Here is a 71,821-nt window from a genome sequence, read left to right as displayed (position 1 = left end):
CCTCAGTTTGTTTCCTGAGATTAAGAATTCCTCATATCAGTGAGGTCATATGATACGTGTCTTTCTCTGATTGACTTATTTCACTGAGCATAACACCCTCCAGTTCCATCCACGTCGTTGCAAATGGCAAGATCTCATTCCTTTTGATGGCTGCATAATATTCCATTGTGTATATATACCACTTCTTCTTTATCCATTCATCTGTCGATGGACATCTTGGCTCTTTCCACAGTTCGGCTATTGTGGACATTGCTGCTATAAACATTGGGGTGCACGTACCCTTTCGGATCCCTACATTTGTATCTTTGGGGTAAATACCCAGTAGTGCAATTGCTGGATCGTATGGTAGCTCTATTTTCAACTGTTTGAGGAACCTCCATACTGTTTTCCAGAGGGGTTGCACCAGCTTGCATTCCCACCAACAGTGTAGGAGGGTTCCCCTTTCTCCGCATCCCCGTCAATATCTGTCGTTTCCTGACTTGTTAATTTTAGCCATTCTGACGGGTGTGAGGTGGTATCTCATTGAGGTTTTGATTTGGATTTCCCTGATGCCTAGCGATGTTGAGCACTTTTTCATGTGTCCGCTGGCCATTTGGATGTCTTCTTTGGAAAAATGTCTGTTCATGTCTTCTGCCCATTTCTTCATTGGATCATTTGTTCTTTGGGTGTTGAGTTTGATAAGTTCTTTATAGATTTTGGATACTAGCCCTTTATATGATATGTCATTTGCAAATATTTTCTCCCATTCTGTCGGTTGTCTGTTGGTTTTGTGGACTGTTCCTTTTGCTGTGCAAAAGCTTTTTATCTTGATGAAATCCCAATAGTTCATTTTTGCCCTGGCTTCCCTTGCCTTTGGCGATGTTTCTAGGAAGAAATTGCTGCAGCTGAGGTCGAAGACGTTGCTGCCTGTGTTCTCCTTTAGGATTTTGATGGACTCCTGTCTCACGTTTAGGTCTTTCAACGATTTGGAGTCTATTTTTGTGTGTGGTGTAAGGAAATGGTCCAGTTTCATTCTTCTGCATGTCGCTGTCCAATTTTCCCAACACCATCTGTTGAAGAGAAGGTCTTTTTTCCGTTGGACATTCTTTCCTGCTTTGTCAAAGATAACTTGACCATAGAGTTGAGGGTCCATTTCTGGGCTTTCGATTCTGTTCCATTGATCTATGTGTCTGTTTTTGTGCCAGTACCATACTGTCTTGATGATGACAGCTTTGTAATAGAGCTGGAAGTCCGGAATTGTGATGCCGCCAGCTTTGCTTATTTGTTCCATTTCTTTGAAAAAAGTGGATGGTATTTTGATGGGGATTGCATTGAATGTGTAGATTGCTCTAGGTAGCATTGACATCTTCACAATGTTGGTTCTCCCAATCCATGAGCATGGAACGTTTTTCCATTTCTTTGTGTCTTCTTCAATTTCTTTCCTGAGTATTTTATAGTTTTCTGAGTACAGATCCTTTGCCTCTTTGGTTAAATTTATTCCTAGGTATCTTATGGTTTTGGGTGCAATTGTGAATGGGATCGACTCCTTGATTTGTCTCTCTTCTGTCTTGTTGTTGGTGTATAGGAATGCCACTGATTTCTGTGCATTGATTTTATAGCCTGCTACTTGACTGAATTCCTGTATGAGTTGTAGCAGTTTTGGGGTGGAGTCTTTTGGGTTTTCCACACACAGTATCATATCATCTGCAAAGAGTGAGAGTTTGACTTCCTCTTTGCCGATTTGGATGCCTTTGATTTCTTTTTGTTGTCTGATTGCTGTGGCTAGGCCTTCTAATACTATGTTGAATAGCAGTGATGAGAGTGGACATCCCTGCCACATTCTTGACCTTAGGGGAAAAGCTCTCAGCTTTTCCCCATTGAGAATGATATTCGTTGTAGGTTTTTCATAGATGGCTTTTATGATATTGAAGTATGTAGGATGAAATGGACAGATCCATTTCATGGATCTATAGGGATAGGTAGATCCCTATACTCTGAAGGGAGTATCCCTATACTCTGAAGTATCTATCCTCTATCCCTATAGTCTGAAGAGTTTTGATCAAGAAAGGATGCTGTACTTTGTCAAATGCTTTTTCTGCATCTATTGAGAGGATCATATGATTCTTGTTCTTTCTTTTGTTAATGTCTTGTATCACGTTGATTGATTTGCGGATGTTGAACCAGTCTTGCAGCCCAGGGATAAATCCCACTCGGTCGTGGTGAATAATCCTTTCAATGTACTGTTGGATCCTATTGGCTAGTATTTTGGTGAGAAATTTTGCATCCATGTTCATCAAGGATATTGGTCTGTAATTCTCCTTTTTGATGGGGTCTTTGTCTGGTTTTGGGGTCAAGGTAATGGTGGCCTCATAAAATGAGTTTGGAAGTTTTCCTTCCATTTCTATTTTTTGGAACAGTTTCAGGAGAATAGGTATTAATTCTTCTTTAAATGTCTGATAGAATTCCCCTGGGAAGCCATCTGGCCCTGGGCTTTTGTTTCTTGGGAGATTTTGGATGACTGTTTCAATTTCCTTAGTGGTTATAGGTCTGTTCAGGTTTTCTATTTCTTCCTGGTTCAATTTTGGTAGTTGATACATCTCTAGGAATGCATCCATTTCTTCCAGGTTATCTAATTTGCTGGCATAGAGTTGCTCATAATATGTTCTTAGAATTGTTTGTATTTCTTTGGTGTTGGTTGTGATCTCTCCTCTTTCATTCATGATTTTGTGGATTTGAGTCATTTCTCTTTTCTTTTTGATCAGTCTGGCCAGGGGTTTATCAATCTTGTTAATTCTTTCAAAGAACCAGCTCCTAGTTTCGTTGATCTGTTCTACTGTTCTTTTGGTTTCTATTTCATTGATTTCTGCTCTGATCTTTATTATTTCTCTTCTCCTGCTGGGTTTAGGCTTTCTTTGCTGTTCTTTCTCTAGCTCCTTTAGGTGTAGGGTTAGGTTGTGTATTTGAGACCTTTCTTGTTTCTTGAGAAAGGCTTCTATTGCTATATACTTTCCTCTCAGGACTGCCTTTGCTGCATCCCAAACATTTTGAACAATTGTGTTTTCATTTTCACTGGTTTCCATGAATTTTTTTAATTCTTCTTTAATTTCCTAGTTGACCCATTCATTCTTTAGTAGGATACTCTTTAGCCTCCATGTATTTGAGTTCGTTCCAACTTTCCTCTTGTGATTGAGTTCTAGTTTCAAAGCATTGTGGTCTGAAAAGATGCAGGGAATAATCCCAATCTTTTGGTACTGGTTGAGACCTGATTTGTGACCTAGGATGTGATCAATTCTGGAGAATGTTCCATGGGCACTAGAGAAGAATGTGTATTCCGTTGCTTTGGGATGGAATGTTCTGAATATGTCTATGAAGTCCTTTTGGTCCAGTGTGTCATTTAAAGTCTTTATTTCCTTGGGAGCCTGGGTGGCTCAGTCGGCTGGGCATCTGCCTTTGGCTCAGGTCATGATCCCAGGGTCCTGGGATCAAGTCCCACATCAGGCTCCTTGCTCGGTGGGGAGCCTGCTTCTCCCTCTCCCTCTGCCTGCCTCTCTGCCTGCTTGTTCTGTCTCTCTCTTTATGTCAAATAAATAAATAAAATCTTTTTTAAAAACAACTTTAAAAAAAATAAAGTCTTTATTTCCTTGTTCATCTTTTGCTTAGATGATCTGTCCATTTCAGTCAGGGGAGTGTTAAAATCCCCCACTATTATTGTATTGTTGTCAATGTGTTTCTTTGCTTTTGTTATTAATTGCCTTATATAATTGGCTGCTCCCATGTTAGGGGCACAGATATTTACAATTGTTACATCTTCTTGTGTGGATAGACACTTTAAGTAGGATAGAGTGTCCTTCCTCATCTCTTAGTACAGTCTTTGGTTTAAAATCTAATTTGTCTGATATAAGGATTGCCACCCCAGCTTTTGGTGCCCCTTAGCATGGTAAATGGTTTTCCACCCCTTCACTTTCAATGTGGGGGTGTCTTTGGGTCTAAAATGAGTCTTGCAGACAGCATATCGATGGGTCTTGTTTTTTAATCCAATGTGATAGCCTGTGTCTTTTGATTGGGGCATTTAGCCCATTTACATTCGGGGTAACTATTGAAAGATGAATTTAGTGCCATTGTATTGCCTGTAAGGTCACTGTTACTGTATATTGTCTGTGTTCCTTTCTGATCTATGCTGCTTTTAGGCTCTCTCTTTGCTTAGAGGACCCCTTTCAATATTTCTTGGAGGGCTGGTTTTGTGTTTGCAAATTCCTTTAGTATCTCTCCTTCTATTTTCAATGACAGCCTAGCTGGATATAGTATTCTTCGCTGCATATTTTTCTCGTTTAGTGCTCTGAAGATATCATGCCAGTCCTTCCTGGCCTGCCAGGTCTCTGTGGATAGGTCTGTTGCCAATCTAATGTTTCTACCATTATAGGTTACATATCTCTTCTCCTGAGCTGCTTTCAGCATTTTCTCTTGTCTCTGAGACTCGTAAGTTTTACTATTAGATGTCAGGGTGTTGACCTATTTTTATTGATTTTGAGAGGGGTTCTCTGTGCCTCCTGGATTTTGAATACATCATTAGTTTTTGATGTGGTGATCCACGATCCATTGTTTTCGTATAACACCCAGTGCTCCATGCAGTACTATTTTCTATCAATTCTTTGTCAAGTAGAGGTATTTAATAAGAAAAGAGGAATGAAACATTGCCCTGTTAAGATGCCTGCAAGCAGTGGTACCTGGGTGGCTGTCGGTTAAGTGTCTGCCTTCGGCTCAGGTCATGACTCCTGAGTCCCAGGATCGAGCCCCGCGTAGGGCTCCCTGATCAGCAGGGAATCTGCTTCTCCCTCTCCCTCTACTCCCCCTGCCCAAATGCTCTCTCTCTCTCAAATCAATAAAATCTTTAAAAAAGAAGCAAATACACCTGGATGATTACACTTTCAGGGTAATGTAGGGACTTACAGTAATAAATACAAAATGTTTGACATTGCACATGCAATTAGTAACACTTCAGTGTGTTTTATCCAATTATCTCTGTGTTTAGGAGAAAAAAAAATGACACTCAATTTTAGAAGTTCCCTACCTCTTCTTCACTGGTATTTTCTCGTTTCCACTTAACATTCTTTAACCACATAATGATGAGGTACAAAAAGAAAAAAAATAAAAGAATGAAAGAAAACAAGAAAGGGGGAGATAATTAATTCTAAAAATATTCAAATGTTACTGGAAGTCATTAGCGTCAAGCTCTGTGCTTAGCTTAATAGTCTGGATAGATATATTTACCCTTTTATTGACTTTGATACATACCCCGTAATGTCTTTCTCTCCCATCATTTTTCCTTTCTTTTTTTATTTATGGTTCAGTTAGCCACTGTATAGTACATAAATAGTTTTTGATGTTCAGTGATTCATTAGTTAAATATAACACCCAGTGCTCATCACAGCATGTGCCTTCTCAATTTTTCCTTTCTTTTTTTTTTAAGATTTATTTATTTATTTGAGAGAGCAAGAATGAGAGAGAGAATACATGAGAGGGGGGAGGGTTAGAGGGAGAAGCAAGCTCCTCGCTGAGCAGGGAGCCTGATGCAGGACTTGATCCTGGGACTCCAGGATCATGACCTGAGCCGAAGCCAGTCGCTTAACCATCTGAGCCACCCAGGCGCCCTCTCATTTTTCCTTTCTTACCACCGTTTCTGAAAGTGAAAATTAACCTCTCTTTATCAAATAGCATAGGTCCCTCCTATTTTTGACTTAACCCATGTCTTTCATTTATTTATCATAGATAATATAAAAATGTTCTTAAAAGTTCTCATCACAAGAAAAAAATGTATGACCATGGGTAGTGATGGATGTTACTGAAATTTATTCTGGTAATTATTTTGCAATATTTACATATTATCAAGTCACTGTGTGGTACACCTGAAACTATTGCAATGCTATATCTCAATTAAAAGAAAGAAAATGTTAAAAGAGTAAGCCATAGATCAGACCCTCCTTCCTATTATTCCTCGTTCAGCCCCCTCAGCCCCTGGTTCAGGGAAGGAGTCCCATGTGGACCAACTGAGGACCAGCTCCAGGCCTCTCATATCCCATCTGGCTTATCCAGGTTCCTGGGAAATTGCTCATGATGCCCCCTAAAGTGGCAATAAGGGATTGGCATGGGTTAGCAATGTCTAAGCATCTGCCTACCATTCTCATGAAGTAATCTTGAAGGAATTTCTGTAACAGTATCTCAAATATATGATAGAATCACAAGATGTGTACAGTGAGCCCACCTAATGTGAGCCCTTTGCTTCACAAATTGAGGCCCTGAGCAGAGTCGACTTTTTTTCCCGGAGAAAGACAAGGGATCATAAAAACCATCTAAGGATAAGGCTTGAACACAGACACTCCTTGGTTTAATCATGAATCCCCCAATTGTAACATGGATCTGTGACATCAGAAGGTCCCTGAACCTCTCTGAGCAGATTCAATTTTCATTTTTTTTAAAGATTTTATTTATTTGTCAGAGACAGAGAGAGAGCACAAGCAGAGGGAGTGGCAGACAGAGGGAGAAGCAGCCTCCCCACAGAGCAAGGAGCGCGATTTGGGACCCACTCTCAGGACCCTAAGATCATGACCTGAGCTGAAGGCAGGTGCTTGACTGAGCCACCCAGGCATCCCAATTTTCTCATTTTTATAATGGCAACTACCATAAAATATACAAAGGCACTACATCAAAAACTAATGATGTATTGTATGGTGACCAACGTAATACAATTAATACACACACACACAGGTATTACACCGATGGAAAATGAAAAGCACCAAGCACAGTGGGGCCTTGCAATGACTTTTCTTATCACTTTTGGTTTTTGCCGTGGACAGTCCTAATGTCTAGAAAGGAAGCTGAGAGTGAGACAGAGTGAAAGAGGCAAGGAGGGAAGGCACCCCAAGAATATGATCTCAGGGCTGAAAGGGATGTACTCAGATCTCCACTGGGAGCCCTCAGTATAATGAAATAGAGAAAGGAAATAACCTAAACAAACATCAGTATGGGAATACATTCATAAGTTATGGCATAGTCATGGTACACCATGTTATTTTAATATTTTATACTATTATATCATCCTTAATTTCTTAATGTTTTAAATATGCAAAGTCTAAATATTTACGTTATTTCTTGCTGTATAAAATTAAACCAAAATTATTAAAGGAGAAAAGCAATTTATATGATAGCTACAGCATGATGGAATTTATGTAATTATAAATACTCCTTAAAATAATTGTTTCATGTTTTATGTTCAATTTAAGTATCCCAAAAAGTACAAAATGACAATGAAGGGCTTAAGCCCACCAGCCAGCATGACTAAATTTGATATTGTGCCAAGCTTGCCCCAGTTTTATTAATAAAACAATGGAAATCACCTTGAAACCCCAGCATATTTGTATACAATCTCAATAGTGACCTTCCCTCTCAGAGGGTAAGCATGATACTGAATTTTGCATGTTATCATTCCCCTGAAATGTTTCACATGAGTAATAATGTAGCCATAAACATTCTATGCTTATGTTACATGCTCGTATTTGTTATACATAGTACATTATTCAGTTCAGCAACTTTTTTACATTATCTTCTATATTTATCAAGATTGACACAAGGAAGATCTGGTTTATTAATTTTAACATACATTCTCTCATCAGTGGGCATTTGGGTTAATTACAATTTTTTTCTATAGTAGAGATTTATCAGACATGTTCACATGTACTAATAGTGTTAAACTACCCATGGCAAATATCCACCAATTCCAGAGTGGTAACCTCTGGGAGGGGAGGAGGAGATATAGAGGATTTGTCCATGATGATATATAGTTATCCCGATCTGAAGGCAAATAAAGGCCTTTCTCTGTGGGATTTGGATCTGATACTCAGTTTAAAATATAATGGTAATATATAATGTGTATGTAATACTTTATTATTTTAAAAGAAAATATCTTAAGATAATATGGCCAAAATGTCAGCATTAATTCTGCAAAGTGGTTGCATGGCTATTTATTTTACTGCTCACTGTGCTGTTCTGATGGCTTTAAATTTCTATATTTTCTTTGGGGATTTTTAGAGAAATACTGGAAAGGTAGACTAATGGGTCTCAACCTCCTCTCTCAAGGTCCTTACAGATAAGAAGTAGGAACAAGACTTGAGTTCTCTGAGATAAAAGCTGGAACCAGATACAGGAAAATTGAGAAACCAAACTCACCCATCCTGGTCCCATTCACAGCCCCCCAAAAGGAGGGAAACCGGAGACTTGTAGAATTATCTGTCTAATTTAAGATTTTATTTATTTGACAGACAGCAAGCACCAGCAGGAGGAATGGCAGAGGGAGAAGCAAGCTCCCCACTGAGCAGGGAGCCCGATGCGGGACTCAATCTCAGGACCCTGGGACCATGATCTGAGCCGAAGGCAGATGCGTAACTGACTGAGCCACCCAGGCACCCCTATCTGTCCAATTTCTGAAGGGGCTAATTCATGTTCAGGTAGGGAAAGAGTCCCTGGAATTGAAAAGGCAGAGTAAGAGCGGGAAATGAAAGCTGACTGCAAATTCAATATAACAAACTTACCAAACTTTCTCTTACCTCTTGGATGTCCTCCAGATAGGCTGATTAAAAAAAAAAAAAAAAACTGTTCAATTTCTCACAGCATTTATTAGGGCACATCAGATTACCTTGAAGTCACCAATGAGTAATTCACCTTTCCTCTAGATATTGAAGGGTAGAGATGGGAAATCTGTCCCCAGGAATGGCAGAGGGACCAAGTAAGGCAATTGGGCTCCAGGGCAAGAGGGAGCATCTCAGGAGACTCAGGTGTGTTTCCTGACACGAACAGGTCTTTTAGAGGAATGGTCACAGATAGACTCTGTAGTCTCTGTGGCCCTGGGAGCTCAATTTCCAAAGTTCCTCATTAGCGAAATATGTACTGTCATTTCTTCCCCAAGGCATTTCAAATCCTTAAGGAAAATAGCTCATAGAAAGGACTCATGGAGGACCAGATTTCCTGACCCTGAGAGGACAGGTATACATCATTCTCTTCCCATGTTTCCTCTCACCTCCAGACAGGCAATCTCATTCTTGAATTTCTTCAGTCTGACCTTAAGAGAATTGATGAGCTTCTCATTAGACCAATTCCCAGTGTTCTCTGAGGCAGAGATTATCACTGGAAGAATAAGAGAAGCAAAGTGGTGTTTAAGTCCCCATAGGGAAGAGACTGGGGATGCAGGGCATGTATCATGGGAGCATCTCCACAGAGTCACTCTAAGAAATTTTTCTTTAACTAAAGTCTCTTAATGAATGAGGTAAGTACTATAATAGGAAAGAGTGCATGCAAAGAAACCAATTGACTGTTAGGGCAGGCTTTTGGAGGGTGCCTGGAAAATCGACATCAAAACTAGCAATTTTAGAAATCACACACAAAAAAGCACTAACCAGAAATAAGCAGGTGATAAATTGCATTAACCTTGGGAAACTGGGATATACAGGACTCTGTACAAACTTTTCTAGTTAAGTGCAAAACTGGTTCAAAATGAAAAGTTTTTAAAAATTTAAAAATCAAAATATGGTCCTATAACACACATCAAAACTGCCAAAATGAAAAAGACAGTGTAAAATATTACCGAGAGCAGATATGCATATTGGAACTACTACTTTGTAAAACTGTTTGGTAGTGTTGAATAAACATGACCTTGTGTATTCCCTATTGACCCAGACCACACTCCTGAAATATAGACCCTACAAAAATATCTACAGCTGTGAACTAAAACATGTGCAAGAACGCTCATGGCAGAACTACTTATGACTATAGGGCTCCTGAGTGGCTCGGTCAGTTAAGCACGTACATTCAGCTGGGGTCATGATCTCAGGGTCCTGGGACAGAGCCCAACATCAGGCTCTCTGCTCAGCAGGGAGTCCGCTTCTCCCTCTCCCTTTGTCCCTCCCCCTGCTTGTATGCTCTCTCAAATAAAATCCTAAAAAAAATACTCCAACTATAAACAACCCAAATGTCCAGAACAGTTTTATGAATTGTGCATATTCATAAAATGGAAAGCTATATATCAATGAGAATAAAACTCTGCTAAAGGAAGAACATAGATGAAAGATGAATCTCACAAATAGAGTTGAGCAGAATCCAAATACAATGATTAACATTTCAGGTATAACAGTGCATGTAACTCTGTAAACATACTGAAAACCACTGAATTTTATACTTTGACATGTGAATTATATCTCAATAAAGCTGTTAAAAATGTATGATTCTAGGGGTACCTGGTCAGTTCAGTCAATGGAACATGTGACTCTTGATCTTGGGGTTGTGAGTTCGAGCCCCATATTGTGTGCAGAGATTACTTAAAAAAATATTTTTTAAAAATGCATTGAGGGTGCCTGGGTGGCTCAGTTGTTAAGCGTCTGCCTTCAGCTCAGGTCATGATCCCAGGGTGCTGGGATCGAGTCCCACATCAGGCTCCCTGCTCCGCGGGGAGCCTGCTTCTACCTCTGCTTCTCTGTCTCTCATGAATAAATAAATAAAATCTTTAAAAAAAAATGCATTGAATCCACAGAGTACACATGTTCTGGTGGCAAGAATTAGGGTGACTGTGAGTGAAAAGGAAGCACTGAAGGAGGATTCTAAGTGCTGAAAATGTTCTACTTATTGACCAGTGTGTGTAATAGTTAATATAGGTAACCCCAGTAGCAATTCAATTTTTTAATTATATATAAATTTCTAAAAACCTGACATAAGTTATATTGGTTAGTGACAGTCATTTGTGAATAAAACCTCCCTCCCAACACACACACACACACACTGTAAACATGGTGGCTTAAAACATTAGGTGTTTATTTTTCTCAAGTAACAAGTCTTGAAGACACTAAAAGTTTTTACTTTCAGCATCAAGTGGTCACATATCTAGGGGATGAATAAAGGATTTGTCACAGTCATTGCATAATTTATATTTCTCCCACAGACCTATTATTCAGGGACTTTCTCCCATTCTTTACATCCGGTTCTCCTCTGCAGTTAGCATTTGCTTGTATGCCTTCAAGATTGAGAGTTCACTGAGAACTACTGCACATGGACATTTACTAGGAGTTTTATCCAGCATGAGTGCTCTCGTGATGCCGTCGAAGGGAGGAGAGCTTACTGAAAGCATGTCCACAGACACTGCATTGATAGGGCTTTTCACCAGTATGGACTCTCTTGTGCACAGTAAGATTACACCTTACGCTGAAGGTTTTCCCACATTGATCACACTCATAGGGTTTCTCTCCAGTGTGAGTTCTTATGTGTATTGTAAGGGACACATGTCTCCTAAAAGCCTTTTCACACTCATTACACTTGAAGGGTTTTTTTTCCCTTGTGTGCTTTTTCATGTGTCTCCTATGAGATATGAGACCACCGAAGGCTTTCCCACACTCCTTACACTCATATTGTTTCATTTTCATGTGAATTTTCTTATGCAAAGTGAGAAAAGATTTCACTCTGAAGGCTTTCCCACACTGATTACATGCAAAGGGTTTCTCCCCAGTGTGAATTCTCACGTGTTCTTTAAGGCACGAGTGATCCCTGAAGGCTTTCCCGCAGTCATTGCAAGTACACGGTTTCTCTCCAGCATGCATTTTCTTGTGCACATTAAGATTACAGCTCATTCTAAAAGTCCTCCCACACTGATCACACTTGTAAGGTTTCTCTCCAGTATGTATCCGCAGGTGTGTCTTCAGGGCTGATGGACTACTTAATGCTTTTCCACAGTGGCTACACTCAATGGACTTCTCACCAGTGTGGACCCTCTTATGTCTTGTAAGGTATGAAAGAATACTGAAGGTTTTCCCACAATCATTGCAGGCATAGGGCTTCTCTTTGGTATGTATTATCTTGTGCATGGTAAGCCTAGAGCTTCTACCGAAGGTTTTGTTGCACTGATCACATTTGTAAGGTTTGTCCCTTGAATGAATTCCTTCATGTTGTCTAAGAAGTGAACTATCTCTGAAGGTTTTTCCACAGTCACGGCATTCATAGGGCTTCTCCCCAGTGTGAATTCTCTTGTGCCGTGTAAGATAAGAGCTTGAACTGTAGGCTTTCCCACACTGGTTACATTTAAAGGGTTTTTCTCCACTGTGGGTTCTCATGTGCAATGCAAAGGATGAGTGGTTCTGTAATACTTTACCACACTGGCTACACTGAAAATATTTCTCTCTAATGCAAGTTTTTTCATGCTTAATATATAAGATTGAACTTGAGACTTTCCTAGAGTCAGTGCATTTGTAGGATTTCTCTCTTATATGTTGCTTCTTATGTACAGCTAAGAAAGAACTCCTGATGAAGTTATTTTTATCATTTTTACAGTCACTGGATTTTTCCCCCAAAAGAATGTTCTCATGTGGGTTAAGGTGTAAACAATCTCTGAGGGCTTTCCCGAGATGAAGGCACTGATGGGGATTCTCGTCAGGATGAATTCTCTGATTCTGAGTGATGCTAGATTTCATGCTCAAGGCAATTTTATTCTGTTCAATGGATCTTCCTCCATGAGTTTGCTCCTATTGGTTGAAGTTATGATCACAAGATTTATCACATTCATTATATTGATTGAGAATCTTCCCCCCAAAATCATAAATTCTGACATGTTTAAACTAGAGCTTACCTAACATTTTCTTAGTGAATATACAGTTCCTGTCTTGAGTTTATTAGCTTGAATAATATGAATCTTATACCACATTGCTCCCATCAGGGTCTCTTTATAGAGACATTTAACACATAAATGCTTTGGAGTGGATGTTTTCAATATTTAGTATCTAACTTCCATTATGAAAATATTTACTTTGGGGATTCTCAGCAACCATTTTTGGAGCTAATGGGTACATTTCCTTCAAATTCATGATATTTAGAGAATTTCCTGTTTTCTATTGGTAAAATGAGTGCCTCAAATTGCCCCCTTAGTATTACATGGAATTCTGGACTTCTAACAGAGAGCAAGAAATTCCCATGTGACTCTTACCTTCTTGCCACTGAGTGCTTCTTTCTCCAAAATATCTTGCTTATGTTGTGGTTGTTTGGTTTTAAGGAGAACCATCCCATCTGAACAAATTGGGGGAAAGTAAGTTTTTGTCAATATGCTGACAAAAGCAGGTAAAGCCCAAGCCCAATCTGACACAAACAGGAAACAACCTCGAGTATGAAATGGTGGGATAAGGACAAAAACTAAGATCCATGTGGATTTCTCTTCAAATTGACCCTAAACTTAGGAAAACAATGTGTTAGGAAGACAATGTGTAAGAAAAATGCATTCATGATCAGAAGAATGGTATTTACATGCTTTAGTGTTTTGTGTCATTTATTAAGGAATGGTTCTATCATGAATGAAAATTATGTTAATAAGCAAAGGTTATAGCTATACACACACACGCAAAACGGGAATAATTAGTGATTCTAGATGTAAATATTAAAGCATAAGCAGGTCTTTCTTTCAAAGCATAGGAAAAGTATGAAGGACATTAGGAGAAGGAAAGGAAAAATGAAGGGGGGCGGAATCAGAGAGGGAGACAAACCATGAGAGACTATGGACTCCAGGAAACAAGAGGGTTTTAGAGGGGAGGGGAGTGGGGGGATGGGTTGGCCCGGTGATGGGTTATTTTTTTTTTTAAGATTTTATTTATTTGAGAGAGAGAGAATGAGAGAGAGCACGAGAGGGAAGAGGGTCAGAGGGAGAAGCAGACTCCCTGCTGAGCAGGGAGCCCAATGCGGGACTCGATCCCGGGACTCCAGGATCATGACCTGAGCCGAAGGTAGTCGCTTAACCAACTGAGCCACCCAGGCACCCCCCGTGATGGGTATTAAGGAGGACACATATTGCATGGAGCACTGGGTGTTATACGCAAACAATGAATCATGGAATACTGCATCAAAAACTAATGATGTGGGCGCCTGGATGGCTCAGTTGGTTAAGCGACTGCCTTCGGCTAAACTAAAAAACTAAACTAAAAATTTAGTACTTTTAGAATGGGTTCAAACTTAAGAGACCAACCTAATATAGACTTGCTATATGCATAGGACATTATATATAAGCCTGAGTGGTAACCACAAGTCAAAAACCTATAATAGATACCCTAAAAATAATAAGAAAGGGATTCAAGCATATCACTAAAGAAAGCCACAAAATCACAAGGGAAGAGAGCAAGAGAAGAAAGGAACAGAGAAAACCTACAAAAGCAACCATAAAACAAGTAACAAAATGGCAATAAGTACATACCTATCAATAATAACTATGAATGTAAATAGACTAAATAGTCCAAAAGACAGAGTGACTGAATGGATTAAAAAAAAGCAGGACCAGTCAAAAACTAATGATGTAATGTATGATGATTAACAGAACATAATAAAATAAATAGATAGATAGATAGATAGATAAATTATTTTAAAAAGCAGGACCCATCTATATGCTGTCTTACAAGACAATCATTAAGACACATGTAGATTGAAAGTAAAGGGATGGGAAAACATTTACAATGCAAATGGAAGTGAAAAGAAAGCTGAAGTAACAATACTTACATGGAACAAAATAAGACTTTAAAAATAAAGATTTTAACAAGAGACAAGGACACTGTATCATCATAAAGGGAACAACCCAACAAGAAGACGTAACAATTGTAAATATTTATGCATCCAACTTGGGAGCACCCAAATACATAAAACTATTAAAAAAAAGAGGAAATCAATAGTAATACAATAACAGCAGGGGACTTTTAACACCTACTTATGTCAAGGGATAGATCATCCAGACAGAAAGAAGGAGCGTGCCTGGGTGGCTCAGTCAGTTAAGCATCTACTTTTGGCTCAGGTCATGATCCCAGTGTTCTGGGATTAAGTCCCATGGTGGGCTCCCTGCTCAGCAGGGAGTCTGCTTCTCCCTCTGACCCTCCCCCCTGCTCGTGCTTGCTCGCTCTCTCTCACAGAAATAAAATATTTTTTAAAAATCAACAAGGAAACCATGGATTTGAATAACACACTGGACCAGATGCACCTTACAGATATTCAAAACATTCCATCCCAAAACAGCAGAAGACAACATTCTTTTCAGTGCACACAAAACATTCTACAGAAGATTATCATATTGGGTCACAAGCTCACAAGTCTCAACAAATACAAAAAAACTGAAATCATATCATGCATCCTTTTTCAACCTCAGTGGTATAGAACTAGAAATAAACCACAAGAAAAAAATCTGGAAATAATACAAATACATGGAAGTTAAATAACATGCTAATAAACAAAGAATGGGTCAACCAGGAATTCAAAGTTTAAAAATACATGGAGACAAATAAAAATGAAATCACAATTGTCCAAAAGCTTTGGCATGCAGCAGAAACTTTTCTAAGAGGAAGATTATAGCAATACAGGTGTACCTCAAGAAGCATGAAAAGTCTCAAATAAACAACCTAACCTTCCACCTAAAGGAACTACAAAAAGAACAAAGCCCAAATCCAGTATAAGGAAGGAAATAATGAAGATTAGAAAATAAATGAAATTGAGAGACTAAAAAACAATAGAACAGAATTGGTTCTTTGACAAGATCAACAAAATCAATATACCTTTAGCCACACTCATCAAGAGGGAGGACTCAAAATCATAAATGAAGGAAGTGAAACAGCAACCAACACCACAGAAATACAAAGCATTATAAGAGAATATTATAAAAAGTTATGTGCCAACAAATTGGACAACCTAGAAGAAATGGATAAATTCCTACAAACATATAACCTCCCAAAACTGAATCAGGAAGAAATAGAATTTTTGAACAGACCAATTACTAACAATGACATTGAATCAGTAAGACAAAACAAAACAAAAAACAAACTCCCAACAAACAAGTCCAGGACCAGATGCTTCACAGGTGAACTCTACCAAACATTTAAAGAAGAGTTAATACCTACTCATATCTATTCCCCCAAAAAAAGAAGAAAGGAAAATTTCCAAATTCTTTCTACAAGGGGCTCCTGAGTGGCTCAGTTGGTTAAGCATCTGCCTTTGCCTCAGGTCATGATCCCAGCGTGTTGGCAAATGGTGTTGGCAAAACTGTACAGCAACATGCAAAAGGATGAAACTGGATCACTTTCTTACACCATACACAAAAATAAACTCAAATGGATCAAAGACCTAAATGTGAAACATGAAGCCATTAAATTCCTACAAGAAAACATAGGCAGTAATTTCTTCGACATTAGCTGTAGAATTCTAAATACAAGTCCTCTGGCAAGGGAACAAAAACAACACTAAACTATTGGTACTACAACAAAATAAAAAGCTTTTGCACAGTAAAGGAAACAATCAACAAAAAACCTACTAAATGGGAGAAGGTATTTGCCAATAATGCATCCAATAAGGGGTTAATATTCAAAATATATGAAACTTAAAAAACACCAAAAAAAAGATATTCCAATTAAAAAGTGGGCAGAGGACATGAATAGACATTTTTCCAAAGACATCCAGATGGCCAACAGACACATGAACATAAACTGGTACAGCCATTGTGGAAAACAATATGGAGGTTCCTCAAAAATTTAAATTAGGATTACCATATGATCCAGTAATTCCACTACTGGGTATTTACCCAGAGAAAATGGTAACACTAATTCAAAAAGATATCACTACCCCTGTTTATTGCAGCCTTATTTACAATAGTTTTGTGTCCATCCAACAGATTGTATAAATAAGATGTGGTACATATATACAATGGAATATTATTCAGCCATAAAAAAGAATGCCATTTGCAACAACATGGACAGATCTAGAGTATAACATTAAGTCAGTCAGTCGGAGAAAAAGACTGTATGATTTCACCCATATGTGGAATTTAAGAAATAAAACAAACCAACAAAGAAAAGACAAAACCAAAACAAATTCTTAACTATAGAGAACAAACTACAGAGAACAAACCTCCTGAAAAAGTGAAGGAGATTAAGCATACAATTACCTTGATGAGCACTAAGTAATGTATAAAACTGTTAAATCATTCTATTGTACACCTGAGACTAATATAACACTGTATGTTAATTATACTTTAATTTAAAATTTTAATTAATTAAAAATACATTAACAAAAATAAAGACCTCAGGGCACCTGGGTGGCTCAGTCATTAAGCGTCTGCCTTAGGCTTGGGTCATGATCCCAGGGTCCTGGGATCGAGCCCCACATCGGGCTCCCTGCTCAGTGGGAAGCCTGCTTCTCCCTCTCCCACTCCCCCTGCTTGTGTTCCCTCTCTCGCTGTGTCTCTCTCTGTCAAATAAATAAATAAAATCTTTAAAAATAATAATAAATAAAAAATAAACAAAGACCTCTATGAATGAAAGGACATCCCATGTTCATAGACTGGAATAATTAATATTGCTAAGTTGGCAACACTCCCCAGATTGATCTACAGATTCAATGTGGCTTTTATCAAAATCCCACCTAAATTCTTTGCAGAAATTGATAAAGTTAGTCTAAAATTCATATGAAAATGCAAGGGATCCAGAATAGTCAAAACAATCTTGAAAAACAGAAACAAAGTTGGAAAATTCACACTTACCAATTCAAATCTTACTACAAAGCTACAACACTAATCAACAGCATGGTACTGGTGTAAGGATAGAAATATAAACCACTGGAATAGAAGTGGGAGTCCAGAAAATTGAAAAGCTGGATTAAAATTAAACTTTTATGCCACAAATGATACCACCGAGAAAGTGAAAAGGCAACACACAGAATGTAAGAAAATATTTGCAAATCATGTATCTGATAAGGGATCTGTATCCCAAATATATAAAGAACATTCACCACTCAACAGAAAAAAAAAATGGCAATCCAATTTTTAAATGAGCAAAGAGTATTTTTAAAGATTTATTTATTTTAGGGGTACCTGGATGGCTCAGCTGGTTAAGTGTCTGCCTTTGGCTCAGGTCATGATCCCAGGGTCCTAGGATCAAGCCCCATGTCTAGCCTCAGCAGGGAGCCTGCTTCTCTCTCCCTCTCCCACTCCCCACACTGTGTTCCCTCTCCAGCTGTCCGTCTCTGTCAAATAAATAAATGAAATCTTTTAAAAAAAATAAAGATTTATTTTAAAGAGAGAAAGAGCATACATGAGTGGGGGGAGGGGCAGAGGAAGAGGGAGAGAATCTCAACAGACTCCCTGCTGAGCACAGAGCCCCCTTGAGATCAAGCCCTGAATCAAAATCGAAAGGTGGACCCTTAACTGACTGAGCCAGCCAGGTTCCCCAAATGGGCAAAGGATTAAAATGGACATTTCTCCAAAGAAGACATACAAATGCCCAGTAAGTACATGAAATGTTGCTCAACATCATTCGTCATTAAGGAAATGCAAATCAAAACCACAATGAGATAACATTTTAAACATTAGGATAGCTATGAACAAAAAGACAGGCAGTATTAAGTGTTGGCAAGAATGTGGAGATGTTGGAACGTTTATCATTGCTGGAGAGAGTGTAAAATAATACAGCCAATTTGGAAAACTGTTTGGCAGTTCCTCAAAATGTTAAACATGAGTTACTAAATGGCCCAGCAATTCCACTCCAAGGCATAATACCCAAGATAAATGAAAACTTATGTCCACACAAAAACTTGTATGAATGCGTATAGCAGCACTATTCGTAGCAGCAAATGCCAAAAATACAAATGTCCATCAGCTAATGAATGGATAACCAAAATTGTATGTCTACACAACAGAATATTATCCAGCAACAAATAAGAATTAAGTACTGATAAATGCTACAACATGAATAAACCTAGAAAACATTATGCTATGTGAAAGAAATCAGTCACAATAGACCACATGTGGTATGATTCCATTCATATGAATATTCAGAACAGGCAAGTCTAGAAACACAAAGTGTATCAGTTGTTGCCAGGGCCTAGAGACCAAGGAGGAATGAAATGCCCTGTAGGCAGGGCAATGAGAATGTTCTGGAATTAAAAAAAAAAAAAAAGACATACGCAACATATTGCTTTGTATTCTCTAAATGGCTAAACTATGGTAGGTGTATTATATCTTAATACAAGCTATTTTTCTTAAAAGTAAAATTCTACAAAACCTACAAGAAACTAATGGGAATATTCATGTTAACCACAAGGTAACTGGGGCTTATTTGCCCCAGAAATCCATGCTCAAACTCAGCAAATAAGGATTGTCAGCCTTACCCAGAGATGCCAAGTTTCTATAGTTCTCCAGCATCACATCTCTGTACAGTTTTCTCTGACGTGAATTCAATAACGCCCATTCCTCCTGGGTGAAGTCCATGGCCACATCCTCAAAGGTTATTGAGTTCTAAAATATCAACACATTCTGTATCGATCAGCAACCAACCCCACCAACATTCGTGGGAAGAGAGTCATGGTGACTTCACTGGGGATGAAAGACTTCTTTCATAGTAATTTCAAGATCCTTCAGCCCTGGGGGCGCCTGGGTGGCTCAGTCGTTAAGCGTCTGCCTTTGGCTCAGGTCATGATCCCAGAGTCCTGGGATCGAGCCCCGCATCGGGCTCCCTGCTTGGCGGGAAGCCTGCCTCTCCCTCTCCCACTCCCCCTGCTTGTGTTCCCTCTCTCGCTGTGTCTCTGTCAAATGACTAAATAAAATCTTTAATCCTTCAGTCCACTCCCCTCTCACTCCTTAAGGATCTCATTCAGTTTCCCAGAATTTAAAGCATCTCTAACACACGATGAGATGTATCACCCCACTTCTAGCCTGAGAGTTTTTACAGTCTTACTCTTTCTAACTCCAGGATCCAACACAGACCTGAACACACTGCAAGAAAAATGCTTGCTAAATAAATACATTTTCCCCCCACAGAATGACTGTATATTTTATAACCTTTTACGTTCCCTAACATCACTAAGTAGAAAAGATGCCTGAAAAAATGTGTAGGTAGTAGAATAGTGGAGTGATTTTGTTGGAAATCCCTGAACCGCTATCAGGTCTCAAGATAAAAAATGGGTTTTAAGGCTCCTGTGAAAATTAATAAAGGGAAACTTCACTGAAAGGGAGCCAGTAGGTCAGCAGGGGGAGCTCTCGCCCCCCACCACCAGTGGTCCTTGCAGACCCAACAGGAAGAGACAGACCTTGCCAAGTCCTTACTTTAATAGCTACTACTCACTACCCCAGCAGGAGGAAGAAAGGTTTTCTCCTCCTTAGGCAACAACCCAGGGAATGTGAGACTGCCACAACTCAGCCAATGGAAAGCCACAAGACATTGAATTCCCAATTGATTCAATAGACATTCTGTTTGTAACAGCCTTCCAACTCCCTCCTTTCCTCTATAAGAGAGGTTCCTCTCCTTTGTTCTCCAGACTTGCCTACAGTTTGGCTGTAGCTTGCTTGCCCCAAATTGCAATTCTCTGCTATTCCCGAATAAACCCATTTCTGCTGGTAAAATCACTGTGACAAGTTTTATTTTTAAGGTTAACACTCTGTGCACTGTTGGCAGGAAAAACATTCACTCCAGGGCAGAAGTGTATTTTAGGAGAAAATTACCTGTAATGCAGAGTGGATGTTTTCCACCTTTGTGTTCCTCTTATGGATACCAGCATGGTCTAGAACAAGCAGAGATAGAGGACAAGGTGACATGACAGCCTAGGCACAGCCTAGAAATTGCCCAATATCAATTGAGTCAACCATACATATACACACACCCACAAAGCATATTAGCCAGAGCAACCTGCCCTGCCCCCCAGCCCCTGAGCCAGAAAATAGGGTGCTTTGAGGAACGGATTTAGTCTCCATTTTCTTAGGCAGGGAAATTGAAACTCAGAATGGTAGAGTTGTGATCTTCCAACTTTATAAAACAAATGGATGGAATAATGAAGTGCCACCCCTAAACATTCTTCCCTCTCTCCCCACCATGCACCAATGCCTTTCCTCCAAAATCCCAAAGACCACTGACTCATACAGGAGCAAATTCTGGGGCTCCAAGGGTTTTGTAGAGTTCCACGCGATCTCCTCTCATGTTAGCCTCTCCTTCCCAGTCCTCCTCCATGGCTACTCGGCTTTCTTCTTCAGGGCGCACTCTAAAGGGGAAAGACCACTTAATTCTGATGAAGTGCATCTACCCTAGGAACTTACCAAATATAGCAGACAGATGTGTGGCTGCCATTTTGCAAGACTGTGAGTAAATATGCCCAGGATGCTCCCCTTCTTGCTTCTCTGGTCCACTGCAGGCCTGGCTGTGACATGAAGAATAACAAGAGAATTTGCAAGCTTTCTGTGTCTCCTTTGCACTGAGGACAATTCCATCATAGCCCATCTAGCATGTGTTCCTTTCAGATTCAAGCAGTCTTTGATCCTGGGTCTTTGGTTTTCTTGCCATGGACAACCTCAAAGCAATCTGATAGGTATTCTTGATCTTCTTCGTCCCTAATGCAAATCTACCGTGTTATCAAACCACCTTGCCCATCACTTATCAAAACTCCAATCTCCACTGCATTTCCCTGGTTTCTCATCTGCAATGGCACCAAGGCATAGACCTAACTCATTTAAGTCTTTGGCATCTGACTCCCACTCTCTCTGCCTTGATTCAAGATGATTCTATGTTCTAGGGAGTAAGCTAGCAAACATCCATGACTTTCACATCTCAGTCGCATACTTAGAACTTCTCATCCTAGACTCTTGCCCTCTCCAAGACAAAAGTCAGACCACCCTGCCCTGAACACAGTAGCTAGCTACACTCCCACCCTGTTCACTTTTTAATCTGTAGTGCACCTGCTCTCTTCCCTCAAAGAGGCATCCAAGCTGTCCATCTTCCCATTATTTTGCTATTTATAATCCCTTATTCCCTTGGCACTACATATAAAATGCCATGGCCCATTATTTCAATAATGCATTTTCCAAAACCTCAAATTCCTCTCTCCCTGGCCTATTACAACACCTGCTCTGGATATTTTCAGCCATCTGTCCATCTCACCTGGGTGATTCCTACCTAACCAGTTATATGGGAAGCACTAAAAATGTGAGGCCATCTAATCTAAACAGGCCTTCAACGCTAAAGGAAAAGCCCCACAAGCAATCCCTTAGTTATCCAAAGCTCTTTTCAGTTTCTCCAGGACTTTTTGACTCACATGGTCTCAACTTTACCTCTTCAACAACAAATGATCTCACACCTTACTTCACAAAGAAACAGTAACAATGATGAGGATTTTTCAAAACAAAACAAAACAAAAGAGAGAGAGAGAAAAAAGGATTTTTCCTCTCCTTGCCACTAGTTCAAACGTAGTATGACACCATCATAGTTTCTTTCTTCTTTCACTTTGCTATCAAGGAAGTGTCTTCCCACTGTTTTGTTTTGTTTTGTTTTTTAGATTTTTATCTTCAAGTAATCTCTACAACCAATGGGGGGCTCTAACTCAACCCTGAGATCAAGAGTCACACGCTCCTCCCACTGAGCCAGCCAGGTGCCCCTCTTCCTTCTTATCTAAAGCCGGGATTTTTTGACTTTGCTATGGCAAGTTTTCCCATTCTTGGCACTACTGACATTTGGGACTGGGTACATCTTTGTTATGGGGGCACCCATATGCTTTGCAGCATCTCTGGACTCTACCCAGTAGATGTCAGTAGTACCCTCTCCAGTTGCAAAATTAAAACTGTCCCCAGATATTGTTAAGTGTCCCCTTGGGCGCAAAATTAAGAACCACTGGTCTAATCCCTTCATATCTTCTCTCAGAAGACATCTATTATTATTCCTTGGTTCTTCTTTTCCATCACCACTGTAAGCACAGAGTTAAGGGTCCCCAGAAAAAGTGAGACAAAGCTTTCTTGACATTTAAAAAAAAGTCTCATTTTAGGCCACACGTCACCTTGTGATCTGTGCCTGACCAGGACTACTTGCCCAAAGCACATTCTTGAGTTATCTTTGCTGGATTTAAATCCAGTTTGATCACTCAAAACACCAGACAAACCAGGCAAGCCTGAGAACTGACAGATGTTGACCCTTACCAGCCTGGTGACTTCCATCAACCAAGACCTGGACTCTGTCACCTTAAAATGACTTTTCCCAATTCCAGGCTGAATTCCCCATTGCACAAGCGTCTTCATGTATGTGTATGCACCCTTAGCTTAAAATTCCCCAGTTTTGTTGTTGGAGACAACACCACTTTGGGAAATACCTCCCCCCCCCGAGTTCTCCATTATTTGTTGTAAGTAAAACCCTTCCTTTTCCTCTTCTTTGGTTTAATTGTGTCCGTTAACCCAACACCCACCACAAGGTGAATGCAGTTTTGGGGGAACACCACCAGCTTCTACTTCATTGTACTCATACCTTTAATACTTAAACATAACATAAACATAATAAATCTCTCATATTGGAACAAATTTATGCCTCATGTCGCACTTGTCCTTCTGGTTACTGCTCACTCTTCTTCACCATCAAGCTTCTCGAGAGAGTAGTCTACCCTCACACTGTCCCTATTTGCTCACCTCCCTTCACATACTCCAGCAAGGCTTCCAGGCCACCACCCCCCTTCACCGTGCCAAGATTGCCAAGGATTTGAGAGAATTAATGAAAGTTAATCCAGTAAATGCACTTCTGTCTTTGACTAAGTTGGTCCCTCAGAGAAATTCTATTGCTACTCTCTTAAGTTATTCTCTTCCCTGGGCTTTTGTGACCACATCTTGCTGCTCTGGCTACTCTTTCATCTTGGCAAGCTTTTCTCCCATTGCTGACCGTCCTCCAGGATCAGTCTTGGCCCTATTTCTTGCCTCATTCTGTGCCTTCTCTACCTACATTCCCTTGAACTTAATTTTCATCTCTATGCTGGTAACACCCAAACCTCCAGTTAGGGATCTCAGATTTATGATTAAGACCCATATCGTGGGGTGCCTAAGTGGCTCAGTCGGTTAAGTGTCTGCCTTCGGCTCAGGTCATGATCTCAGGGTCGTGGGATCGAGTCCCGCGTCGGGCTCCCTGCTCAGCGGGAAGCCTGCTTCTCCCTCTGTCCTTCCCCCTGCTCGTGCTCTCTCTCTCCCTCTGACGAATAAATAAATCTTTAAAAAAACCATATCCTGCTGCTTTTCAACTACTGTCATCTAAAATTTTCATAGATTCCCCTAATGAAACTTAAAAACTGAACTTATCTCTTCCAAAAAAAAATTGTTTTACTTCAAACATTTGCATTCTTGGTAAGGCATAGGAGTTCCCTGGCTATTCAAAATAGGCAGAAAGGATTATTGGTACCCCACCCTTCATCCCACCCCACAGCTATAATTAATTGAAACCAGATTAACCATTTGACAAGGGTGTCTGGCCTCCTAGGGGCTGGAATCAAAACCTAACAGAATCCTTGATTCCTCTCCCTCAGGCCACAACAGCCAATTGAAAATTTAAAATATAGGCACACGCTCTCCCCCACCCCCAGACGGCAGCCACAATCACTTGAAATCTAAAACTATTCTCTGATGGGGTCCTCCACCCTCCCACATAGCAGAAATTGACTGAAATTCATACCAATCCAAACTATTTCTCTCTCTCTCTCTCTCAACACCCAAATCCTATCATTTAATGGTGGCTTCTCCAGAGAAAAATCTCCCCAACTACTGAACTCTGCCCCCATCCCCTGCCTCACACGGATAATTCTTCCTGTTTTTTTGGTCTCTTTGATGTCACTTTCTTGGAATCCCCTTTACCGTGAGCCCCAAATCCAATATAAACCTAGTTTCCTCTTACTGCCTAAGAGCCCTTATTCTTCCTATGTAGCCTTCTTCACAATTTGTAATATGTATTTAGTTCTTTGCTTACTTACATTCTTTCTCTTCCCCTAGACTATAATGTTCAAAAGTACAAGAGGGGCCTTTTCTTAGTAACACTGTACCCTGTCACTGGAACATCTCTGGCCACATCAAGTGCCCAGAATTCCAGGTGAAGAAATGGGGCGCCTGGGTGGCTCAGTTGGTTGGGCGACTGCCTTCGGCTCGGGTCATGATCCTGGAGTCCCGGGATCAAGTCCCGCATCGGGCTCCCTGCTCAGCAGGGAGTCTGCTTCTCCCTCTGACCCTCTAAGATCCCTCTCGTGCTCTCTATCTCTCATTCTCTCTCTCTCAAATAAATAAATAAAATCTTTAAAAAAAAAAAAAAGAAATGAGTCTCCAAAGAATCCATTCCACCTTCCATCTGTCCCCGACATCCTCGCTCATTCCACTTTGAAACCAAGAGTCTGGGGGCGCCTGGGTGGCTCAGGTTAAGTGTCTGCCTTCAGCTCAGGTCATGATCTCAGGGTCCTGGGATGAGTCCTGCATTGAGTCTGCTTCTCCCTCTCCCTCCGCCGCTCCCCCTGCTTGTGCTCATGCACTCTTTCTCTCTCCCCCCAAAATAAATAAAATCATTTAAAAAAAAATGAAACCAAGAGTCTAGAGTGCCATCATCCATTCCTAAACCCCACTACTAATCCTTAATCTTGTCTCCATTCCCTCAAGCTTGTCCTTCCGGCCCTCCAACCTCACTATGCATCCAGCTCTTCTAAGCTAAACCAATCTAACTGTGGGCCACCCCAACTCACAATGGCTTCCCACCAGCCTTAGAATCAAATCCTTATCTAGGTTCAAAGATCTTACCATCCAGCTCACCTTCCTCCTCTCTTGCTTTGTTTTCAGCCCTGTCCTGTCTTGCTCAGTTCCCAGAACACTCTGAGCTCTTTGCTGTCCCGGAGTTCTGCAATGGGCAGAGCCATCCTGCTAAAATGCTCTCCCCATGGGCACCTGGGTGGCTCAGTTGGTTGGGCGACTGCCTTCGGCTCAGGTCATGCATGATCCTGGAGTCCCAGGATCGAGTCCCACATCGGGCTCCCTGCTCAGCAGGGAGTCTGCTTCTCCCTCTGACCCTCTTCCCTCTCGTGCTCTCTCTCATTCTCTTTCTCTCTCAAATAAATAAACAAAATCTTTAAAAAAAATGCTCTCCCCATGCCTGGCCCCACCACAGCCCAGCTAATTGCCTAGTTGTACTCTAGTGTGGTGCCTAACTGGGGTATCTTGATCAGATGGGGGCCCCCCAAATATGGGGGACGATTGGGCAGAAGTCGATGGCATGGGTGGTGAAAGGATTCACCAGATGCAGAACAAAGGAGATAGAAGCTTACTGAATACACTGCAAGGCAGCAGGAGGAGGGCAGCAGAGGAGAGACTGTCCAATGAGGCAGTGGGTGAGGACTGTTTTTAAATGGGGGAGATGGGGCGCCTGGGTGGCTCAACTGGTTGAGCATCCAACTCTTGATTTCAGCTCATGTCATGGTCTCAGGGTCCTGAGATTGAGCCCCACATCTGGCTCTGTGCTCAGCTCTAACTCTGCTTCAGCTTCTCTCTCTCCCTCTACCTCTGCCTCTCCCGCCCCCCTCTCTGAAAAAAATCTTTGTGGGGCACCTGGGTGGCTCAGTCGGTTAAGCATCTGCCTTCAGCTCAGGTCATGATGCCGGGAGTCCCACACAGGGCTCCCTGCTCAGTGGGGAGCCTGCTTCTCTCTCTCTGCCCCTCCCCCCACTCATGCTTTTTCTCTCTCAAGTAAATAAATAAAATCTTAAAAAGAGCAAACATTCTGTAAATTAAAAATTCTCTTACAAAATGAAGGGAAGAGGGGAACCCCCTGCCACAATTACTCACCAAGACACACAGAAATCCGTAGGTCAGCGAGGTCAGAGTTTGAGCCAGGAGGCTATTCACATATTTCCGAGCTACAGGATGCTTTTGGTCTGGAGAAACACACAAGGTCACTGACTTTTATCTAGCAATGCGATTGAAAGGACAAAGGGATTAAAAGACACACCCTGGTCTCCTCAATTAGACTTACATCGTGCACTTTGTATCGGATTATTGATAACCCAAAATACGCCCTGATGACCTTAATTCCACTTACTTGGTATTTCCTGAATATCCAGAAAGAAAAAGGACTCAGAAATCTCAACAGGGTGATTCACTGCCTATTAAAGTCCAAATTGCAGCATCTATTTGCAGGGTATTTTATAATTCATTCATTCATTCATTCACTGAATAAATATTTATTGGTGCCTACTGTATACCATGCACGATTCTAAATATCAGGAATGTAGAAAAACAACACACAATTATACAGAAAAATCAAGTAAGGAAGATGACAAATGTTAGAAAAGAAGTAAATGGTAAAGGGATAGTGAGTGATTGGTGTGGGTGAAGACAGGATCTCTTTTTTTCCCTAATTAGCAACTGTGGGTTTTTGGTTTTCGGGTTTTTTTTAATAAGGGATACTTGATGCAACACAGGCACCCTTTGAGGAGCTAATGTTCCAGCTGAGACCTTGACAAGACTGATCAAATTTTGTGCTTGACATAATTTAGGCTAAATTGACGGAGACAGCTGGGCCCTAAATTTTATGTGACCTTCCCCCACTATAACTTGTTTGCTCCACATCAGGTCCAGATTCCCACCCTCCCCCTACGTGTCTGCAACACGTGAACATTCCTGCCTCATCTTTCCTGTTAGTACAATATTTAATGCAGGCTGTTGAGTTTCAAGATACATCCCTCTTTCCCTTTCCCCAGCTACCAGCCTCTGCATATTAAAGCTTTGTTCACCCACCCCTCCCCTGTTCTGCCATACACTTTGCAGATCTTCCTGTTGCAAGAGTCCCCCTTAAGAAAGTCTTCCCTTACTAATTTCGAAGTGCCCTTTAAAAAGAAATTCACCAACATGAATTACAGGTGCCAACTATTGGAACACCTGGGAGAAGACATTTCCAAAGAGAAATGCCGGTATGGAGGTCTCCAGGCATGAACAAGTTTGGAGAGTTGGCAGAAGAGAGACTCCCTCTCCGTGGGGAGCCAAGTCCCCTCTGCCCAGCTGACCACTCAGTCTCCTTCCAACTCTGCCTTCAATGACTGCCCATTAGTGGAGTGAAATCATGGTGGGAGAATTTACACTACAGAAACCTGCCAATGCCACAAATCAGAACCTTTTACCAACTTCTCAGCAAACCATTGCCTCTAATCCCTGGTCTCTTCATTTCTATTATGGGTATAATAATGGCACCTACCTCATAGGTTGAGACAATTTCTTGGCTCATACCAGTAATACTTAATCAGCTCTTATTTGGGTCATGGTGAGCCAAAACTGACAACTCCTTGTTTTCTTGGAGCTGTAGCTTACAGCACGAAGAGGGCTTTATTTGAACCATGGCCAGGATCCTGCATCTCAGTACAGTTGTAGATGAGTGCCATCAATGACTAGCCATGGTGCAGGAGAGCCCCAAATCAAGAACCCTTTCCCAGGACCAGAGTCAGAGCAGACCTACTTGAGCAGGTGCTGCTAAGGCAAAAATCCGGAAGCTGTAGAGATGCAATCATTAGTGTTTCCAAAATAGAATGCAGAGAGCATTTTAAATACTACATATTTTCATACATATAAGAAAATATATTGCCAACACACACACAAAAAACATTGGCTTAGAAAAAAAATTGCTTAGGATTGTGGTGAGTCAAACTTTGCCAATTAAGAGTTGCTTTCAAGTCAATGAGAGTATTGGCAACAACCATGAAGACAATCAGGAATGACTGGGGTTTGGCAACCTGCCTCCTGGAGGGGTACCTCGGTGGCTCAGTCGTTAAGCGTCTCAGGTCATGATCCCAGGGTCCTGGGATTGAGCCCCTCGCCAAGCTTCCAGCTCAGCGGGGAGTCTGCTTCTCCCTCTCCCTCTGCCCCTCCCCCGACTTGTGCACACGTGCTCTCTCTCTCTCTCAAATATAGTCTTTAAAAGAGAGAGAACAATTTGGCTAATGAGGAGCTTTGGAAATGAGGCCTCTAGGGACAGAAAAAATGTGAATAGACTGCCTGTCTCCTATCAACACAATCTCACACCTACCAGACCAGGAAGGAAGACACTGTGTCACTTCTTAGAGAATGTGTCTTGTCCAGAAACTCCACACAAGACCGTCTCCTTGAAATTCCCAAAGTCCAATTTGTCTTCAACATCCACATCCTGGGGAGAAACTCAACACCTGTGGCCTTCTGTGGGACGAACCTGGAGATACAGAAATCCCTTGTAAGTTCTGGAGAAAAGAGTAATTTACTATATTATATTATTATTATTATTATTATTATTATTATTATTCCCATGTAGGGGTAGTCTTAGGTTAATTAAGTAGGAAGTCTAAAGCAGTGGTTCTTAAAATGTCCCCAGACCAGCAGCCTGGGCTGGGTTAATATGTGTACAACATGGACAGTCGCAGAGAACCCCACTCTTGGTTTAATGCTTTGCTGTCACTGTCTTGAAATTTTTGAACTGGGGGCCCCATATTTTCATTTTGCCCCAGGACCTGAAAATGATGCAGCTGGTTTCACCTGAAGTATCATTCCCTGGGGTGTTCTTTGAAATACACTTTTCTCAGTCTTCACCTAGACATGCTGAAACTCTGGGGTGGCACCCACCAAACCAGTTTTTAAGAACCCCTTCAGGTGAGTCTGATGCATGGTCAGATTGAGAATAGCTGTCTAAAGGCACTCCCGATTTTTCATGAACTATTTGGCATATTTCCAAGTCCCCTGGCCCTAGATTCACAATTGCTCCTGATTCTGCTGACATCTTTTTCTCACCTAAGTTTGCAAGGACTGATTCCCTACTCAAATGAATCAGTACTTTCTAAACTTCTCTAAGGATTCCAGGCTGCTCCGATGTACCACTTTATTTCCCAGGTAGAACAGGAGGGGACCTCTTTGCTCTAGCCTCACCTTGCTAGTTTTAAACCCAATCCTTTGAGGGAAGCACTGAAATTCAAGGGAAGGAAACCAGTCTCCCCAGGTGACTTGCCCCTTCATGTAATCAAGGCTCCTAGTAGAATTTTCAAAATGATCTTCCCTCACAACTCACGGGTGTTGCCCCATAGCTGTTCTCTCTCTCCTCCTCCTCCTCCTCCTCCTTTATCTTCTTTTCCTTTTCCCCTACACCCTCCAATACATGCCACTCAAAGTGAGGAATCATGTCAAGATCTTCTCAAGTTCCAGTGATAGTAATATAAATAATATGAGCAAATGAATAAACATTCTGCCGTGTGCTTTGCTTTTTCTTTCTCATGTGCATTCCTGGAATGTAGATACTATATTCTCATTTCTATTACCCACATAAGAAACAAAAGCTCTGGATGCCTGGGTGGCTCAGTCGGTTAAGCATCTGCCTTTGGCTCAGGTCATGATCCCACGGTCCTGGGATTGAGTCCCGCATCCGGGCTCCTTGCTGAGCAGGGAGTCTGTTTCTCCCTCTGCCTGCCGCTCCCCCTGCTTGTGCTTTCTCTCCGTCTCTCTGACAAATAAATAAATAAAATCTTAAAAAAACTCAAGCATGTTCATGGGTTTCCTTCATTGGCTTTGATTGGATTGAATCCAACAGATGGGCTCATTCTACACCATGCTTTAGAAACTTCTACAGCAACAGTTTTCCAAGTGTGGTCCCCCACTCCACCCAACTGTATCAGCATCACCTTGGAATTTATTAGAAATGCAAATACTAGGGGCGCCTGGGTGGCTCAGTTGGTTAAGCGACTGCCTTCGGCTCAGGTCATGATCCTGGAGTCCTGGGATCGAGTCCCGCATCAGGCTCCCTACTCGGCAGGGAGTCTGCTTCTCCCTCTGACCCTCCCTGCTTTCATGTGCTCTCTTTTCGTTTCTCATTGTCGCTCTCTCAAATAAATAAATAAATAAATAAAAATCTTAAAAAAAAAAAAAAAGAAATGCAAATACTAGGACCCCACCCCAGACCTAGTCAACTGGAAATTCTTGGGTAGGAAACAGAGATCTGTGTAGGTTTTTTTTAATTGAAGTATAGTCAACCTACAATATTACATTGGTTTCAGGTGTATGACATAGTGATTTGACAATTACATACATTAAAAAATGCTCACCATGGTAAATACAGTCACCATCTTTCACCATGCAAAGTTATTACAATATTATTGACTATAATCCCTATACTGTACTTCTCATCCTCGTGACTTACTTCTTTTATAAATGGAAGTTTGTACTTCGTAATCCCCTTTGCCTATTTCTTTTGTTTTTAATATTTATTTATTTAGAGACAGTGCATGCGAGTGTGGGGAGGGGCAGAGGGAAAGGGAGAGAGAGAATTTGCAAGCAGACTCCCTGCTGAGTGCAGAGCCTGACTCAGGCTCAACCCATTACCCTGAGATCATAACCTGAGCCAAAACCAAGAGTTGGATGCTTAACTGACTGCACCACCCATACACTCCTCCCCTTTGCCTATTTCATCCATCTGCCGGGGCTGTGTTCCCCAAGAACACCCATGAAGTGTGAGAAATGAGGGGCAATTGATTTCTCAAAGCACCATGAAGGACAGGAGCATAATAAAGCAAATCAGAAAAAAGTTTCTTCAACGCTTTTTATTAATTTATTTTTAATCATAGTAATTTAATTATTTAATCATAGTAAAATACACATGACATAAAAGGTACCATTTTAACCATTTTTCAGTGTCCGATTCAGTAGTATTAAGTACATCCACATTGTTGTACAGCCATCCCCACCATCCATTTCCAGAAATTCTTTTAACTTGCAAAACTGAAACTCTGTCCCCCTTAAACACTAACTCTCCATCCCCTTCTCCCAGCTCCATCACCCATAATTCCACTTTCTGTCTCTGTAAATGTGACTCCTCTGGGAACCTCATAGAAGTGGAATCCTATAGTATTTATCTTTCTGAGACTGGCTTATTTCACTTAACATAATGTCCTCAAGGTTCATCCATGTTGTAGCAGGTATCAGAATGTCATCTCTTTCTGACCCTGAATAGTATTTAATATTCCATTGTATAGATACACCACATTTTGTTTATCCATTCATTTGTCAGTGGACACTTGGATTGCTCCCATATTTTGGCTATTGTGAATAATGCTCCTATGAACGTGGGTAAACAAATATATCTTTGAGACCCTCATTTCAATTCTTTTGAGAATATACTCAGATGAGGAATTGCTGAATCATATGGCAATTCTATTTTTAATATTTTTTATGAAACCCTTCAACATTTTAACACAGAATAATTATAAAGACTCTTTCTCTTTCGTGAATTTTAAAATTTTCCAAATGTATAACCTCCATTCATGTTTCTGCAATAGTGACTATTGAGAAAGGTAACAGTCTGTGTGTCAGGAAATCGAGGGGAAAGGGAATATCCTAAACCAAGCTCAACATTTTCTCTTCTGTAAAGACTACTACATTGCTCCTTGGCCTTTTGGCTAAGATCAAGTGTAAAGATTAGTATAATCACTATACTGTTATTAATCAGAATAGTAACAACAGCAATAATTATAGCCAATATGTCTAGACTACTCACTATGTCCCTAGCACTGAGATCTTTTCTTGTTTAATGCACATACCATCTTATTCATTTGAAGGATATAAATGTCCTTTGAACTGTGCTCAACTTCTCTCTTTCATGAATAAACTAATGTCCTCCCACCCTTGCTTTATAAACCATCCTGTGGATTGCGATTCTATCAAGTGGCCTGGATGTTAGCATTGGCTGGTTCAACAGTTCTCTCCCCCACTTAGGCAGGAAGGGGGCCAAGGAAAAAAATGCTCACTTACACATTTTGTTCTCTCAAGACTCCATGCATTCCATCCTCCCTCTACTTCTGCTATGAATATGTATCCTTCCTAAGATAGTTTGGTTTTGGTTAAAGCAGGAAATGATACATTTTTATCAATAATGTATTTGCATACCAGCTCCTAGAATTATTCACTTTTCAAGATTTCTTGACTCAACCATGATGTGGAGTGTCACTTTTATGAGGTGGCTATTGCTGAGAGTACATCATCCCATATGTAATTATTACAGGGGCCAGATAATGAAGGAACTTGAATGCCACTGAGGACTTTGTAGTTTCATGGGTAGAATGCCATTGAAGTATCCTACAAGGATGTACTGGACCCGTGCTGGCACCCATGGGAAGACTGCTCTGTAAAGATGCACAAAATCAATGCACTAAAGAGTACTTGAAAGGTGGGGGATAATTACAAAATCATTGCTATTTGGACATATCCTAGAGGGTGGCTATTAAGAAAAAGTCGGTCGGGCACCTGGGTGGCTCAGTTGGTTAAGTGACTGCCTTTGGCTCAGGTCATGATCCTGGAGTCCCGGGATCGAGTCCCACATCAGGTTCCCTGCTCCACAGGGAGCCTGCTTCTCCCTCTGACCCTCCTGCCTCTCATGCTCTCTGTCTCTCATTCTTTCTCTCTCAAATAAATAAATAAAATCTTAAAAAAAAAAGAAAAAAGAAAAAATCAGTCAAAAAAATATGCTATATGGGCACCTGGTGGAGCATGCAACCTTTGATCTTGGGTTTGTGGATTTGAACCCCACATTGGGAGTAGAGATTACTTTAAAATAAAATCTTTTTTAAAAAAGAAATATGCTATAAAATCACTTTCTCAGTTTCTAGACATGGCCCATATATCTGGCTATAAGCTTACAAGCAAAAAGAGAGAAAAAGAAAGAAAGAAAGAAAGAAAGAAAGAAAGAAAGAAAGAAAGAAAGAAAGAAAGAAAGAAAGAAAGAAAGAAAGAAAGAAAGAAAAGAGAGAAGAAAGAGAAAGAAAGAAAAAGAGAGAAAGAAAGAGAGGAAGGAAGGAAGGAAGAGACAGAGGGAGGGAGAGAGGGAGAAAAGGGAAAAGAAAAAAATGTGATTATTAGAGAAAATAACCAGTTGTTCATAAAAAGCATTAGCTGTTCTTGTTTTAAGGAACAGACAAGAATTTCCCCTCTGGATGTGACATTTCTTCAACAGACACAAGAGAGAGACTCATTCAGCCTTTTCTTAGAATGTCTCTCATTCACTGTAGGCTGATGACAAATGACAAATCACAAGTCTGGCAAAAGCAATTCCTTTGAAACGCAGGTCCTAATAGAATGATTTGATGTAATTGTAAGATACAGAATATTTAAAGAAATAAGTTAATAGTGTTATTTCTCACATGGAGGCAGTAGAAAATGTCAGATGATAATTTCCAGGATTACCTGAGATTTGTAATTATGAGCAGACCCAGTACAGAGTTAACTACACAATTAAAATTTTCTGAGAAAGTAAAGTCATCTAACAAAGTTTAATAGTTTGAAGAAACTACCAGAATTTAACCCTAGATTTTAAAATGGCATGGAGGCATGAGAGTTCTTAAAAATAAATAAATAAATAAATAAATAAATAAATAAATAAATAAAACAGCACTTGTTTTCATTCTTAATTTTAGCATTAGAAAAATGAGTGATACATAGAAGTCACTCAAAATTTACTTGGAGTAAAGGAATCTGATGGGAAGAATTGTGTAAATATTACAAGATTTTAAAGCAAAAGATAAAAGACTTCTTTCCAACAAGGGATGTCTGTGTGTCTGTTTCACTGTAACTAACTCATGGTCTCTAACTCAGCAGACACATCAACAACATGGAATCCGAAAACCAGACAGAAGAAATGTATAACCAGACAGGTTATACATTTGGAAAAATCATCTTCCTGGGTCTCTCAGAGGATCCAGAATGGCTGCCTCTTCTCTTTGGGCTGTTCCTGACCATGTACCTGGTCACCGTGCTGGGGAACCTGCTCAACATCCTGGCAGTCAGGTCTGACTCCTACCTCCACACCCCCATGTACTTCTTCCTCTTCAACCTGTCCTTTGTAGACATCTGTTTCAGCACCACTATAGTCCCCAAGATGCTGGTGAACATCCAGACAGAGAGCAAAGCCATCACCTATGCAGCCTGCCTCACTCAGGTATATTTTTTCATGGCTTTTCTATGTATGGACAATTTCCTGCTAATGGTGATGGCTTATGACCACCATGTGGCCATCTGCCATCCTCTGTATTACGTGGTCATCATGAACCCCCACCTCTGTGGCCTGCTGCTTCTTCTCTCCTTGCTCATTAGCATTAAGAACGCCCTGCTCCACAGTCTGATGGTGTTGCAACTGTCCTACACAGATGAAAATCTCCCACTTCTGTGAGCTTGCTCAGATCCTCAAACTTGTCTGTTCTGATACTCATCAATAACATTCTGGTGTATTTAGTGACCAGCCTGCTGGGGGTTGGTCTACTCTCAGGGATAAGTTTCTCTTACACTCGAATTTTCTTCTCCATCCTGAGAATCCCATCAACTGGTAGAACGTTCAAAGCCTTTTCCACCTGTGGGTCTCACCTGTCCATTGTTTTCTTATTCTATGGGACTTATGTTGAAGTCTACCTTAGTTCAGCAGCTTCTCTTTCCTCCAGGAGGAGAGCAGTAGCCTCAGTAATGTACACGGTGGTCACTCCCATGATTAACCCCTTCATCTACAGCCTAAGGAACAGGGACATGAAGTGAGCCTTGAGGAAACTCATCTCTGGAACACCTTCCTTTTCAGGATTCTGTCGTCTGCCTTGGGTCTAGGCTTCTGCAATGACTGAAAGGGAATGAAATACTGGGTATACTAGAAATCCTGACTCCTCCCTAATTCATGTCTAAGAAAGTGGTTAATCATGGCTTTCAAGTCAAATAGCTTTTGTATTAAGTCCTACTGTCCTGTGTTTTAGTTCCTGTCATTTATTAACTAACTTAACTCTGAGTTCACTTCAACATCTATAAAATGGGCAGAGTAATATTACACTTGACTATTAAATCAATGCTATCTTAGGTTTGAAGTTAAATTTCTGTACTAAGCAGGCTCTATGGAGTGTTTTTAAGCAGAACTTACTTTCTGGGGTGTGTTCTGTGTGCTCTCTGAGAGCGACATGGGGAGAATATTTTTGTAGATGGAAGGCTGGCTTTTGTCTCTATGGAAAAATATTTGGTCTTTGTCCCCAGTTCCTGGCACAGAACTCCTTGGAATCTCCTGAGCGATAAGAGTGTCTTTGGTATGCTAATGAGACAACTCTTGGCTCAGGGACTCCTAGATAGCTTCAGGGCTAGTTGCCAGAAAGACCAAGCAGTGATTAGAAAATGGGAACTTTTAGCCCCGCCCCAACCCCCATCCTCCAGGTGTTGGAGGTTGAACCAATCACCAATGACCAATGATTCAATTAATCCAACCTATGTAATGAAACCCCCATAAAAAAAAAAAACTAAAAAGACAGGGTTCAGAGAGCTTTGGGGTTGGTGAACAAGAACACATCCATGTTCCAGGAGGGTGAAGCACCCCAGACTCCCCAGGGACAGCAGCTCCTGTGCTCAGGACCCTTCTGGCCCTGGCCCTATATACTTCTTCATCTAGCTGTTCATTCTTATCCTTTGTTAAAAGGGGGGGGTAATCTAGTAAGTAACCTGTTTTCCTGAATTCTGTGAGCTGCTCTAGAAAATTCATTGAAACTGAGGAGAGGGCCAAGGGAGCCCCTCTGATATAGCCAGTCAGTCAGAAGCATAGGAGACAATCTGGACTTGCAATTGGTTTCTGAAGTGGGACAGGGGTGGTCTTGTGGGACTGAACCCTTAACCTGTGGGATCTGACACTATATCCAGGTAGATAGTATCAAACTAAGTTGAATTGCAGGACATCCAGCTGGTAGCCAGAAAATGTGAGAATCATTTAGTGTGAGGGAACACACAGAAGCACATTTGGAGGCCAGAGGTATCAGAAATAGTTTTAAATGTTGTGTGAGGTTAAAGGGGAGATGCATAGGGGGGAGTGAGATTTTCTTTAGACCCACAAAGCCTAAAATATTTACTATATGGCGGGGCGCCTGGGTGGCTCAGTCATTAAGTGTCTGCCTTCGGCTCAGGTCATGATCCCAGGGTCCTGGGATCGAGCCCCACATCGGGCTCCCTGCTCAGCAGGAGGTCTGCTTCTCCCTCTCCCACTCCCCCTGCTTGTGTTCCCTCTCTTGCTGTCTCTCTCTCTCTGTCAAATAAATAAATAAAATCTTTAAAAAAATTTACTATATGGTCCATTACAGAAAAAGTTCGCTTCCTACCCTTTTCTGGTTCTCAGGCCCTTGCTTCTGAATTTTTATAACTGAAATTCGACAACCTCCATATAAAAATCCTACAAGTTTGGGGCGCCTGGGTGGCTCAGTCATTAAGTGTCTGCCTTCGGCTCAGGTCATGATCCCAGGGTCCTGGGATCCAGCCCCACATCGGGCTCCCTGCTCCGCGCGCGGGAAGCCTGCTTCTCTTTCCCCCACTCCCCCTGCTTATGTTCCCTCTCTCGCTGTGTGTCTCTTTCTGTCAAATAAATAAAATAAAATAAAATTAAAATAAAATAAAATAAAATAAAATAAAATAAAATAAAATAAAATAAAATAAATAAAATAAAATAAATAAAATAAAATAAAATAAAATAAAATAAAATAAAATAATCCTACAAGTTTGAGCTGCTGTGTTTCAAATGCAAGTTAACAAACACGTAGATAATGATCAGTAACTCCAAGGAAAATCAAGATGCACTTCCAAGTCCTCAGATCCTGTTTGTTTTCTGCATCTCAGAAGAAGTATAGGTTTTCTAACACGGTTGCCCAGCATGTAAAGCCCTGGTTCTCCAAGGAGAGAAGGTCAGTGATATGGGAGTGGCCTGAACATTGAGGGGTGTTTAGCTGCATCCTTGCTTCCACCACTAGATGCCAGTAGCACCCCACCCAAACTCAGCTACGACATCCGATCATTCATTGAGAACCCCTGCTCAAAAAAAAAAAAAAAATTAATTGAAGACAGGTAAGGCGTCTGAGAGAAAACCAGTTATTTACGTCCATGGTTCAAACATCAACGTGTACAGGAGAATGAAAATATTGAACTTCACCTTTGCTGCCAGAAAACCCAAAGGAGAGGGAGAGGAAGAAGCAGACTCTTCACTGAGCGAGGAACCCAACATGGGGCTCGATCCCAGGACCCCAAGATCATGACCTGAGCTGAAGGTAGACACTCAACAACTGAGCCACCCAGGCACCCCATGGGAGAGATTTGAGCAGAGGACTGACATCATCCAATTTAAGCTTTCCAAAGGATTGCTCTGATGGTTGGGTTCAGTATGGATAAGGGTTTCTTATCCACAGGCAGACCAGACAGGAGATATTACAATCTGGTAGAGTTGAAGGAGTCTTGAACCAAAAAGATAGTAGTGTAGATGGTGAGAACTGGGCTGATTCTGGATATATTTTTTAAGTAGACCATTGATATTTGCTGAGGTTTGGGGTGTGAGAGAAAGAAAGGAGTCAAGAAGGACTCAAAAGTTTTTTGACTTGAATTGTTTGTTAAGAGTTGCCATTTTCAGGCACCTGGGTGGCTCTGTCGTTAAGCGTCTGCCTTTCGCTCAGGTCATGATCCCAGGGTTCTGGGATCGAGCCCCACATCGGGCTCTCTGTTCAGCAGGAAGCCCCTGCTTCTCCCTCTCCCACTCCCCCTGCTTGTGTTCCCTCTCTCGCTGTCTCTCTCTCTGTCAAATAAATAAATAAAATCTTAAAAAAAAAAGAAGAGTCGCCATTTTCTGAGATGAGGAAATTGTGGAGCTTAAGAGCTGGGAGTGGACTTAGTTAAAATTTTTTAGTGAACTATAGTATACATATAACTGGATGAGTTTTCACAAACTGGTCACACCCACGTTATCAGCATCCATCCAGATCAAGAACTAGAACTCTATCAGCATCCAGGAAGCCCTCTGTTTCCCTAGCAATCAAGGTCTCCCAGCCCCCTGGGTCCCTGGGTAATCACAGTCTGATATCTAACAGTACACCTTTCTTGGCTTGCTTTGTACTTTGTGTATCAGGGAATACACTATGTCCTCATTTGTGTCTGGCTTTTTTACCCAACTCATTATGTTTGTGATAGTCCATCCAGAATGTTACATATAGTGGCACTTTGTTCATTCATGGTGTGTGAATATGTTACAATTTATTCATTCTTCTGTTAATGGGCACTTGTATAGTTTCCAAATTTGGGCTACTAATAACAATGCTGCTGTGAATATTTTTGCACCTGTCTTTTGTTGAGAAGTGGAATTTCTTTCTAGGTTATAGGATATGCATTTGTACAGCTGTAGCAGATTCTACTAGTTTTCCAATATGACTAGACCAAATTGCCCTCCCATCAGCAACATGAGTTCTACTTCTTCCATAGCCTCACTAATGCTTAGTATTTTCAGTCTTCTTATACCCATTCTGTTGAGGGAGTAGTGGTATCTCATTGTGGTAACCTACTTAGCACTTCCCTAACAGAGTCGAGAACCTTTTCCTACATTTATTGGCCATTCGGATATCCTGTTTTGTGATGTGTCCAGATTTTTTTTTTTTGCCTATTTTTAAATTGAGTTGACTTTTTCTTGTCAATTTGTAAAAGTTCTTTACATAGTCTACATACCAATTATTTTGTAGATATATGTTTTTCTTCCACTTCATGGGTTGCTTTTTCACTATCAATGATGTTTTTTTTTTTTTTTTAAGTAGGCTCCATGTGGAGCCCAATGTGGGGCTTAAACTCACAACCCTGAGATCAAGACCTGAGCTAAGATCAAGAGTCAGACACTAAACCGACTGAGCCACCCAGGCACCCCAATGATTTTTTTATGTTCACCCAATCATGTCTTTTAAACTTTTTAAAAGATTTTTATTTATTTATTTGTCAGAGAGAGAGAGAGAGCACAAGCAGGGGGAGCAGCAAAGGGAGAGGGAGAAGCAGGCTCCTCACTGAGCAAGGAGCCCGATGTGGGACTCGATCCCAGCACCCTGGGATCATGACCTGAGCCGAAGGCAGACGCTTAACGACTGAGCCACCGAGGCGTCCCCACCCAATCATGTCTTTTGATGAGCAGTTCTCAATTTTTTTTGAGCCGTTCTTAATTGTAATGCATTCCAGTTTATCAAATCTTTCTTTCCTTTGCCTCCTATTTAAGAAATAGCTGCCTATTCCAAAATATGAAGTCAGATTTTTCTCTGTTTTTTGTTTCACCTCTCACATTTATTTCTACATTCGTTCTAGATTGATTTTGATTTTTATGTGTAGTATGAGAATGGATACCCCTTTACTGAAAAGATTGTCCCTTGCCCCACTGCAGTCATTGCCATAATACACTAGGTGGCGCTGTTCTGCATCGTTCAGGGTTTTACTCTTGCATCAGTCCCAAAGGAGGGGTTGAATGCTATTTACACAAAGTTCAGAAACCAGGAAAACTCTCCTATGATGTGTAGGAGAGGGTGAAAAAAATCTTCCCTTCTACCCTTCTAGGTTTTTGGTTGGGGTTCTGTAACAAAAGGCAGATTAACAGGAAAAAACATGCAAATGTATTTAAGTTTTACTTGGCACCGGACCCTTTATAAGGAAATGAGAACACAAAGTTGTTAACCTAGACATTTTTATGCTAGGTTTGATGAAGAGTAGAAAGTAGTGGGAAAATGTGATAGGACAATGGGATATGAGTTTAAGTGTCGTAAACTGAGGGAAATTTAGCGATTCCATTCATTTGGATTCCTCTCTGTGTCCCTCCACCTTCAGAGATAAGGAAGCTTCTTTCCTTTGGGTGTAGAAAGGACATCTATCACCTGAGCATCTTACGGCCTGCTTCAGGGGAAGGTAAGAGAGTTCTTCCAGAACCTGCCATTTCTCAAACTCCTTCAACTTAACATATTCAATATGCTAAGGTGCCATATTTTAGGGCAGCTGAATTCTGAACCCTGTCAGATGTTACAAGAATTCATAAGCTTTTTCTTGGAGGATGAGAGGTTGTAGTGACCAGGAGAACCATGAAAGAGGCTTCCGGGTTCCTGGTAATTTTCTTTGTAAAAAACCTGGGTAGCAAAAAAATTAAAAAGTAAAAAATAAATAAAAACAAAATAAAAAATAAAAAAACGGAGTAGCAATTGCATGGGCATGTACCCTTTATGGACATTTTGATGATTTGTGCATAGATGTGATCACTTTTAAAATTTATTCACAGACTCTGCATGTTTGTTATATTTCAACAGTTTGAAAATAAATATATAAAAGTCCACTTTATTGCTTTCCAGCTTCTCTAGGCAGTGTGAATGACTGACTAAAAGCCATTTACAGAAATAAGGGGATGTTTACCAGTATAAACTCATCATTTGTGAAGATTAATAAAAGGAAATCTCGTCAGAATGGAGTCTGGAAGGTGAGGAACCGGGGGACAGGGGGGCGGGGGGTGCTCTCAGCCCTACCACTGGTTGCCAATTGCAGACCAAACTGGAAGACAGGCATCTTGCAAGTAGATACCACTTTACTACCCCAGCAAGAGGATGAAATGTTTTCTCCTCTCTTGGCAACAGCCCAGCCAATGAGAGACTGTCACCATTCAGCCAATGAAAAGCCACTATACTTCAATCTACCAGTTTATTCCAACGGACTTTTTGTTTACGACAGCCTTCTCAACTTCTGCTTTCTTTTATCAAAGAGCATTCGTCTCCTTTGTTCTGTGGACTCCTTAGCTTGCTTGTCCTGGGTTGCAATTCTCTGCTATTCCCACATAAATCTTTTTTTTATTTATTTTGCTGGCAAAATAACTGGCAGTTTCATTTTTAAGGTTAACATAATATTTTATCTCTCTACAATAAGCATATCTTTATATAGAAATACAATGTGCATGAAGTTTTTCCAACCTTCAGAGTACTATTCTCCTTAACAACTTCCCACTGAGGAGTATTGCAGAATTTTCCTACTCTTAATTTTGAAGAGTTAACTGAGTGATATTTTTCCCATGAGTGATATTTTTCCCTTTCATTCATTCCACCAATTAATCCTTGTGAATTTACTGGGATTCAGCATTGATTAGACAAACTCTGATCCTGACCCAGCATTGTTTACTAATTTTAAATACTCAATTTCTGTTTTTATGCCCCCCGGGTCCTGCCTGAGTACTAACTCAATCTTTTCCCTCTTTTCCTCCTCTGTGCTGGCTCCAGATCTTTAAGATGTGACCCTTTCCCCTCTCTGGAGTTTCCCCAGTCTTGACCCCAAGCACCCACTGCCCTAGGTCTTTCCGTTTTTGCTCACCTCTCTGCAGTGGGCTTGTTCTGTCCGCTTCTTGTCCCTGTAAAGAGTAATTAGAATTACTTACTTTTCCCATTTGAGTCTCACAACAATTTAGGAGGTAGCTCATTTATACAGAAGGGACAGGCTATAAGCAATATATTGAAGTTGCCTGTCTTGGTGGAGTTGGAATTAGAACTCGTGCTAGGAAGGAAGAATGGATGGCTCCTGCATTCTTCCTGTGCTCACCTTGCCCAGATAAACGCCTTCACTTGGAAGCTGGGCCTCCTAACTTTTTGGCTGAGGTATTGTAAAAGAGGACCACAAAATGCTGACCGGGATTTTTCCAAGCCCCGCCACAACCTCTCTTGACTCAGGAGCAAGGAAAACTTTTTTTTTTTTTTTTTTTTTGGCAAAGTGATCAGACTGGGTTGACGGTCAAGGTAGAACTGAATATTCCCTGTTGGATAGATGCGACAAACCAAAGAGTTGAGGGTGTCGTCAGGCTTTACAGTGGACAAGTGGAAAGATGGGGTTGCTATTACTTGAGGTTGAGAGGGTGAAGTCAGTTGTTTGATTTGTGGCATTTTAAAGTGTCTATAAAATAGCCAAGTGGAGAGAGCAAGTCTCATACCACCTGGAATCCAGGGTAGACCTGTGGGGCTGTGGATGGAAATTTGAGCCTTGAGTGCATAAACAATACTTAAAACGGTGAGACTCGCCGCTACCACAGAGAGAACGATGAGAAGACGAAAAGAAACCTGAGAACTGAGTCCTGGGGACCTGCAACAATTGGAAGTCGGGAAATGTGGCTCGCCAGACTCCACCGGGGAGCCACCCCCATGACCGTCTAAACTCGAGAACTACATTTCCCAGAATCCTTTCCGCCCCGTGCTTCCGAGTTAGAGGCCGCCAATGAAGCCCCGCGGGATTTAGAAGGCGGAAGTGAAGCGGAAGCCATTGCTCCCGGGAGGTGATTGCGGCTATACACATGGGCAGGGGAGGGGTGCGGCTTCCTCTGGACTGTTGGGGACCCTTCGCTTTCCTGCCGCAGACCGGACGTGCTGCATGAATTTGGTGTCCCTTCAGCGGCAGCTTCCGTGACCTCCATTCCACCCGGTTCTACCTTCAGCCTTGTAAGCCCTGCTCTCCTCACTTAACCCTTTACCCTCGGTCTTCCCGAGGACACGAAAGGCCCACAGGCAGGGAGGAGTAAATGGGGACAGGGACCTGGGACCGGGAAGCCAGGCAGCCAGGCGAGGAGTCTGCTTTAGACTCTGTGATCGGCGATATGAAACGCTGGTACGCGAGGAGTGAAATTTAGGACCACTGTGTTGAGGACAAGGGGAAAGCAATGGTGATCTGGTTTTTAAAAAAAATGGACTCTTGGGGTGGGAGGGGAAAGCCGGGCCGAGGTGAATTCAGGACATGGTGGGGTCAGGAATGGGAGACCGCGAGGATAATACCTTTTGCTCTGCGGTCCATTTTCTCCAACATTAGTGGAGGCACACTGGCTTTCTGTTAACATTTGTATTGAATTTTAAATTTTATATTTAAAGTTTTCGGTGCACTTACCTGTTAGTTTAGTTGACTCGTGTAAACAGCCTATAACTAGATTTGATAGTTCACTTCAAAAAAAAGTTCACTTCAACCTTCTGTTAATTTAACTTGAGAGTTAGCCCATTAATATTTATTGTGATTACTAAAATTTTGCAGTTTTTACCATCTTACTGTGCTTGGTTATTTATCCTTTAAATTTCAAGTATTTTTTAATTGGAATATAAAACATGCCAAAAAAGATACGGAAACACACACGCATTCTCTTTGCAAAAAAAGTATGGACACACACTCTTAAAAGGACAGCAATAAAGCGAATCTGCAAACCAGGCCCAGAAAGATACTACGAAATCGCTAGAAACTACGTGGTCTTTCCTGCATCCTCCTCTTTCCCCATGAATTCTTTTATGGACTTTACTGCTTATACGTTTTTCCCCAAAATTTATATCCTAGTCTGGGTAATTATTTGTGAATGGACTCACACTCTTCAGTACTTTCAGAGACATCCTTTTTTCCATTAATGCAAGCACACTTTGATATTTAGAGATTTCTAAATATCTTGTAGTTGAAGTACATACACTTAGCCATTTTTCAGGCACTTCATGGCTTAAATTTTAGAGTCAGTTTACAAAGTTCCACCTACTGGAGTTTTATTTTGAAGTTGTGTTGAATCTGTATATGAACTTGGATAATATTGGCATAATTCCATTGTATCTTATAATGAATATTATGTCTATGTACTTATATATTTTGTAATGCCTTTAAGTAAAGTTTTAAAAGATTTAGGGTGTTGTTTTTTTTTGAGATTTTATTTATTTGAGAGGCAGCGTGCCCATGAGTTGGGGGAGGGGCAGAGGGAGAGGGAAAAGACAACTCCGGGCTGAGCAGGGCGCTCCCGAAGATGACCTGAGCCCAGGACCTCAGGATCATGACCTGAGCCAAAGGACGCTTAACCAACTGAGCCACCTTGGTGCCCCTAGGGGGGGTGTGTGTGTGTGTGTGAGAGTGAGTGTGAGAGAGAGAGAGAGAGAGTTTTGAGAGTTTTGTTGTTGTTAGATTTATTCCTAGGAACTTTTTTTTAGTGCTTAGGAATTTTTTTTCCCCAACGGCTTGGTGTATTGAATTTGGGTTAGTTTTTGTGTAGTGTTTTGAATGTTCTTCAGAGACAGTGTTATCATCTGTAGAGAATAAATAGGTAAATTTTTTTATTTTCCATTTGCATCTTTCATGTTTTATTTACTTAACTTCACTGGACAGGCTGGGGCCTCCTGGTAGCATTGAATGGAGTTTGGATGGCAAACTTTAGGCAGTCCTTTTTTTTTTTTTTCTCTGACCTTGAAGGGAATTGACCTTATGTTTGCTGGAGGCTCTTTTTTTAAGATAGTAAAGGAAGCTCCCTTCTTGTCCTAGTTTTAAAGAGTTTTTCCTCTTGAACAGTTCAGGTTTTTAACAAGTGATTTTTTTTTTTCCTTTCAGCATCTACTGTGATATGTTTCTTTTGTGTATCTCAAGCTCTGTAAACAATGGCTGGCTTGTGGTAGGTGCTACTACTGTTGCGCATTGAATGAATGGGTGAATAATATGCTTTTCTTGTTTATCTGATATTGTTGCAAACTAAACCAATTGATTTTCTAATGACTCACTACATTTGCTTTGGTAAATAACTAACTTGAAAAGGATAAGGCACTATTGTGTCATTTTTGGCTTCTATCTGCTAGTGCGTTGGTTATTTGGATCTGTGTTTGTGTAAAATTGGCTTGCGATCTTCCTTTTCTGTTTCAAATTTATGCCAGCCTCATAAAATGGGGTGGGAATGTTCTCTCTGTTTTCTAAACTCTGGAATATTTTGCCTAAGAATAGAATCACTTTTTCCTTAAAAGGGAGCTGTGCCAGAACCATTTGGGTCTGGAGTTTTCTTTGTGGAAATTTTTTGAGCTGTTGTTTCAGTTCCTTTAAGGGTCACAGTGATGTGAGAAAGATGTTAGGGTTTGAAGCCAGTGGCCAAGAAAGAATTCTTGAGACCTCTTTGGTGCAAAGAGGTAGTTTTACTGAAGCATGGGGACAGGACCCCCGGACAGAGAGAGCTGCACTGGGGTCATGAGGAGTGGGCCATGATCTACTTTCAGGTTGGATAGCGTAAGCCTCCTGGGTATTGTGGAAACCTTGTTTCCAGGATCCTGAGGTGTCTACCTATCGTTAGGAAAAGGTCATTTATTATTGTTTAGTAAACCCTCAATCATGAGACCCTTCAGATGTGTATTGGTGGGTCATATGCTTGGAGGATGATTGCCAACATGTATCTTGGGGAATAAAGGAGATAAAGGAAATTTCCAAAGGAATTTTTATTTTTATTTATTTATTTTTAAGATTTTATTTGAGAGAGAGAGAGAATGAGAGAGAGAGAGCACGAGAGGGAGGAGGGTCAGAGGGAGAAGCCGACTCCCCGCCGAGCAGGGAGCCTGATGTGGGACTCGATCCCGGGACTCCAGGATCATGACCTGAGCCGAAGGCAGTCGCCCAACCTACTGAGCCACCCAGGCGCCCCCTAAGGAATTTTTATATGTTGAAGTAGACTTAACAGGATCCTGGGGGTCAGGCCTGAGATTGCCTTTTGCCCTAAGCAAAGTATTAACATCAAGACAGCTGAGTTTCAAGGTCTTGTCAAGGGGCTGTAATTGTAGGGAAATTTAATAATTTTTTTCTTCTGCCTTTGTTTCCCATATCAATGGGGCATCTAAGTTCTTTATTTCATTATGGTGAGTAAAATTTCTTTAGGAACTTAATTCATTCCTTCTAGGGTTTAAATTGTATAGTCAAAGTTAATAAAGTTCTTATATTTTCAATGCCTGTCACATCTGTATTGTAATCTGGTTTTTCATTCTTATATTTTCCTTTTTAAAAAAAATAAAATAGGGCTCCTGGGTGGCTCAGTTGGTTAAGCGACTGCCTTCGGCTCGGGTCATGATCCTGGAGTCCCGGGATCGGGTCCCTCATCGGGCTCCCTGCTCGGCGGGGAGTCTGCTTCTCCCTCTGACCCTCTTCCCTCTGGTGCTCTCTATCTCTCATTCTCTCTCTCTCTCAAATAAATAAATAAATAATCTTTAAAGAAAAAAGACAACTTATAAAAAAAATAAAATAAATCCTGCCAAAATTTTGTCAGTTTTGTTTTTCTTAGAGAACTTTTGGTTTGATTGAGCCACTTCACAATATGAATGTCTTCTTCTGTTTTGTAACTCTGTTCTTTATAGTTTTCCTCCTTTTACTTTTTTGGGATGTCTCTTTCCAGTTTCTAACATTGGGCACCTGTCACATTCCAAAGAATGTGGTATCTTGTTATATTTCAGTTCTAAATATTGAATATTATGACTTCTTTGACACGTGAATTATTTAGGGTTGTTTTTTCTTTCTTTTTTTTTTTTTCTTTACTATCCATTCCTGTGACATTTTTCTGGTTATCTTTTGGGCATTGTTTGGTAATTTCCTGGCGCTGTTTTCAGAGAGAGATGCCATTTTCTGAGACACAGTGTGCCTTTGTGGTTGGGTTTTATAGTAGCTAGGGGATGTGATTTCATCTTGTTCAGTCTGCATGTAATTATTGACTTGTCTGCTTGAACTATATTAGTGAGATCTCTGGTGGTGGCTTTGTCCATTCTCCTCAGAGTTCTGTCCTTCTTTATTTTTTTCATGTGTTTGAGGATGTGAAAACATACATACAGCTTTTTCTTGAATTCATTCTGGAATACCTCAGTTTTCTCTAAGAACCTTTCTACCTTAATCCTTTCTGTCTGGTACTAACATATTTAAACCAGCTTTAAAAAAAAAAAAGATTTTATTTATTTATTTGACAGAGAACACAAGCAGGGGGAGCAGCAGGAAGGGGCAGAAGCAGGCTCCCCGCTGAGCAGGGAGCCTGGTGCCAGGCTTGATCCCAGAACCCTGGGATCATGACCCGAGCCAAAGAGAGACGCTTAACCAACTGAGCCACCCAGGCACCCTTTTCTGTACTTTTTTTTTTTTTTAAAGATTTTAGTTAGTTATTTTATAGAGCATGCAACCAGTGGGAGGGAGAAGGACAAGCAGACTCCATGCTGAGTGCAGAGCCTGACACAGGGCTCTGCTCGACCCCAGGACCCTGAGATCATGACCTGAGCTGAAATCTAGAGTCAGATGCTTAACCAACTGAGCCACCCAGGCACCCCTTTCTCCTTACTTTTTGAATTTATTTATGTATTTATTTACCCTGAAGAGGTTGGATTAGAAGGGAGGGCAGACATCTCTGTCCTTGTTTGTAATAGGAGTGGAGGAGAGTATCAGAGATCCGTTTTAGAGACCAAAAAATTAGAAATAGCTCCTTTTAACTTTTTAAGGTAAAGTATAACTTATATTGAAGACAATTTACAGATCTTAGATCCAGGTTGATGAATTTTTTTGACAGTTGTGTACATTGTGTAACCGCTAACTTAAAAAAATAAAAATATGAAGAATATTTTAGTTGCTCTAGAAAGTTCCTCTTCTCAGTCTCTTCATCTCATACTCTTCCACTGAGACAGCCACTTTTTTACTTCTATTGACTGAAATAAACAAGTTTTGCTAACCTAAATAAGTTTGCTATTTTGTGGATGTCATATAACTGGAATTAGAACATTTTTTGTGTCTGGTTTCTGTTGATCAACATTGTAGACATTCAACCGTCTTGTGTGTTTCAGTAGTTTTTATTCTTCAGTAGTATTCCATTGTACAGACCACCATTTGTTTATCCATTCTGTTGTTGATGGATATTTAGATTGTTTACAGTTTGGGGTTATTATGAAATCAGATTGTTATGAACATTTTGTATGAATCTTTGTAACATGTTTTTAAAAATTTCTCTTGGGTAAATTCGATGGGTGGAATGGCTGAGTCAAATGGTAAGTGTACTTTTAAGAAACTGGCACACTGTTGTCCATGGTAGTTGAACTGTTACAACCGCAGCCATCCATACTTGCCAACATTTGATGTTGGTAGTCTTTTATTTTGGCCACTCTACTGGGTTGAAATCCAGTATCTTCAGTTTTGTTTTGCATTCATCTGATGACTAATGATGTTGAGTACCTTTTGACAAACTTATTATATTGGTCATTCATTATATTTTGTGAAGTGTCTTTAGCCTTTTTTGTTGAGTTGTTTTTGTTTTTGTTTTGTTTTTGGTAAGAGTTCTTTATGTACTTTGAATATGAGCTCTTTGTTAAGTATATGTACTCCAAATATTTTTTCTCAATCTGTGGCTTGCCTGTTCATTTTTTTTTTTTGAATTGAGGTATAATTGATATAGCATTATGTTATATCAATTAGTTTCAGGTGTATAGTGTAATGATTCAATATTTGTATGTATTGCAAAGTGTGCAGAGTTGATCACTACAGTAAGTGTATAGTTAATATCATCACTGTACGTAGTTACAGATTTTTTTACCTTGTGATGAGAACTTTCAAGATCCACTCTTCTAGTGGATTTCCCCTCAGTTTTCTTTTCTTTTTTTTTTTTAAGATTTTTTTTTTTATTTATTTATTCATGAGAGACAGAGAGAGAGAGAGGCAGAGGGAGAAGCAGGCTCCCAAGGAGCAGGGAGCCCGATGTGGGACTTGATCCCAGGACTCTGGGATCATGACCTGAGCCGAAGGCAGACGCTTAACCATCTGAGCCACCCAGGTGCCCTCCCCTCAGTTTTCTTAAACAAGTATAGTTAACTCACAATGTTACAGTAGTTTCAGGTGTAAAAACTTCATGCTGTGCTCACCACAAGTGTAGCTACCATTTATCACCGTACAATGTTATTACAATACCTTGGGCTATATTATTCCCTATGTTGTACCCTGCCCTACCTACTTTTAAATATGCACTACAATATTTTTAACTGTAGTCACCATGCTGTACATTATATCCCAATGACTTACTCATTTTATAACTGGAAATTTGTACCTTTTAACCCCCTTCACCCATTTAACGCACCCCCTGCCTCAGGAAATCACCAATCTGTTCTCTTATCCACAATCTTGTTTTCTGGTTTTTCTTATAGATTCCACATAGAAGTAAAAACATATAATATTTATCTCTTTCTCTGTCCACTTATTATAAGACTGCTTATTTCACTTTGCACAATGCCCTCAAAGTGTATCCATGTGGCAAGTGGCTAGATTTCATTTTTTTAATGGTTGAGCAATATTCAGGTGCATGTGCATTTTCTTTGCCTGTTAATCCATCGGTGGACACTTTGGTTGTTTCCATATCTTGGCTATTGTAAATAATGCTGCAATGAACATAGGGCTGCAGATGTATTTTCAGATTACTGTTTCATTCAGGTAAATACCCACAAGTGGAATTGCTGGATCATATGGTAGTTCTGTTTTAATTTTTTGAGGAACCTCTGTTCTGTTTACCATAGTGGTTGTGCCAGTTTACATTCCCACCAACAGTGCATAAGGTTCCCTTTCTTCCACATCCTTGCTAACACTTGTTATATCTTGTCTTTTTTTTAAGATCTTATTTATTTTAGAGAGAGAGCACGAGTGCTAGTGGGGGGAGGGGCAGAGGGAGAAGGAAAGAGAACCCCAAGCAGGCTTGATCTCACATTCCTGAGATCAGGATATGAGCTGAAATCAATAGACACCTAACCTACTGAGCCACCCAGGTGCCCCTCTTGTCTTTTTTTTTTTTTTAATTTTTAATTTCTTTTTTGAGTAATCTCTATACTCAGTGTGGGGTTTAAACTCACAACCCCAAGATCAAGAGTTGTGTGCTCTATTGACTAAGCCAGCCAGGCACCCCATTTTCTTGTCTTTTTTGATAATAGTCATTCTAACAGGTATGAGGTGCTATCTCATTGTGGTTTGACTTTCTTTTCCCTAATGTTTAGTGATGTTGAGCATCTTCTCGGGTTCTGTTGGCCATCTGTATTTCTTTTTTGGGAAAATGTCTCTTCAGATCCTCTGCTCATTTTTTTATTGGATTGGTTTTTTGCTGTTGAGTTGTATGAGTCTTTTATATATTTGGACATTAACTCCTTGTCAGATATGATTTGCAAATATTTTTTTCTGTTAGGTAGGTTGCCTTTTCATTTTGTTGATGGTTTCCTTTACTGTACAGAAGCTTTTTAGTTTGGTGTAGTCCCACTTATTTTTGCTTTTGTTTCCTTTGCTTTTGGTTTCAAGTCAAAAAATAATTGCTGAGACCAATGTCAAGAAGCTTACTGCTTAGGTTTCCTTTTAGGAGTTTTGTGGTTTCAGGTCTTATATTCATTCATGTCTTTAATCCATTTTGAGTTAACTTTTGTGTGTGGTGTAAGATAGTGATCCAGATTCCTTCTTTTGCATGTGGCCATGTGCTTATGCCAACATTATTTATTAAAGTGACTGTCGTCGTATATTATTAGATTTTTTTGTCATAAAGTAATTGACTCTGTATGTGTGACTTCTGGTCTCATTTTTGTTGCATTGATCTATGTGTTTTATGCTAGACTATTCATTTTCTTGATGTTATTTGACTAAAGGTGTTTAATTTTGGGAAAGTCGATTTATTTATTTTTTTTTTAAGATTTTATTTATTTATTTGACAGAGAGAGAGAGAGAGAGAGAGAGAGCACAAGTAGGCAGGCAGGCAGGCAGAGGCAGAGGGAGAAGCAGGCTCCCCGCTGAGCAGGGAGCCCGATGTGGGGCTCGATCCCAGGACCCTGGGATCATGACCTGAGCCGAAGGCAGACGCTTAACCGACTGAGCCACCCAGGCGCCCCAGGAAAGTCGATTTATTGATATTTTTAAAATATTCTACTTGTATCTAGTCTAAAATACAGTTGTGTAAGTAGAGATGGTTAAAATATTTTCTGTGGGTTTTATTTTTTGTTTTCTGATTGATTTCAAAAGTTTTTAATTTAAATTTTTGCTTGTGCAGTGATAATAGAAAATGCAGTTCCTTTTTACCCATTGAGTTCTTTCAGTTTATTCTTCATTTATTAAGAAGACTGCTTTCCCTACTGAATCTCTTTGTTCTCTTACTGAATATAATTGGTGCACATGTAGGTTTGTTTCTAACTCTGTTCTATTCCATTGACCTATTTGTTACTTATTCCAGTAACTCTTCATTACTGTGGTGAACTTAGTATGAATCCTCCAAATTTGTTTTTCTTTCTTAACATTGTTCCGGCTCCTCTAGATCTTTTGCATTTTGTTATACATTTTATTTATTTATTTTTTATCTTTTTTTTTTTCGATGCGAGGCTTGAACTCACGACCCTGAGATCAAGACCTGAATTGAAACCAAGAGTTGGATGCTTAACCAACTGATCCATCCAGGCACCCGTGGTGTACATTTTAGATTTGGCTTGAAACTTCTAGAGAAAAAGCCTGCTGGGATTTTGATAGGGATTGCATTGTATTGGCAGGTGAACTCAGGGAGAATAAATGCTACCTTAATAATAATGATTCTTGTAGTCTCTGAAAGTGATATCCCTGCCTAGGGGATATTATTTAGGTCTTTAATTTTTTTTCAGCATTGTTTCACATTTTTTGTTGTCAAGGTCTTACACAGCTTCTAACTTATTCCTAGATATTTTATATGTCTTAGGCTATCATAAATGGCTTTTTTTTTTAAGTTTCATTTTCCAGTTCTTTTGCTGAGGTATGTTTTTTTAGTTGAGATTACTGTGAAATGAAAATAAGATTATTTGGTAAAAGTAAGAATAATGATAAAACAGTTTTTGATTCAGGAAAAACTGGCAAGATTTGTACATGGTTTTGGGGAGATTGGAAGGTCAGGTTTCATAGTATGCTTTTCTCGAATGTAGGTGCTCCTTTCGCAGCTGAAGGTTAGGGGTTGTGTGCAGAGTGGTCTTGCCAGGTACCTTCAGAGAGGAGGTAAATGGTTGGAGTCATCCAAGGCCGCTCTTTTGGTCAGTAGGTGTTATAATGGGCAGAGAGTAGTAGATGTTATAGATCCATAATGACTTCCAGCTGGGTAGGTGGGGTGGTGAAAAAATGAATTTTCTGTTAGGGAGCAAGATGGTAACAGCATGGGTGGCCTGGAATCCTCTCTCAAGTGGGAGAGTTTGTGTGAAGTGTTACAGAGGAGATTTTGTAGAGAGCAAGATTTCTGAATCATTATCTGCAAGGTGAAGCTGATTCCAGTGATGACAAGGCCTGGTCTGTGGCCAAGGTGTATGTGTTGGTGTGGAGTGTGCGGCCAAAAGGCACTGGAGATTGGAACACATGGTTCTAAGTGGACCATCCTCGTGGCTCCTAGAACCATCCTAAGTCATGGTGAGCCTTAAAGTTGGAAGGAAGAAGAGAAGTCTGCAGCCCAAGTGTTTATCGAGTAAGAGAGTCAGACAAGTTGTGTTTGGGGACAGGTTACCTGGGATAATGGATCTGAATCTTACTTGAGGCGCATCAGGGACCTTCCCCACATTGCCTGGAGGATTTCCTGGGAAGACAAAGGCCCGTGACAGGGCCCAAGATAGAACTTGCTGCTCCATAGAGGAGATGCAGGAAAGCAGAAGTCAGAATTCTCCTGTGAGCCCGAGAGGCAGGACTGCTGCTGCTAGTCCTTTTCTCATTTACTACAGATGCCTGCTCCAGGAGTCCCGTGACAGCTTCCTGCTGCCAGTGCCCTGTTGTTCAGACAAATCGACTTCATTCTCACGGGATGGCAGCTCTTGGTCTGTCTCCCACATGTGGTAAGTTCTTGGGGTGATGAATGGATGCCCTCAGAAGTCCAGCTTATTAAGTGGCCCCTCGACTTCACGGAGGTCAAGGGTGTGCATGGCCAGAGGGAGGGCTGCCAGAGAGGATGGAGCAACTGGAAAGAGGTGGGAGCAAAGTCTTGGTAGCCTCCCAGTGACTGTCTGATTTGGGGTCTTTGTGAATTTGGGTGAAGTAGGGATTGTGTGTGGTTGGTATATAAGGAAGAACTGTAATGGGTAATCCTCTGTTAGTTTTTATTATTACCATTATTAAAGGTTTCATTTTTAAGTAATCTCTTCACCCAGCATGGGGTTCAAACTCACAATCCTGAGATCAAGAGTTGCAGGTTCCACCAACTGAGTCGGCCAGGTGCCCCTGTTATTTTTTTTATCCATTTATTATTGTGATAAATCTGAGCAGAGTGACAGGTCTGCCTCTTAGAGCTTTAATTTCTTCACTCATTGATTGAGAACATATATTACTTTGTGGGTATGAAAGCCCACCGTCCTTTTTCCGTCCATGAGTGGAGCAGGGCTGCTCTGGCTCGTTACAAGACGTTGCATGTGTGAAAGAGAAACAGGGATAGGCACTGCACACTTACAGTGGGTGTGGGGCATTTTCCTGATCTCTGAGTGTCGGGCAGGCTCTAATCCTCATGGATCTGCTCTTCTCCAGCTGTGTCTACCCAGGACCCTGCCTATATCCAGGAGTCAGAAGTTTCTCCTTCTTCAAAAGACCATTCCTGTTCTCAGGATGTGGACCTGTTTGCTTGCAGTGGCCTAGAACCCCCTCTGCTGGCAGGTGTTGGTTCTCAGGTACGAGATCTCTGGGCCCCTGGGGGTGGGAGAGGCACTTCCCTAGAATGCCCTCAGCACCACTTGTTAGAGTTCTTTGAGAGCCTCCCCTAGGCCGATCAGTGCCTGAACAGGGCACAGGAGAAAAAGCCAGAGACTGTTGTAAGGCTCTCCTGGTATCAGGGACCTGGTTAGGGGAAATGAACTTGTGTCGCAGGTGCTTCTCTCATAACAGAGCTCAGAATGCTCAGCTCAAAGCTAGAGAGCTTTGGTCCTGTGTTAGCAGAGTTTGAATTTGAAGAGATGGGATCACCTCATAGTGAAGAGCCTTGAGGACCGGCTTCTGGAACACATTTGAGATCCCAGAACCCCATCTGAAAATCCTGTGTTTGGAGTCTAGTGCCCAGGCTTCAGCCCCAGCCATCTTTCTGTGAACACGGATAGGCTGGTTTCTTACTGACCCCAAATGTGTGTGGTGATTCAGGAGTCAGTGACTTTCCAGGATGTTGCTGTGGACTTCACTGAGAAGGAGTGGCCTTTGCTGGATTCTTCTCAGAGAAAACTGTACAAAGATGTGATGTTGGAGAACTACAGCAACCTCGCCTCAGTGGGTAAGGCTGGAATCACTTTTCTATTTGAGTATCAGATGTTTTTGTTTTGAGTACTTGCTGTGACCCAGGGACTGTGGGGTTCTGGAACATAATTGTGACCAAGCCAACCTGGTGCCCCACTCACAGTGTCTCCTAGTGGTTGTTGAGACCTGTTCATTGCCTTGACCTTGGACATTGTCATGTGTTTCTGAGTTTGGGCATAGGTTTCTGAGTTAAGAAATCCTCATTCCTTTGAAGGGCGAAGCGTGTGGGTCTTTGTGGTTTTGTGTTTTATGAAAGTCTTTCGCTGTGTTCCTTAGAAATTTGGCACCATCATTTTGCTGCTCCTAAGTCAGACTTGTCCATCTTCAGAACACTGAAGACCCAAACATTGACCCCAGCCTAACGGAAGGGGTTGTCCTCTGCACGATCCTCCCTCAACATGTATCTTTCCCCGTGAGTAGGGTATCAGGTGGGCAAACCCAGCCTCATCTCCCACTTGGAGCAAGAAGAGGAGCTGAGGACAGAGGAGAGGGCACTTCACCGAGCCACATCTCCCGGTAAGCGCCAGGCAGACACAGGTACTTCTGGGTACCTGCTGTATTCAGTGATGGGATGGAGGGAGATCCATTAGGAAATGTCACCCAGGGAAATCTGAGAATGAGCCTTCTCTGTTCTCTCACAAGTCCTTTGGTCCCAGTGTCCTCTCCCGTGTGCGTGTGTGTGTGTATTTGTTCTTTGGTTGCCTTTGTCCGTCTACTTAGTTTTTGTTGAGATAAACCGACATGACACTATTAGTTTCAGGTGTACAACATAATGATTTAGTATTTGTATCTATTGCAAAATGATCACCACAGCAAATCTCATTAACATCCAGTACCACACAGTTAGAAAAATGTTTTTTCCTTGTGATGAGAACTTTTAAGACTTACTGTCTTATTAGCAGCTTTCAGTGCATTATAGTATCATTAACTGTAGTCACCGTGCTGTGTGTTACACCCCCAGGACTGAACTTATTTTGTACCTTCTGTGTGCATTTTGACCTCCTTCACACCCATCTGTGCACCCACCACCTCTGACAACCACCACCAGTCTGTATCCACGAGCTCAGTTGTTCTGTTTTTTTTGGGGGGGGGGTAGGGAGGTGGTTTGGTTTTTGTTTTTAGATTCCACACTTCAGTGAGCTATGGTATGTTTTCCTTGTCTTATCTCACTTAGCATTGTGCCCTCTCTCCTTGTCTAAAATGGGAAGAGTCCCTTTCTTATGGCCGAATAATACTCCATTGTGTGTATATACCACATTTTCTTTATCCGTTCATCTCTCGAGGGACTCTTAGGTTGCTTCCATTGCCTTGGCTATTATAAATAATGCCACTGTGAATGGGGGGTGTGTGGCTATCTTTTCAAGGTAGTGTTTTTGTTTCCCTTGAATATATACCCAGAAGCAGAATTGCTTGATGTCCTCTTTAAATCCAACATGTCCACGTGAGCTCTGTGCCATCCTTTCATTCCACTCAGCATTCCTGGGCATACTGTTTCTGTTGTTATCAGTGTCAGTCTTCGAAGAATTTATTCCTTAGTGAATCAAGTTAAACGTCTCCCCTGTCACTGCCAGATGCCTCACACAGCCACAGTTCACGGACATTTTAACCTACATGTGTGTTTCTCCCCTTTAACATCACCTTTCCTTCTTTAGGGTTAGTATCGCAAAGAAATTTCCTCCTCTCCACCCCACACACCACCCCATCTTTGTCACTACCATCTCACCATCTTCTTTCTCCAGCTAATATTTCTCTCCCCGGGTTAATATTTTACCAATTTGTTTCAGATTGGGAGACTCCATCTAAAAGCAAATGGTCCATTCTCATGGAAGGCATTTTTGGGAAGGAAACATCCAGTGGTGTGACAGTGGTAAGAGTTCCTTGGGATAATCCCAGGTCTCCCATGCTGGGAGGAGACAGGGGCAGTCTCAGAAAAGCAGCTCAAGAACCAAGCGAGTGGCCTTCCCTGAGAGGCAGCTGTTTCAGACACTGAATATCACAGCTTTGGGGGGAAAACCGTAAACCGAGCCTCAAATTTCTTCACTTAAGAGTTGTGGCAACCAAATCTTTCTGTAACTGTGCCTCAGCTAGTGAGTGTTGGGGCTCAATTCAGATTTAAATAGTTAACAAGGTACATATGCAAAAAGCTTTGGGGAAGTTACAGCCATGGAGCCTTAGGGGATGGCATCCACCTTTTTATTTGTTAGAGCCCAGATGGGGCAGGAGCAGGGTTTGGCACTGCAAATCATGACGTCATTCGTCACAGTGATGTGCTTCTACTTCCGGTAATTCGTGTGGGGATTACTATAGATGATTTGTAGGTATGTCGTGAGTTGTGGGAAATGCCTTAGTCAGCACTCCTCTCTTAACAGGAAAGAACACGTCTCGGAGAGAAATCCACCGAGTACACTCACCTGTTTGAAGTCTTCAGCATGGGCACTCATCTTACTCAGCAGATGGGAAGGCACGCTGGCAAGAGGCCCTATCACCGCCGGGACTGTGGGGCAGCTTTCAAGAACAGGTCACATCTCGCCCAACATGTGAGCATTTACAATGGGAGGAAAATGCATGAATGTCACCAGTGCCAAAAAGCCTTCACCACGAGCGCGTCCCTTACGCGGCACAGGAGAATACACACAGGGGAGAAGCCCTACGAATGCAGCGCCTGTGGGAAAGCCTTCAACGATCCCTCCGCCCTCAGGAGTCACGCAAGAACTCACCTCACAGAGAAGCCCTTTGACTGCAGTCAGTGTGGAAATGCCTTCCGAACCCTCTCCTCGCTGAAGATACATATGAGAGTTCACACTGGGGAGAGACCTTACAAGTGTGACGAGTGTGGGAAGGCGTATGGCAGGAGCTGCCACCTCATTGCACACAAACGAACACACACCGGAGAGAGACCCTACGCATGCCACGACTGTGGGAAAGCGTTCCAGCATCCCTCCCATCTCAAAGAGCATGTCCGCAATCACACCGGAGAGAAACCCTATGAATGCACACAGTGTGGAAAAGCCTTCCGATGGAAGTCGAACTTCAACTTGCACAAGAAGAACCACATGGTAGAGAAAACATACGAATGTAAAGAATGTGGGAAATCCTTTGGTGATCTCTTGTCACGGAGAAAACACATGAGAATTCATATTGTAAAAAAACCCATTGAATGTAGACAGTGTGGGAAAGCGTTCCGGAACCAATCCATCCTTAAGACACACATGAATTCTCACACTGGAGAGAAACCCTATGGGTGTGATCTGTGTGGGAAAGCCTTCAGTGCGAGCTCAAACCTGACCACACACAGGAAAATCCACACTCAAGAGAGACGCTATGAATGTGCCGCCTGTGGGAAAGTGTTTGGGGACTATTTATCCCGGAGGAGGCACATGAGCATTCATCTGGTAAAGAAACGTGTTGAATGTAGGCAGTGTGGGAAAGCCTTCAGAAACCAGTCGACCCTCAAGACACACATGAGAAGTCACACAGGAGAGAAGCCGTACGAGTGCGATCATTGCGGGAAAGCCTTCAGCATCGGCTCCAACCTTAATGTGCACAGAAGGATACACACTGGGGAGAAGCCCTACGAATGCCTGGCCTGTGGGAAAGCCTTCAGTGACCATTCATCCCTTCGGAGCCACGTGAAAACTCACCGGGGAGAGAAGCTCTTCGTGTCATCCGTGTGGAAGAGGCTCCAGTGATGGGTCTCCTTTAGGGGAAGCACGAGAGCTCAGACTGGGAGACAGCCTCGTTGGTGTAAGGAAGGCAGGAGCACTTTGATGCACTCACCTGGGCACAAAAGAGTTCCTGTAACAGGAGAAATCCATTTGTGTCCTGGCTGGGGAAGACCTGTTTTTTCTCATTACTATGGGGCTTTGTGAGAACACGCTGGGGGCAAAAACATACCTATGGTGTGCAGAAGCCATCAGTGTACATTCAGCTCTTCAAAGGAAAGGAGAACTCTAGGGAGAGAAACCGTAGCTTGGTATTTAATGTCAAAATGACTTTAGCACCACCCGGCACCTTGTGGGCATACGAGTAAGCACACTAGGGAGAATCTGTAAATTCACTCTCTGGGCAAACCTTTACTGGTCTCACCCTGTATTCTTCATGAAAGAAATCATACTAAAGAGATAAATTCTGTAAAGTAGGAGTGTGGGAAGGTCTGTAACAGGTCAGCAAATTGGCCAGCTGTCTATTTTTCTATGGCTTGCAAGCTAAGAATAGTTGTTCCATTTTTAAAGAAGAAAAATGTGTGACATACACCACATGCAACTCACAAAGCCTAAAATCCTTACTTTCTGGTCCTTTACAGAAAAACTTGCCCACCGCTTGGTCTACAGCAGCAGTTCCTAACTGGGGGTGATTTTGCTTGTCCGGAGACATTTTAAGTTGTTAAAGCTCGGGGGTGGGGGGAGATGCTTCTGGCACATGACACACAGGAGCCCCCGCAGCAAAGAAGTATGTGGCCCAAAATGTCAGTATTGCTGAGGTTGAGAAACTTAGCCTGAGATAGCCCCTCAGTTTTTGTGAAATGTTACTCATGCTAGGAGAGGTTTCTGTTTAAAACTTCAAAAATATAATCAGTGTAATTCTTTCAGGAAACATGAGAACCCACACTGTAGACAGTCCCCACACGGAGATGATTTTAACCACAGCTCCCTCACTTGTGCTTATGAGAATTCATACCCTGATGGAATTTTCTAGTGAATATGAAATTTATCAGTCTTTAATCATGAAAACAGACCCATACTCATTAATTCGTAGTCTCTGTTTTTAAGATTTTGCTCCTCTAATGCTTAGGCTTCATCCCACAAGGTTTGTATATAGTATTTTTATTATAATTTCATTCCTGATACGTGTTAATTTCCTTCTGGATAACTTACTGGACCAGTGAACTATTTGGAATTGTGTTAAAAATACCATGTAACGTGGGTATATTTAATACCTGTTTGTTACGAGTGTCTGATTCAAATGCCTTGGCTCAGCGCACAGTGTCTTCCATTAGATGGATCCTCTGGAATGTTCTTCGTCTCCTGTCCAACCAAGAGTGACGTACACATCTCATTGCTCTCCCAGTGTCTCCTCTTTCATGTCAAGAAAATCCACCTTTTGTCCAATTACTAACATATGCTATTTTTAAAAGTCTCTCACCAGTTTTCTGCAGCCAGTAGAGTCCTTGTCTCAGCCTGGCCGTTGACTGATAAACAGATGAGAAAGAGCTAGAAAAGGGATTATTCTTACCTGGATTCTTCTACGTGTTTTGTTTTTGCTGTTTGCCCTACTTCTCACCTTGCAAGGAGATCAGGTACCTAGTGTTCAAAGATCCATCTTGTGACCATGAGGATGCAAGCTGCAGGCTAAAGAGGATCCTGCAGAAAAGTCGCAATGATCCTGGCCTCCCCAGTAGCTTCTTTGTCTACACTAGCCATGGATTTGTTATTTCCAGCCTTCCTATCACAGGAGGAAAAAATAAAACATTATTGGCGTAAGTGGCTTTGGATATTTCGTTGTTGATCAGTTTAATAATTTTTTGGTTGGGGGAGGGTTCTGCTACTCCCAAGTGGTTGCCGTCTGTAATACATACACTCGTTCATTAGTGAGGTTTTATAACTGCCTTGTGTGTGGATAGAATCTGCTTATACTTTTAACCGTTGGATATGGGTTTTTTTTACATCTTTAAGCCATGTTTTAAAATTGTATTTCAAGTCTTTGACATGAGTATTTATTTTCTTGACTTAAAGTAAGTGTATCAGTTTTTACAAAAGCCCTAAGAAGCAAGTACCATCACTATCTCCCTCTTGCATGTGGAGAATCGAAGGCAAGCAAGTTTAGGTTGCTTGTCTGAGGTCATCCCACAAGCCAGTAGTACTGCTTGTATTTTAGTCCCCCTTCTCTTAGGTCAGGTCCTGTTCTGTCTATGCCCTACATCTATAGCAGTGAATTGGGATTTTTGCCCTCATGGTGCTTACGTTCTGCGTAGGGTAAGGCACCTGAAGAACAAAGGAGTAAATAAATATGTTGTATACCAAATGGTGGTACACACAGTGGAGGAAAAATTGAGCATGGTGCTGCTGAGAGGGTATGCAGGGATTCAGCAGACCTGTTGGGTGGGCAGGGAAAGCCCGCCTTTAAGGGAGCATTTGAGCAGAGATGTCCATGAACTTTGAGTGCACCATATTGTATTCTGGGGAAGCGCACCCTTGGCAGTTCAGAGGCTGCGAAAAAGAAAACTGCTTGGGACCGCCGTGCAGTAGCCAAGGGGCCGGTGTGGCTGGAGTGGAGCAAGCTTGGGACTCACAGAAGATGAGGCTAGAGCTGGGTCAGGATCCCGATCTTGTGGGTTTACTGGAAGGACTTTGCCTTTTATCCTCCATGTGGTAGGAAGTCGGTGGAGGGATTTGAACAGAAGGGTGGCAACTGTCAAATTTCTCTTTGAATCACTGGCTTCCAGGTTGACAGGCTAAGGAAGGGCAATGTACAAACAAGCCTGTTAGAAAGTAGTTGCAGAATTACAGTTAAGATACACTGGGGGCCAGATTGGTGGTAGTAGGGGAGGTTTGAGAAGCACATGGATGAATGTAGCCGTAATTTTCACTTCCAGACAGCGATCATTTGTTCCCTGCAGTGTACCTTTCATATTGCCAGACATGACTTAGAGTTAGTTGTTTCCGTTTTCCCCAGTTACAAACGCTGCTACTTAAAGAGATGGTGTGCATACTTTCTAGAGTGTCCGTGAGTTATTCCAGGAGTGTGAATTGCTGGTGTAAGGTCTGTGCACGTTCAACTTAACAGTATTGATGCCAAAACCATTTCTGCAGTGATGTGTGTGTTACCGTTTAAAACAGGTTTGACTGAAACACAAAACTGCTTAATTCACACATGTACAGCTTAATTCTTTGAACAAATCCATGTAATCAGCAGGCAAGAAGAAATCCTACCAGCGTAGCTGACATCCCTTCTTTGCCTCATGCCCACGACAAATCCTGCCCTACTCTGCATGGGGAACCAGAATTCTGACTGACCACATGGCTTGGGTTTTTGGTTTTTTGGTTTTTTTGTCTTTGGGCTCTGAACCATACAGTATGTTCTTTTGTGTTTGTCTGACTTTACCCATTATTTCTGTGAAATTGATCCTTATTATTTAGAGTATCTCTAGCTAGTACATTTTTGTGTGTGTTCTGTCTGACTATTCCACAATTATTTAAGCAGTTTGTGTCACTTGACATTTCACTTTTCAGTTGGGGGCTATTGTGAATAATGCTGCTATGGACATCCTTTAACATTTCTGATAGTGCACAAGTGCATGTATTTCTCTTGGGTGTATACCCTGGACTGAAATTGCTGGGTCATATGGGGTGCATATGTTCATTTTGTAGATGATGCCGAATTTCCAAAGTGGTTGTGCAAATTTGTTTCCCAACAAGCTATTTTATAGAGTTGGAAAAGATACTGAAGTTGCCTGCCTTTTTCTTACTGTGATTTACATATTCCATTATGAGCCCTCTGGATGGATGTTTTGCATGTTTTTTCCCATTCTGTGGCTTGTCTCCAGTGTTTTAAATGGTGCTTTTGGTTGAAATGAGTTCCTAATTTTAATTTTGTGGACAGCACTCTTCTGTTCCTGTTTAAGAAATATTTGCCACCCAGAAGGCAAGAAGACATTCTATGGTTTCTTCTACAAGTCGGTTTTGGTTCTGGATTCTGGTTTTAGTATATACCTGTAGATCTATATCTAGATCTACAGTCCATGTGAAATTGATTTTTGTATGTATTGTGTGAGCTGTTAGTTTTATTTTTTCCATATTGACCCAGCATTATTATTGAAATGAGTTCCTAATTTTAATTTTATGGACAGCACTCTTCTGTTCCTGTGTAAGAAATATTTGCCACCCACTATTTTTTTTAAAGATTTATTTATTTGATGGAGAGAGACAGTGAGAAAGGGAACACAAGCAGGGGGAGTGGGGGAGTGGGGGAGTAGGGGAGGGAGAGGCAGGCTTCCCGCTGAGCAGAGGACCCCGGGATCATGACCTGAGCCAAAGGCAGATGTTTAACGACTGAGTCACCCAGGCGCCCCAGAAATATTTGCCATCCAGAAGGCAAGACATTCTATGATTTCTTCTACAGGCTGGTTTTGGTTTTGGTTTTTGGTTTTAGTATGTACCTATAGATCTATATTTAGATCTACAGTCCATGTGAAACTGATTTTTGTATGTATTGGGTGAGCTTAAAATCTTTTATTTTTTCCATATTGACCCGGCATTATTTATACAAAAAGTACATCTTGGCTCTAGGAATTTGAGATGTCACCTTTGTCATATATTGACAATTCTGAGCTTTTTATTCTACTGATTTATTTGTTCATGTACCATACCACAGTGTTTAAATTATAAGAAGCTTTATAATAAGCTTTAATGTCTGGAACGTCTAGTTCCTTCTCATGGTTGTTATTTTTCAGTGTCTTCCTAGGTATTCTTGCTTGGTTCTTTTTTTTTTTAAGATTTTTTTTCTTTTAACCTCTATACCCAACATGGGGCTCAAATTTACAACCCTGAGATCAAGAGTCACATGCTCTACTGACTGAGCCAGCCAGGTGCCCTGTTTGTTTTTTATACGCACTTTCCTTTTAGCTTGTCCAACTCCATAAAATTAGCTTGTTGGTATTTTTATTGTCATTCCCTTGAATTTATAAGTTAACTTGAGAACTGGTCTATAATGTAAAGTCATCTTATCCAAGAACAGAGGATGTCTTTCCATTTGTTCAGGTCTATTTTCGTGTTTGGAATGTGTAAAAGTTTTCCATATACAAGTTTTATACGTTCTTGTTAAGTTTTCTCTAAGTATTTAGTCATTTATTATAAATGAGCTTTTCTCTACCTTTATGTTTTCTGTTCACAGTTTTTGTACATGAAAGCTACTAATTTTGTAACTTGGCTACTTCACTGAATTATTTTTTGAGTTAGCTGTATTACTGGTTTTCTGGGCTTTCCAGGTATACTGCCGTATCACCTGCAAATTGAGATATCTCTACTTGTTTACCAGTTCTTACGCCTCTAATTGTTTTTGCTTGTCTAATTGCGTTGGCTAATAACCTCTAGTACAATGACAAATAGTAGCAGAGATTGTGGGCATCCTTGCTTTGTTCTAGAGGTGCCCCTGTTATTTTCCCATTAATTAGGATAATGTCTTTTAGAACTAAGGTATTATATTTATTTTATCATATTGAGAAAATATCCTATATTCTTGAATGTTCTGTCATGAATGGGTATTGAATTTTGTCATTTTTTTTTGAACATCTATGAAGAGGATCATGATTCTTCTGACTTATTAATAAAGTATATGATATTAATAAATATCTCAATATTCAACAAATCTTGCATTTCTGGAGTGAATTTCACTTGTTCATGATGTATTATTTTCTCAATGTGGTGCTGGATCCTTTTTGCTAGTATTTTGTTCAGAATTTCTCATTGGTATTCATGTATGATGATTTGTCTGTAGTTTCTGCTGTCTCTGTCTGGTTAGGTATTAGTATTATACTAGTTTCATAAAAGGTATTGGGAATTTTTCCTTTGCAGTGCTCAGAGATCATTTATATGGCATTAGGACTGTGTGGTTCTGGAAGATTTGGTCGAATTCCCTGTGAAACCATCTGAGTCAAGTGCTTTTTAGTGGTATATTTCTTTAGGAATTTTCCTTCCTTAGAAATGGTCTTTCTTGGGCTTTCTAACTTGAATCAGTGTTGGTAATCTGTGTTTTCCTAGGAAATTGTCCATTTCATTCAGCATGGAGATCAGCAAAGTAGTCTTATGATTTTAAATGTTTTCTGATTCAGTGGTCATCACCTCTTAACTTTTTACATATTTGCTTTCTCTTTTCCTGGATCAAGTGAGCTACAGGTTTGTCTGCTTGTTTTTTTAAAAAATGGAATTTTGACTAATTAGATCTATTATTTTTCTGTTTTCCTCATTAATTTCTGCTTTTATCTCCACTCCTTCCTTATGCTTTGTTTTGGTTTATTTTTCTTTTTCCACTTTTTTTTCTTGACCAGCAGTTAATTTATTCTTAATCTTTCATTTTATAGACAAGTGCTTCCTATCTTGAATTTTCCTCTGATTACTGCTTTAAAGTGCATTTCATGGATTCTAATATGTAGTTTCGATCTAATAATAGTTTCACTATTTCTTTGAAATTCTATAATTTCAGTTTGTATTTCCCCTTTCATTCAGGAGTTAGTAGAGGTTTTTAAATTCTGGTACAAGAGGTTTTTTTTCTTTCATTTTTGTTCGTAAATTCTAGGTTTATTGTATGTTGAGTTTCTGCAGTTTGACTATTATAGGCCTAGATGGAGGTGTTTTTTTGGGGGGGGGGTATTAATCCTGCTTGATGATCTCTCAGTTTTCTGGATCTGTGGTTTGGTGTCTAATTTTGGAAAATTCTCATCTGTTATTACTTAAAATATTCTGTTGTTTTCTCTTATTCTCCCTTCTCCCTTGGTATTCCCATAACACATATGTTACACTTTTTGTAAATTGTCCCATGGTTCTTGGATATTTTGTTTGTCTTTTTCATTCTCCTCTCTCTCTCTCTCTCTCTCTTTGCATTTCTGTTTTAGAAGTTTCTGTTGAAGCATCATCAAGTTCTTTTCTCAGCCAGGTCCAGTCTGCCACACCCATCAAGGACAATCTTCATTTCTGTTGCAGTGTTTTTTATTTCTGGCATTTCCTTTTGATTCTTAGTTTTCATTTTCAGCTTACATTACTCATTTGTTCTTGCATGTTTGCTTTTTCCATTAGAACATGTAGCATATTAACTGTAGTTATTTTAGATTCCTGGTCTGAGCATTCCAGAATCTCTGCCGTAACTGAGTCTGGTTCCGATGCTTGCTTATCTCATGTTAGACTATTCTTACTTGCCTTTTAACAAGCCTTGCAATTTGGGGGTTTTTTTTGAAAGTTTGACATGATGTGTTAGGTAAAAGGATCAGCAGTAATAGGCCCTCACTGTTTTAGTTTTTTTGGCTAGAGGTTAGCCTGTGTTTATGGGGTGCTGTGTGTGAGAGGCCAGAGTTTCCTCTGGTGTCCCTGTTTCCTTTGAGTTCTTCTAGAGATTCCTTAAATCTGGGCTAAGATTAGCAACTCTTATTTTTTTAAAGATTTTTATTTATTTGACACAGAGAGACACAGCGAGAAAGGGAACACAAGCAGGGGGAGTGGGAGAAGGAGAAGCAGGCTCCCCACTGAGCAGGGAGCACAATGCGGGGCTCGATCCCAGGACTCTGGGACCATGACCCGAGCCAAAGGCAGATGCTCAACGACTGAGCCACCCAGGCACCCTGATTAGCAACTCTTAACTGGAGTCTCCTTTATACAGGATCCAAGAAGATCCTTCTCATTCTTCAGTTTTAAGCAACAAGAGTTCCTTTATGTTTGTTTTTAGCCCACTGCTACTTTTCTGAATTCAGGATAAAAGCTGATTTTTTTTAAGCCTACCAATTATTCCTTGAGAATAAAATAAATAGATACACTTCCTAAAAATAAGTTCCAGCCTTGGGCCTTTGACAGTTGTTTTGACATAATATTTGGTGTAATTTTTTTAAAGTTTCTCTACCTTATCCAAGAAGAGGGCAGATTTGAATACTTTACACAGATTAACCTGCTGTCTTCCACACACCAGGTTGTCATTTGCTTACAGGAGACCCAGGGGAGAAGAGTGCTCACTTGCTGGAAACAGACCATTGTGTCAGGTGCTTACACTGTGGTGGATCGGTTTGGCTGACGGTGCATGATGCAGAGGGGTGCGTGGTCATGGGTTTGCGTCCTCCATTTGCCTTCCTGAAATCCCTGCACCCTTCCGTTCCACTTGTAGTGCCTCCATGCCGATGAGTGTGTGAGCAGTGGTGGCACTTGCACGTCTGTGAGCAGAGGTGCTCATCGTCCCACAGGCCTCGGTGAAAGTTTTCCCAGGCTCATTAGAGAAGAGCAGTCATTGGCATTTGCCTAGGTCTGGGGGAAGAAAAAATGCATACCCTAGAGGCCAGGCCACGGGAGAGGAGAGCACTTTCTCTGCATTGATGAAAATGGGGCTGTGTCTTTAATTAGGAGCCTTGGGAGTTCAGCTCAGCTACACTCTGTGCAGTCCCTCCATCACATCAATTAAAAGAGTAGAAGGAAACTCAATTCCCAGTGACACCTAAGCGGCCTGGAACTCTTGCATCTCATTGCACTTCCTTGCCATTGTCAGGACAAACATCATCTTGTACATGAGCTCTCTGGAGGGGCCCTGTAATCACTCTTATCCAGTCTTCATGTCTCACTCTAGCTTTCTGTGCTTTGGGTTTTTCCAATAGGAACTAGCTCTATCCTCTAATGTTTGGGTAACTCCAGTCCACTCAGGTTACCCTCCAGGGAGCCAACGAATATCAGTGAAGTGCCTTACACTGAATTCGACTTTGAGAAGGGAGACAATAAGAAAAGGTACTGTCTTCAAGGAAATAAAGGTCTAGGAAGAGAGAGAATGTAAACAGATCACTCGTGTGGGCAGTTAGTCCATTCAGGAAGTCCCAAGGAGGGTGTATTGACAACGAAAGCCACATAGAGGTGATGTAAGCTAAGTGTAGATGGCTTATGTATAGTGTTCGTGATCAGAATTGAATAAACATGCCAATCCCAGGTGCAAAGGCACAGACAGAAATCACATTCTCTGACAGGTAACAGAATTCTCTTTGAAATGGTAGATAAAGCTGGAGGGGTAACGTGGGATGGGTTATATAATACACAACGTATGCATCAACATTTTATGTATCAGTCTCAAACATTAATTGGAAGTTGATGGAAATCCACTGATGTTTGATGAGATTTGCAGTTTAGAAAGGTAACCTGGGCCCTTTAGTAGAATATATTTATATTTGCTGCATAATAAACTACCCAAAACAGTGGTTTAAAACCACCACCATATGGTTTATTGTTGGTTGACGGTTTTCGGCTGTCCCTGGCGAGGCTCCCTCATGTCTGCCATGGCCTGCCAGTTTGGCTTGTCAGCACCTTCACTCAAGACATCCTCCTCCTACAATCCAGACAAGGCCTGGACCTGCCCTGCCATAGCATTCCAGAAGATCAAGAGCTCCCCTGTGCAAGTTTTGGTCAAGTCCCTGTTTGTGTCATCTTTGCACTCCATTGACCAGTGCAATCACATGGCTGGGCCCAGAGCGGAGGGGGAGGGGGAATCAGTCACCTAGAAGGGGTGGTGGCCATTTCTGGAGTCTCCACAGAGTCAGTGTTTTAATTGCAAGAGTCCAAATGAGAGGGCACCTGGGTGGCTTATTCAGTTAAGCATCTGCCTCCAGCTCGGGTCATGATCCCAGGGTTCTGGGATTGAGTCCCAAGGCGGGCTCCCTGCTCAGTGGGGGGTCTGCCTCTCCCTCTACCCCACCCCCTGCTCATTCTCTCTCTTTCTGTCTCTCACTCTTAAATAAATAAAATCTTTTTTTTAAAGATTTTATTTATTCATGAGAGACAGAAAGAGAGGGAGAGAGAGAGAGAGGCAGAGGGAGAAACAGGCTCCCAAGGAGCAGGGAGCCCGATGCGGGACTTGATCCCAGGACCCTGGGATGACCTGAGCCGAAGGCAGACACTTAACCATCTGAGCCACCCAGGCGCCCTTAAATAAATAAAATCTTTAAAAAAAAAAAGTCCAAATGAGAGAACAACTTTATAGAGATGTAACTGACATATAATGAACTGCACATGCTTAAACAATTTGCTGTTTTGGCCTTGCGTACAGAACTCAAGGTGGAGGTTCTCATGCCCTCTGGTGGAAGATGCAGAGATCTGAGCAGGCACTTGGTTGGAGTGCCTTAGAGTCACATGTGGAAACAGCTCGTGGTATATAGGCAGGGAAACAACCTGCTGGAACAGGAGAAAATTCGGCTTACCAGTGAGAAGCTGATCACCTCAGGAGACCAAAGCACAGTCTTTTATGAGACTGAAATTCTTTGTACAGCCGCTAAGACCCTGGCAATAAGCAGCTCCTATCTGAAGGGCCTCAAAAACCATAAATCTGGCTCATTCCCTTGTCTCCTGTGAACTTCTGGTGCAGAGTAAACCCTGCAAGCTCTGATCACTGGCTCTATGTTTCTGTACCTTGAAGTCTTGATGGAGGCAGGTGAAAGCAGCTCTTTCCAGCCAGGTTCTCCCGGAGGCCCACCATTCATTTGTGTTTTTAGAGACATTAGAGCCTTTATATCTCTTTTCTGGGCATTGGAAATGATAGGTGTTGTCTATGGATGGCATCCTATCTGGTTGGTTGATAGAAGTCCCTTTTTAGTAGAGAAGTATGAATCAGTTGGATGAGAGCGGCCTTTGATCCTATGTTTTCTTTTCCTGGGTGTGTCTCCAGTCATTTGCAATGGGATTTATGATAAGTTTAGGCAATAGTTCTTGATGGAGTTGGGTTTGGCCACTAGATGGGACAAAAGCGGGGGTGGTGTCCATATCCCTGAGACAAGGCCATAGAGACTCAGGCAACTTTGTACAAAAGAACCTCTTAGCCCTTCAGCTGGTGGGAGAAAGTGCACCTTATTGGCTGTCGGGACATCCGTCCTGCCTCAGACCTAAGGAGGACAGAGCTCCTCCAAGAAGGGAGGTCAGCAGGTGGAGAGATATGCCTTCCCCCAAAGGAATCCACTTGGAGACAGAACTCATAGGAATGTCTCACCTCAGAGATCAGCAGAGGACATTTTCAGATAATACAGTTACAGTGATTTCTGTGAAATCAGCAGTCTCTGCTGCTCTTCCACTTTTAGCATCTGCCTCCTTAAGGTGGTTGTAAAGATGAACTGAGTTAACACATGTAGGTGCTGGACTAATGGCCTGGCATACTGTGAGCACCAAACAGTCAATTTAAACAAGTATTTACTGAGATGTTCCACACACTTGACATTGGAGTTAAAGCAGATAATAAGAACAGACAAGGTTCTTTTCCCCTGGGGTTTTGAGATCACTGAAAGTGTTCATCTGTTTACTCAACAAATGTGCCCTGGTGCTTCCATTCCTGACCTATGGCCTCCTGCATGCAAACACTCTTGACTAGAGGCCAGTATCTTGAGTCCATTCTATCCTGGGCCTTAGGAAAGCTAGCGTCTTCCCCCCTCACTTTATATTTCCCGCATTTTTCCTTTCTTTGACTCCTTTGTGTCATGATAGACCAGGTGGTTCTCATCCAGGAGTGATTTTGCCCCTAGGGGACATTTAGCAATGTCTGGAGACATTTTTTATCTTTATGACTAGGGTTGTGGAGGATGCCGCTAGCGTCTAGTGTATAGAGGCCACAGATGCTGCTAAGCATCCTGCAACACATAGGACAGCCTCCATCACAAAGAATAATCTGGACCCAAATGTCAACAGTACCCAGGTTGAAAAACCCAGTGGTAGAGTAATAATTTCTATAATAAGCACTAAGTGGGAGACAGAAGGCAATCAGATACTGTTCCAGGCTCATTAGGATGGTCCTGTCTTCTTGGCTTCATCTAATTCTGCCCAGGTCACCAGGGAAGGAGTTTCATGGAAAGGTTGGAAGCTAAGACCTTATTGCACTGAATAAAGTGATTTTTGTTTGAGAGGCAGTCAGTTTGTATTACACCCTCAGACACCTGCTGGGAAGAACGCAGCTGGGCATAGCTTTCCAGGGGGCAGGATCCTGCCAATAGGTCTAACTTTTTGGCACAAGATAGGGACACAAATAAATAAATGCTGTGTTTATAAATATGGTGCCCACTACTTTGTGAGGATCCCTATATAAAGAGAATTAACACTAGTTTTCTATAATCACCCCAACAGTTATTTACAAATGAAGAATTTGAGGTTGCTTAGAGGCAGAGAGTAAATAGCCTAGTAAATGGTAAAGTTAGGATTCAAACATTGGAAACTGCCTGAGTCCAAATCTAGTGATCACCAAGAGGGTTCAACAGTCCTCAAATCGGCCTTAGACATTTTTTGCTCTCAGTTCAAGAGATCTACCCATTCTACCCAATCTAGCTCAACCAGTATAAAGGATGCTTTGCCCTCTCAGTTCCCGATTATGGGGAGTCTCTGTCTGGGGCCACTTTCTGCTCTAATCCTTAATCTCTAGGTTCAGGAAAGTTCTCTCCTGGTCTGTGCGGATCTGACCTCCAGTGGTGGTACTCCTGGGGCTGTTCAGAGGGCTCAGCTTTGAACAGAACCCCTCTCCTATGTGGCTTCCTTGGTGCCCTGAGTCAGCTCTGGAGATGGACTCAGCTCCATCTTAACCCATAGCCTGTTCAATCCTCTCTAGTCAGTTTTTCCAAATCTGTCCTGCTGGTAATGGATCCCTCCCCTGTATTGTCCCCTCTCGCTCCATGGCAGTGCAAGCTATTGTAGTTAATATGGTTAAAGGGATGGCGACTGTTCACAGTCTCTGCACTTTTTAGTGGCCAACATAGACCTTGGTGGCCCTCATGGATCATGATGCCTGACACGTCTGAGTGCTTATGCCAGACACTGTTCTGAGTGCCGTTATGCATAATATTTTATCCCCACCAGAAATCTTCAAGAAATGTATTATCATTATTACCGATAAGGGCAAAGAGGCACAGAGAAGTAACTTGTGTAAGATCACACCACTGTGAATAATGGCAGATTTGCACTCAGAACCCTCTTAGTCACTGTGCTCTGCTGCCCCTCAAAATATGGCAAGTGCTATGAAATCTGGACTGGTAGGGGGTTGGTGGTCAGGGTAGGCCTCTTAAGAGCTGACTGTTTTGATTTGAAGCCTGGTTTTGAGAAGGAGCCAGGCATGTGAAGATTTGGCAAAGTGTATGCCAGGCAAGGAAGATAGCAAATAGATTGCTTCTTATGTGGATCAACGAAGGCCAGGATTTTCTTTCAGTTAAAATAGACACTACAATGAGTTTCCTAAGGAAGCTTCTTATTAACATCCTAAGTATAGGTCAATGGCCACCACCAAAACAAGATTTAGTAAGTAAAATTTTATGGGGTGAGGGAGGTCAGTGTGACCCCATCCAGATAGGTAATGGTTTCCACACTGAGACCAGGGAAACCCATGGTCCAGCACTCACAGTGCTAGAAGCTAGAACATAACTGAGAAGGGTAAAGTTGAGTCAGTAACGTGAAACACTTGTCACTCCTGCTCCCGTTTTCCCCAAGGCACTCCTCGATTTGCCTTCTCCCTTGATGCTTGCAG

The 71,821-nt window shown here is 41.3% G+C and overlaps 2 protein-coding genes and 1 pseudogene across 3 annotated transcripts; 2 read left to right on the top strand and 1 right to left on the bottom strand.

The window, feature by feature from the left end:
- Positions 1–11,084: 11,084 nt before the first annotated feature.
- On the bottom strand, positions 11,085–20,533 carry LOC114203254 (uncharacterized). Its single transcript, XM_088023505.1, has 7 exons — positions 20,507–20,533; positions 19,177–19,303; positions 18,899–18,917; positions 17,999–18,033; positions 17,121–17,137; positions 12,986–13,084; positions 11,085–12,527 (listed from the first exon to the last, which is right to left on the bottom strand). Exons 6-7 carry the CDS (start codon positions 13,058–13,060, stop codon positions 11,085–11,087), a joined length of 1,518 nt encoding a protein of 505 aa, XP_087879631.1. The 5' UTR covers positions 13,061–13,084; positions 17,121–17,137; positions 17,999–18,033; positions 18,899–18,917; positions 19,177–19,303; positions 20,507–20,533.
- A 13,891-nt stretch (positions 20,534–34,424) lies between these two features.
- On the top strand, positions 34,425–35,404 carry LOC114204220 (olfactory receptor 7G3-like; annotated as a pseudogene).
- A 7,477-nt stretch (positions 35,405–42,881) lies between these two features.
- On the top strand, positions 42,882–60,090 carry ZNF317 (zinc finger protein 317). Of its 2 annotated transcripts, XM_028096714.2 has the most exons (8): positions 42,882–43,053; positions 44,951–45,011; positions 53,065–53,175; positions 53,858–53,997; positions 54,461–54,587; positions 55,031–55,126; positions 56,395–56,477; positions 56,980–60,090. In XM_028096714.2, exons 3-8 carry the CDS (start codon positions 53,145–53,147, stop codon positions 58,297–58,299), a joined length of 1,797 nt encoding a protein of 598 aa, XP_027952515.1. In that variant the 5' UTR covers positions 42,882–43,053; positions 44,951–45,011; positions 53,065–53,144; the 3' UTR covers positions 58,300–60,090. The 2 variants fall into 2 exon arrangements, with proteins under 2 accessions (XP_027952515.1, XP_027952514.1); XM_028096713.2 differs by lacking the exon at positions 44,951–45,011.
- Positions 60,091–71,821: the final 11,731 nt, after the last annotated feature.

Source organism: Eumetopias jubatus, unplaced genomic scaffold (genome assembly GCF_037043125.1).
Source record: "Eumetopias jubatus isolate StellerSeaLion01/CBP00866 unplaced genomic scaffold, mEumJub1_p1.0 scaffold_1, whole genome shotgun sequence".
Classification (NCBI taxonomy): Eukaryota; Metazoa; Chordata; class Mammalia; order Carnivora; family Otariidae; genus Eumetopias; species Eumetopias jubatus.
The sequence above is the reverse complement of the archived record's forward strand: the minus strand, read 5'-3'. Positions and strand labels throughout refer to the sequence as shown.

Coding starts and splice junctions, on each gene's coding strand:
- ZNF317 (XM_028096713.2), top strand. CDS start 53,145: ATGGCAGCTCTTGGTCTGTCTCCCACATGTG. Junction 53,176..53,857: donor TGGTCTGTCTCCCACATGTG/GTAAGTTCTTGG, acceptor GCTCTTCTCCAG/CTGTGTCTACCCAGGACCCT. Junction 55,127..56,394: donor TCACCGAGCCACATCTCCCG/GTAAGCGCCAGG, acceptor AATTTGTTTCAG/ATTGGGAGACTCCATCTAAA.
- LOC114203254 (XM_088023505.1), bottom strand. CDS start 13,060: ATGGTTCTCCTTAAAACCAAACAACCACAACATAAGCAAGATATTTTG. Junction 12,528..12,985: donor AAGCACTCAGTGGCAAGAAG/GTAAGAGTCACA, acceptor TTCAACCAATAG/GAGCAAACTCATGGAGGAAG.